Consider the following 69,670-nt stretch of genomic DNA (forward strand, 5'->3'; position numbering starts at 1 on the left):
ATGGGACGCGCCGGGCTGCGCTTTCGGCTCCCGCACGCTGTGTGTTTCTTTTTAAACATTTCCAGCCTGGTTCAATTTGTTTTCTATTACCATCAGCTCTGGTGCCTGTGCAGTTTTGTTGATCAAAGCAGAACACGTTGGCTGACATCGAAGTGCTTCCAAAAACTGGGGGACGGGGGGGGGAACACGGCCTCTCCGTGAACTCACTGGAAAAACGATGTACCTCAGAGCTGCCTGGCTGTTAATGGGGTTTTTTGGAAGGCGCTGGCCCTTCTTGGGACCCGGTGCCATCATTTCATCACAAGCAATTAAAATCAAGGCCAAAGCGGGTATACGCTTGGAGATTTTCCCCTCGGCACAGTGCAGCCACGTGCCCTGCACCCATTTGCAATGGCCTTCAGTGGAGAGAGGAGGATTCCCATGGAGGGAACGTGGTGGTCTCCTCCCATGGGAGAGGGCTGCGATCCCCAGGGGACCTCTCTGCCCACAGGCAGGCTCTCCACCCCGCCACTGCCGAGTTTCTCAGCTGCGCTCTCTGGCCGGGATTAGGCAACATTAGTGGCCGCAGCTGAAGGTTTCCAAAGGCAGATGTAGGAGCTGGCATCGCCTTACCATTTTTATTTGTTTTTTTGATCCATTCCTGGAATGTAAATTAAGACAGAGGAAAAACATATGGGGCCATATCCTGCTGCTAGATACGTGGGCACCCGTCCTGCTGGCTCCCACATCAAGGGGGGCTCACCCGATGCTCTGCCGGCTCCAGCAGTGGCTGCTCACGGTGGGGAGAGATGCTAAAGGGTTTGGGGTCCCAGGAAATGGATCCCAAAGAGCCTGAACCAAAAGGCAGAGCTCCCCCCTCCCCAGGACATCCCAGTTTCAAAGGGAGGGGGGAGCCCTGCCCGAGGGGATGTGGGAGGGAGAGGATGCGGGAGGGAGGGGATGCGGTACCCAGGGATGCGGGACGGAGGGAATGTGGTACCCAGGGATGCAGGAAGGAGGGGATGTGGCACCCAGGGATACCATCAGCTCCCCGCTGACCTCATGTTTCCTCCGGACAAGGATGCCATTGTTCCGTCACCACGAGGAGAGCCAGGATGTACATAACATCTTCTCAACTGGCTGCTCTGGCTTCCCGAGCCACTTTGGGCTCCAGGTCCTCCTCTCCCCAAAAAAAGGTTTGCTAGATTTGTGTGTGGAGAAACCAGCTTTTGCAATGGGTTTCCCAGGCTGATCTGCTGCACAGCTTGGGGAAACACGTGGCATCTCTGCGGCATTGGGATTCATTTATTCAGTGTCTCTTTCAGTTAGCGTGACTTAAGCATCCCTAATACTTGATATAGGAGATGGTAGCTGTCAGGGAGAACAGCCCTGTGAGCTGTACACCTTCAGCATCCTCCAGAGTGTGTTTAAGAAGCTGACACTGAATAAATAATACTGGATGAAGATGCAGAAGTGCTGTTTTCAGGTAGTAAAGTGTGATGTTCAGCAGTCACCTGGCATTTCTCCTGAAGTTTCTGTAATGTCTGTGACCTGATCATCCCAAATGCACTTCTTGAGCAGAAAAGCCACAGGATATTAATGTTTGGGATGAGAAAAGCTTTTTTACCCCAAACGGTGTAGGCTCAAGCTGGACCCCCCATGTTGCTCTGTTTCATCTCCGCTGTCCTGGACCGTGGTGTTTGCACCCCAGCTGAGGGGGGAGCAGCATCACAGCACGGGCTGCAGGATGGGGGGGGCTCAGCACCTATTAATCCCATTGGCTCCAGCAGCAGCAGCAGCCAGGGAAGGGGCAGCAGAAGCAGGAGCTGCTTCAGCGCCAGGTGATGCATGTGGCAATGGCACCATCGAACTTTGTATGGCACCAGGAGAGAGGCAAGGGGCTGCCCAAAAGCACTGACCAGGGCAATGGCTTTTTGGGGTGCCAGGACTGTGGCATCACCCACTGGGGATAAATCAGTGCCCCGGTGTCACGCTGCTGATTTCAACGGGCACTGTTTCTTTGCTTCCACAAAAACCTCCCTCCCATATCTTTTACCCCTTCCCAAAAATCAGGGCTGTGACGTTGGGTTTGTGTGCAGGTCAGGCTGGTTTGAAGCCAGCCATTGCTTTCAGATTTGGGGGGCTTGAAGCGATGCCCTCAGACCCGCCATGCTCCTTCCCGTGGCCAACGACCGCTTGTCCGGCCTGGGCTTTCTCCAGAGTGCAGGTTTCCAAATGCGCTTTATTCTGGGTGCCAGGGCGGTGCTGAGCTCGGGGAGCTGCAGGAGCTCGGGGTCCTGCAAGGGGCCGGTGCCCCGCACCACCAGGGTCCTGCTCCCTTTGGCTCCTGTCGGTGCGAGCTCTCCCTGAAACCCTGAACCGCGTTGGCCACTGCCTAACCAGCTCCAGCTTGGGTTCAGTGTTTTGTTGCTCTCTGTTTTTTAATGGAAAAGGCCTTTTGGTCACGTTATTCAAATATAGGATTAAAATGTAACTGCCTGAATTCAAATGTTGCCATAAGCCACGGTCCCCCCATGCACCTCTGATCTGCCCTAGCACTCGAGCAAAGTCTCTCTCGAAACCCACTTTAAATTATTCCAGAAAATGGCTTATTGCTTCTTTTGTGTCTTGCAAATTTACGGGGGAGGGACTTTTTATTTTCACGGATTAATCATCTCAAGGGGAGCATAAAGAGTAAGTCATAATAATGGGGGTTTGAATTAAACTTCTAAACTTCAAGCCCCTAAGCCTAATAAGATTAGAGCGTGCATACCTCCGGACCACATTAAAAGGTCGCGTTCGCTGCCCGCGCCCTTTGGCAGTGTCCCACACCAGCCTCCCATTGCACCGTATTAAATGGGACCTTGATGAAAACTTCCAAGGGATGTTTATATTAATTCCAGAGGAAAAACTTGCAGCACAAAGGATGTACGGAGCTGATGCTCTGGTTTGGGATGAAGTTCAGTACGAGGGGCTGTGTTCATGGTTCAGCCTTGGGTTTTTCCCGGGTGGCTTTGCCACCAAACTGGGTGGCTGGAGATAGAGAAAGGACTGTGCCCAAACATCTTCCTTTTGAGTCTATATTGGCTATGTGCTGTTAGATATTAAGGTTTGCCACTTCTATCAGAGAAAGCTGGTAGGTGGACCACACGAAGAAGGATTTATTTGTGTTGTCGAGTCACTTGGTGATGTCCATCATGGGGGGGTCCCCATCCCAGGGGTCTCACGCCCAGATGAGGCAGGCACGTGCCTTTCGGAAAGCCCTGGAGAAGAGACTCGGCATTTTGTTTCCCTCTCGGAGGTAGGAGATAAAATCCCGTCAGCATCCCACTACCAGGAGAGGTGCAGGTCCCACCAGTCTGTTTAATCTCCAGAATTTTCCCCTCCAACCCCTGAAAAATGTATTTCTTTTAACTCATATTCAGAGGCAGTAAAGGAGTTTATGCACTGTGGTTTTTCTTCCTGTCAAACAGACTAAGGAGATTACTACGCTGCAAATCTGATATAAAAGATTTCTTTTAAAGTCACTGATAAAGCTCAATAAATAATGAGCTCAGTGTCTGAGACTGCTTCACAGAGATATTAGACTGTAAGAAAATTTAAATGGCTGTTACTTAAAGTAAAAAAAAAAAAAGACCCCAAAACCCAAACTGTAGTGTATTGCATAAAAACAATACCGGTGGGAGAAAATGTGAAGTTCTGTCTACAGGAAAAGAAACATTTCAAATTGCTATCTATTCACACCTGAATGCATAATGGGTTTGAGCTGCAAGTTTACATACATTTGCAGGAAGAAGACTGTATTTGAAAGAGAGAGCCAAGAATTTGTGTCTCTCTTCCAGGAGACAACAAGAAGGCTGCAGAAAAGTTTTTATGCATAGCCTGCGCCTCGCCAGCAGGTCCGATAGAAGGAGACAGAACTAAGCTCTTCTTGTTACGGAGTCGTGCAAGTGCAGCAGGTACAATGGGGTATTTTATGGGGTGCATAGCAAGAGCAGGATTCCTTCTTCAAGAAAATGAGGAATGGCTTCCCCTGGCGCTTCAGGGTTGGGCTGGGGCAATGGGGAACGAAGGTTGGAGGAGCCCTGGGCTGGGGAAACCTCTGGCGCATCCTCCCAGCTGCGGCTGAGCAGCGAGGAGGGAGCAGATGCTGCTGCTGTGCCCGGGACCCCCAAAGCCTGGGGTGTCCCCCTGCATCACTTCAGGGCCCCTTGCTGCAGGGGAGCAGCAGGTCTGGCTACTTCACACCCCGGAGGGAGCAAAGCCAGCCAGCTCCATTCCCGTGCTGACCGTGCCATCCCAAACCTCCTCATGGCATGTGCTGTGGCTTTGGGAATCCTTCCGAGCAGCCTCCTCCAGCACCGGGGCAGACGGGTATGAACCATCTCTTCCTTCCTTTGCTGTGCAGTGTGGCTCAGCCCTAGAGTGCAGCCTCCGTCGGGGGAAATGCTTTATTTATGGCTGGGAACTGCCCTTGAAACACTTTTCTATCCTGACACACAGCTCCTGAACAGGACCCCAGCGCAGGAACTGCACTGAGGTGGCTGGGGAGGGTTTTTGCCTGAGCTGAAACTCTTTCCATCACTTGCATGCCAGAGCTGTGCCAGGCATCCCTCCATCCCATGCACGATGGTGATATGCCAGGCTTACCTTGCCATCACTCCGTGGGATCCTGAGCTGCAGCACCCAGCTCGGTGGGAGCCACGTCCTACAAACCTACCAGCACCCCACACCATGATGCCGGCCGGGGGGTTGGGGCCGTTTTGGGGTCGGGAGCCGGGGGCCGGCCAGGCTTTGGGGAGATGAAGGAGGTTGCAGTGGGGAACGAGGATCAAAGCCCCACATGGGCTGGCTGAGCCTTTGTGTCAGGAACCGACTGCCAAACGGTGGGGCTGCGGGGGTCAGAGAGGCAGGGCGGCCACGGAAGGTCCCCGTATGCCGGGGAGCTGGGGGAGCCGGGGGCGCAGGGCTGCCCGAGCCCCTCCGGCCAGCTTGCGGGCCATGCTCAGCAGCTGCGGGCTGTAACTCCTTATCGCCGCTGTCAATAGGATTTGCTTTGTGTCGCTGGGAAGTCGATTAGTCCACCAGCATCCCGCCTTAACAGGGAAATAACTGGAAGTGTAATTAAATGTTTAGAAGAAATGAAACAACACAGAAGGATAAGCATCTGCAGGGGTAAAGCCTGGCGATCGCCTTGCCCCAGCGTTTTATTAAATGCCGCTTGGTTCTCAGCCAGATTTAGCTGCAGTGGCAATATGACCTTGTCTGTCTGCATGACCATGGCCTGTTCTGGCACTGGGCCTTGCTTTTGGGGCTGTTTCTCTGGTTTTTGTGCCATGTCCAGGGCTGGCACGGCCCCGGGGCACCAGCTGCGGACGCAGGGAGGGCTCCTGCCCCTCAGGTGCTGCAGCCCTGGGAGGGAAATGTTGCTCTGAGGGTCCAGGTCCACAGCCTTGGTGCAATCAGAGCTGTGTCTGTTAGCCCAAAAAGGACCTTTTTTTTTTTTTTAAACAATAGTTTTGCATCTTTGTGTCAGCCACACTGACGCTGATGTTTGCAGCTAACACAAAGTTACAAAACTGCTGCTATAAAGCAGCACTCAAAGAAAAACTTATTTTTCTCTCTGTTTTGCGGCAGTTACTCAGTTATCAGTTGAGGTTTTCCCTTCCTCTTGTTTGAGGCAAACAAATAAGCACATTTCAGGGAGCACCTTGTGCCTGACCAGAGGTGTCTGCTTGTGGGGTGCTGGGAGCCCCAGACCTGGGGTCCCACAGCTCAGGCACCTCTGCCCAGCTGGAGACGAGGGGAGGAGGAGGAGGAGGAGGAGGAGGAGGAGGAGGGGTGGCAAGGGGACAGGGGGTGCAGCAGAGGTGGGGAGCATCACTGGGCAGAGGAGGACCCACATCTCCCATGGGGAGTGTGGAAGGGGCAAAGAGGCCGCGGGGGCACGCTGCAGGATTGGGGCCACCCAGTTTGGGGTTTGCAAACCTACGTTGGTTGCCCAGATAATCAATGTCCTCCCTCCTTCTAATGTACAGGAAATGTGGCTTTTTTTTTTCTCTTTGTTTTTGCTTTTTCTTTTAAAGGATGCATGCATTGCATATCCATTTTAACCCAGCCTGCCCCAGGGATTTATAGCCTCTATCCAGTTTTATTGTTGATACAGATCTTTATCTGCCCTGGGCTTATAACTGACATTTAAATTACACTGCAAACAATGAATCAATATTTATGGATTACTGGTCCAATACATTCGCCAAACGAGTTGTTATGGGATTCTGTCTCCCGGCAAACAGGACAATGAGGTCAAGGTCAAGGCTTTGTCTAATGAGAAATAGGCACAGACAGGAGCTGCCAGCCCAATATTGACTGCCTAATAGGAATGCATTTATGTTAGTCATTTAGCCGAATGTATTGAGCTCTTTGTTAATTTTCTCATTCTTGTCATTTTCCCGCTGATAATTGTTCATAATTTAAAGCCCCAAGCCCAGAGTGTTTCCCTCTGCCCGTAGCAACCTGGAGGAGCGGGGAGAAGGGCTGGATGCCAGGGCGGGAGCAAGGCCCGTGCACGCTCACGTGCACGCACGCCCGCACGCTCACACGCACGTGCACCCTCCTCTCGCACACACCGAGTACAAGCTTGCGTTCCTCTCATTTTTTTCCAGACCTGCTTTTCCGTGGGAGCGGGGAGGGCGGGTAGGACCGACTGCTCCTGGGAGTGGTTATCAGCGTCGGCAGCTGTCGGGAAATTCAACCTGGGCTCCAGGAAACCAGAGGAGCGGGGCTCATTCCTGCACTGCTACAAACCCTTTCTGGGTTTCAGCCTCAGATGGGAGCTTGCATGCTTTTCGTCAGCTGAAATCGGGAGTCAAACTGGCAAAAAAGGACATGGCTTTTGGGGGGGCGGGCTTTTTTTTTTTTTTTTGGCCCTGTTCTTGTATAATTCTGGTGCATGTTGTGCTCAGGTATCTGCTGTCTTAAAGCAGCAATATCACCGCGGCTGCTTGCTGGCTATTTGCACTTCTGTGCCACTTAGGGTTTTATAAATACTGATTTATTATGCTTCATGCGGCCCTTGGAAAAGAGGGGAAGACTGTGTTTTATTGATGAGAAGGCTAAAATTTGTTAAAATTCAGCTTCTGGTTCCCAAAAACAGTGAGGCGCTGCCAGCTGGGTGCAAAACCAAGGTCAGCCGCCTGCTTGATTTTCCCACGCAGCTTCTCCAGGCGCGTGCACGAATGCATGAGTGTCCAAGGGCACACGGCAGGAAAAAACACGGCAGCTCTCCTGGCTGGCAGCTGCCTCCGCATGCCACGGTGCTTGTCCCTTGTCCCTCTCGACCCTGTGGTGCTCAATCCCTCCTGCTACCGGTGCTTGTCCCCCCTGCCACTGTGATGCTCATCCCTCCAGCCACCATGGTGCACGCAGCTGTGGCCATGATCACGCTGCGGGGACGAAGCTGCTGCAGGAGAGGCACTCCCCAGGGAATTAAAGCATCGCAGAGGCACGGGGCTGCGCTCCCCCTCTCTTTTTACCCCCCACCCAGGTCAGCCCCAGCCCCCCCAGGGACCTGCACCCCGGAGTGGGAGGGGGCGTCCAGCAGGGCAAAGTGGAAAGCGGGGTTTGGGTTTTTTTTTTTGCAGCGTTTCTTTTGGAAGCTGTGTTTATCCCCCTTGTTAAATGCCAGATGAAAAGTTTCAGGCCTAAATTAGTTTTGTCCTCTTCCCTTCGTTTATTTACATTATAATAATCCCGCGCCTGCGAATTGTGTCAATTATTCTTTCCTCTGGGCGAGCCAAGAATTCTTTGTTCCTCGCTAGTTTACAAAAGTGAAATATAGGTGAGGTTTAGGACCTTTTAATCCTCCTATGTAATTACTGTTCCCTGCAGACACCGCAGCATTTTACAATCGCTGCATGTAGCTGCTGGGCTCAGATTAGACACACAAAGTCCCTCCACTTCATCAAAGGTTTCCTTATCTGCCCAAGACAGCGAAACAACAAACGATCCACAAATCTCGCCGGACCCGGTGTTTATTTGACCACCGCTGAAATAAATAAATTTGCTGTAGCCAAACACGCCGGGGCCGGCGGTTTCCCTGAGAACGGGAGCTCGGCAGGCGCCTGGGTGGGAATTTTCAAGAGCGTGAAGGGCTGGGGACTACAGTGGGGCTTTTGAAGTGCTTTTTCCACATTTTATGAGCCCAAATGAGGATGAAACTAAAATGACACGAAGAAATAATCCCCCATTCAGCCCTGAAAGGATTATTCTAATTACTTTGATTATTAAAGATCAGACAGATTTTTTTTTTTTTTTCCAGCCTACGAGCAGAAGTAAACCAACCCCGAAATACAAATCCTCGCTGGGAATTGAGGAACGTCTTAAGTAAACAGCGGGAACAAACGGGCTGTGTGACGGATACCCAGGGTCCGGCCGCCGGGCCGGGGGGGCCCCCTTTGTGCCGGCCTCAATAGGGGCTAAACGCCCCCCGAGACCCCGCTCCGGCTCCCCAGCGAGGGGCCGCGTCTCGCCCCTTTCAGATGCAAATGCGAGTGGGTTTCTCCTTTATCTCGGTGGTAAGATGGTGGTGTCAAGCTGGGCCCGGATGAATAAAACAGAGAATTTATGCTTTATTGAGATCTGGGGTGTTTTTTTCCCCAGAGCCTGGCTCCCGCCCGCTGCCTGTGCCGGGGAGGGGTGGGCAGATGGTCCCTCCCGACCCCCTATTTATCACCCCGCAAAGGCTCACTGGGCATGATTCGTTTAAGGACTCTGTTTGTTTCTGCTGATGAGGACTGTTAATTTGCACAGCGGTCTCATTAGGCCTAAACCACCAATTAATTTCTTTTGTTCTCATTAAACGGCTGATTCCTAAACATTTCTGCAGCCACAATGGATGGCTCAAAGCCGCAGCCCCAGCATCCTCCCCGGCTGCAGCGGGTACCGCTCCGCAGCACCCGCGCCACGGATACACTTGATGCTCCTGGGCCCGATCCCAGCCTGCAAACCCAAGCGTTAAACGCATCCACCCTGCCAGCGGCCGCATCGCCCAGCTGGAAAATGAGCATGCATGAGTCCTGGGGCATGGGGGACGCGCTTGCCGAGCGGGCAAGCCAAAGCACAGAGCTTTTCCCATCATTTCAACATGTCGAAAATGAGGGGTTTGGGGGTTTTTTGCTCTGTGCTCCATTATGGTTTTATCTCATTACGGGTGCATTCATGCCAAAAGGAGCTTGTGGCTTCTGTTTTCCAGCTCGGCCACACAATTTGCAGCCACATTGAAGAGTCCTTGACTGTCTCTTAGCGATTTAGTGCCAGAAAGTGTCAGCTTTTGTCTGGTAGTGACGCTAGGGCAAGTACTTAGCCTCGCTTGACATTCCTGCAGTTCAGGCTTGCTTCGGAGAATTAAATACCCAAGGTGAGGTTACAAAATGGCTCGTCTTTTACCAAAAAATTAAAAAATAAAAATCCCGCACGGTCAAGATAACCTTTTTGCGATGGCCTTACACCAAAACCTGCTGCAATCAAAGCACTTTCTTCGAGTGCTGGGCTCACTTGCTCACTCTCAGAGGATTGCTGGGATTTGTTTTCCTACGCCATGGCTGTGCATTCAGTCACAATTGCTCCTTTAATGCCGCTGCCAGGGGGTGGGAGCATGGGGGGGGGCTGCGTGTCCCCTCCCAGCAGCGGCCGCAGTGCAGTTGGTGCTGGAGCACATGTCACAGCGCAGTGCTCAGCCGTGCGCTCACATGGATCCTTCCCTTCTTTTGCCTGGTAGCAGTGACTCTGCTCTTCCCTGCATCAATATTGCCTTTCCTCTGCTGTGCACACTTTGTTCTTTCCCAGCAATTCGAAGAGCTGCTGCAGGGAGATAAAATAAAAGAGGGGCGAATGCAACCCCTCTCTATCAACTCTTGAGCCCGACACGTCACCCATTGCCTCGCCTTGGGTGCAAAGACTGATGTTGTTCATCAGTCTTGCAGTCACCTCTGCTTTTTTAGACGCTTTTTTGTTAGTTACTCAGCAGGAGCGGGCAAGGGCTTGCTGCGCTCCCACCAGCAGCTTGGCTAACATCAGGGTCACTTGGGGTGTTGCCCTTTGGAAACCTCCAGGCTGGGGAAAACGTGCTGTCACAGCAGCACCGGAGGCTGCGAGGTCCCTCTTGAAGCATTCTCAGCAGCTTTCCAGAAGCTGGGTATCCCTCACGCTAACCGGGCGCTGGGGCAGCCCAGGGATTGTCCAGGGGACAACTCTGCATCCCGCTGTAACGTCTCCAGCCATCTGGGGTGCAGCCAGTGTGTGTCTCCATTTCTAGCTCTCCCCACAGCTGCTGGGGTTGCAGATGGGCAGAAAGGGCCACGTGGGCTCCCACTTGGTGCAGCATGGACTATGCCACTCCTCCGTCTGCTCCCAAAAGGAAGAGGAGGCAGAAGCTGTCCCTGCTCCCTGCAAAACCCCCAGCCCGCCTGTCTGGCCGAAGCAGCTGCTGGCAGTGGCATCGGTGGAGAGCTGTGGGTGACTGCTGCACCCTGGGGACACCAATGCCATCGCTCAGCAGCCGGAGGAACCTCTTTGGCGCGTACTCCATCAGGCTGATGGAAACGGGCATGTTTTTATTTTGAAAAAAAATAATCCAGGGGAGGGCAGGTGTGGAAGAAGCCTGTAGAAACAGAAGGTAAGCAGAGCCCCAGCGCGGGGATGCCGGCAGCGGGTGGGCTTGGTGCAAGTCAGACCCACAGCCGGGACCCCCACAAGTGCCGTGCTGAGGTGCCACGCTCTCCGGGTGCTGGGGCAGCCTCAAAAGGGATTGCCATCCAAACACATCATGGCCCAAACTAATTAACCTTTTTAATATAACCGTATCCTCATGTGGCTATCCATTACAGTCAATTAAGAAGAGCTGTGGCTAGGTATAATTACTGCCAGGCCATAAACCGAGCTGCGAGCAGGCGGTCTCCCCAGAAGGGGACAGGGATGAAGGGTGGCTGGCGGGGACACAGGGGGGGTTACAGCCCTGGCTTCCCACCGTGGAAGATTGCATGACAGTTCAAAAGCAGTCGACACTGTCAAACAACAATTGCTTATTGTTTTTGCTGGGTTTGCCCGGATTTATGGTGTCGTTGTGGCCCGGCGGCATAAGCAAACATCTGCTGGGGAGCGCAGCGGCCGCCCAGCAGCACAGGGAGAGGTTTGCAGTGTCCTGGGAGGGAGCAGAAACCCTGTCCTCGTCCTGCCGGGGACCAAGCCCAGGCCAGGGGACCCTGGCAGGGTGACACCACCTCCACACTGGGGACGATGCTCAGCACCCATCAGAGCGAAGCACCCGCTGGGTCCCGGGCACGTCCTCTCCTCCTGCTGTTATTGATGTCCATAATACCCCATTGTGGGAACAGCCTCTCCCCAAGCGGGTCTCCCCGGTGCCCCCACTGCTGCCTGCGGGTTTTCTCCCAGTGGGCTGCAGAGCCTGCGCCCGGGATGACTTACAAACGTTCAGAGCAATTTCCATTTGTCTCTATTACCTGGAAGAAAGGCACAATGATCCTTGAAAAGGGCCCCTTGTTGGGCCGCACCACCGCTCCTTCCCGTGTTTCCTGTGCCTAATGAAGACAAATGAACATTATCTTAACCTGTTCCAGCAATTCCCGGTTCCAACCAGCACTGGGAGGATGGGCAGTAACCCTTTGCTTGCTGCGCTGCCTGCACTGGTGCATCAAAAGCAAGCTGCATGTCCCTGCGAGGCTTCCCAGAGGAGTCCTGGCTCGCTGCTGTTTGCACCATGAACATGCTTTGTTGCTTACGAGCTGATATCTCTTGTTCCCATTGCTGGCTTTGCTGTAAGGCCGGAGCTTCAGCTCGGTTCAAGTCCCTGCTGCAAATGGTGTTTTGTGGCATAGAAGAACAATTTGGTCCTTGCCAGGAGGACAGCAGTCAAAGACCGCTCCACATAACGCCAGGAGAAATGAGAAAGGTACTGAACCCAAAACTGCAAATAGTTTAAAAACAATGGATTAAAGGAAAAATTAATGCCAGCAGATATATGGCTGAGAAGAAGACTTTTTGGAGCAGGACACCTTGACGATGTACTCCTGGTCTACAGGAGGAGGATGCAGAAAGGGCAGAAGTGTTCAATAGCGGTTGGTCAGGTGGTTGGGAGGAAGCCAAGAGTTGGGATCAGTGGTTGGTGATGAAAGACTTCCCGGCCCCGCAGTAACTCGCATGAACGTTAAGCAGTTGCTAAACCCGGGCGTGTGGAAATCGGCAGGTCCGGTTCAGCTGCAGCCAAGGAGCTTTAAAAACAGTTGGCCAAGGGGAACGGTTGGGCCATTAATGTTGATTTTCAATAAGTCTTTGAACACCGGGGTGGTTCCAGAGGGCTGGGAGAAAGCTAATGTTGTGCCGGTATTTTAAAAGGGCAAACAAGACGACCCAGGTAATTACAGGCCTGTCAGGCTGACATCGATCCCGGGAAAAATAATGGAACAGCTGATACGGGACTCAATTAATAGAGAGTCAGAGGAGGACAGTGCAATTAATGCCAATCAGCGTGGATTTATGGGAAACAGCCCTTGTCAAGCTCTTGTGATATCTCCTTGATGAGATTACAAGTTTGGTGAATAATCATAAATGTCGAAGCGATGGGTTTCGTACTGTCCCCAAGCGCTCACGTGCTGGGAAACCAAATAACATGAAGGCACAGAGCGCACAGAGGGTGGCCGGGGGTCCTGGGCTTGCCAGTGCTGGGGACCACAGGACGTGCCCACCGGTGACCTGGAGGAAGAACAGATGGTGTTCCCTGGGGGGTTACATGGAGGATGAAGGAGTGGGAGCTCGCCGAGTAGGGTGCAAGTGGACTGTGTATATTTTAACCCAGCCAAAAGCAAAGCCCCTCACGTAGGAACGGGGACCAGCGGGTGGAGGAGGGACCGGTGTGGGTCAAACCACCCTGCTCCAGACTGCTTCAAAAGCACATCTAGGGGCACCTAAAACTTGTTGCCTGACCTAGGAAGAAACATGGTGCTTTCAGGTTATTTAAACCTTCTTTCAACCTTTAAAAGCTCAGCCAATTTTAAATTTAAAAAAATGAAAAAAACACCATTTGTAAATGCAAAGGCTGAATTCCATTTTGGAAATGTCAGAAACAAAATGTTTTAGCATCTTCAAAAGGAAAATCCCTATTCAGGCTTTTATTTTTAGGCAAAAGCTCTCAGCAGGTTTTGTACCAAATCCCTGGGGTTGCTGATGGCCTTCCCACCCTAGACCCATGGACGTGGCCAGGCTGCTCCTGGCACGCATGATGCAGGCGGGGATCTTGGAAGTGCGGATCTGGGGGGTTTTGGGGGCTGGGGACGGGCAGGGGACGGCTTGCTCCTGGCTCTGCTGTAGGGCTGTGGCTTGCCAGAAGGGCAGAGCCGCTCTGCCGGCCCCCGGCATGCATGTCCCTGCATGTGTCCCCCCTCAAACTGGTCTGTTTGTGGGGGCATGGTAGCAGACGGGCTCCTGCACAACTGTAGATATTCCTACCCCTGCTGACCTGCCTGATTAGCAATCGAGTCGCTGCTGTGCCCAACTCCCAACACGCACTTCTGGGGAACCTTTTATTTAAAGTATTAGGCAGGTTATAAAAATGTCACTGATGATTTGCTCATGTTTTCTAAACTGTCGTTAAAAATTTATAGTCAGGACAAAATGCAAAAGGAGGAGGGAAAAAAAACCCGCATGTTTTAAGCTGAGCCTCTCCATAAATTAAAGAGATTTGCTTTTGAGGGTGGTCCGCAGAGCTGCGTGCCAAAATTGTGTGTGTTCAAAGAGTGAGGATCATGAGGTTAAGTGTTAGGAAAGGGGAGGGGAAAGGCAACTTATTTAAGAAAGCGGTGCATAAAGCAGGCAGAGGTCCTTGCATCTGCCAGGGTGTCTGTGCAGTTTCTGGGCCAGGGAGCTGCTCAGGGGGTGGGACGCCGGCTAATCCCCGCTGCCCTCCCATTAGCATGCAAAGCTGTGGTCTTGCTTTGAGGAATTTTTGAGCTGCTTTCGGGGATTATGGGGATGTCAGCCGGCGGGGGCTGCGGCATCGAGCTGCAGAGGGACACATGGTGCAGACCTGCGGAGCAGCACCGGGGCCGTTCCCACCCTGTCCCCTGTACCAGGATGGGGTCTTGGGGACTCAGCAGGCACTGCAGCAGAGGGGATGAAGCAAGACCGTTCTAGACAAAATGGTCCCTATTTCTGCTGCAAGAAACAAGCCAGCTGTAAGGGAGGATGGTTCCCATTTATAGACAGGGGTCAGACCGCTGCTGTCTCTCCAAGGACAGACTTTCATGGGTTTGCACAAGCTGAGCAGGCTCAGCTCTTGTGCAGCCTTGGACCAGCCCTTGCAGAGAGCAGCAGGGGTGGTTTGACAGCTCAGGAGAGCTCCTGGGCTGTGTATTAGCTGGGACGCTTGCTTTGCCATTGAGATGGCTCCTGTTCCTTGGAAGGTATTTATCAGAACAGAGATAAATCTCATTAAAGCTGGGCAGGGGGGTTTAAGCACTGTCTCTGAGTGCCAGCTGGTTTCAAAGGAGCATCGGTGCTTTTGGGAGGAGCAGTGACCTCCAGCAAGGCCAAACCGAAGCTCACCGGGAACCCCGTGGCCAGTGGCGCGGCCTCTGTCACATTATAGATGTCTCCCCTTAGTTCTTGCAATGTTACTAGGAGAAAACCTAAAAAGGAGCCCAAAACCACCCAAGAACCCCAAGTTTGCCCCAATGGAGAAGTGGGGGCTCACCCATTGTGCTGAGGTTATCTTGGGGGACCGGCTGGGCTGGGTGGGAGCTCCCTGGCCGGGACAGCAGCGTGGGGGAGCCTGCAAGGGAGCATGCGGTGGGACTGCCCCAGATGTTGCTTCCACAGATGTTTTGAGCTCTCGGATACTGTGCAGAGCAAAGCAGCTGTGGGTGGGATTGAGTCAGCCCAAACAAGGGCTTTGATGCCTACGAACGCGCAGCACTGCCTGGCCCCGCAGCAGTGTCCCCCCCGGGACAGGGTGCCCACTGTGCGTGCACAGCCCAGGGCAGCACCACTGCCTTCCCCAGCCCTGTCCCCCCCATCCAGCCCCCCTCAGCAGCCGTGGGATGGCCACCCGCCACGGCATGAGCCACCCCAGGAGCCAGAGCTGCTGGCAGGCCCCGCGTGGCCGTCCAGGCTCTGATGCTGCAGTTTGACCTTGCTGGCTTTGATCTTTATCTTTCTTTGAAACTCAGTGTTTTCAGAAACATACTGACTTTTACAATTTTGCCTCCTACAGAAAGGCAAGTTGAAGGCAGCGGTGGCTTTGTGGTTTGGCCAGCAGTGATGAGGAGGGCACAACTGACACCAGCGTGCCGTGCCATGCCATGCCATGCCATGCCATGCCGTGCCTGCTGACCTTGCAAGGGCCAGGCAGGGGCTCCCAGACCTGCTCTCGGTGTGTCTGATGGAGCACCGTCCTGCTCGCACACTCCCCTCTCCCGCTGACCTTGTGAAGAAGATGGACTCATCCCCGCTTTGAAATTTTGCACCTTTGCATTCATTTCTAATATCCAAACTATCAGGGAAGCATTATGTGTATGGATTGAACAGCACCAGTGGAAGACTGCCCTGGCCCATCGCCTCCCCCTCCACCCCGCTTGGCAGGAGGGCTGAGGGCTTAAAGCTGTTGTTTCACAAAAAAGAGTGGTTAAGCAAAGGAGAGAGATCCATCGCATGTGCCGGCTGCAGGACCTGTGACCCTGCGGGGAGGGCAGTGCCACCGGGAGCAGCTCTGGTCAGTCCCCCTGTGCCCGTGCCCAGCCCCCTCAGCTCCCCATGGTACTCGAGACCGAGTGACCCTCCACTAAGGGTGGCTGGGACACCAAGGACGTGTCCCTGTCACGCTGGGATCAGAGTAACAAGCGTTCATAAATACCGCATCTCTCAGCACGTTGTGGGCTCACTGGCTCCCCCAGATAGGCTGTACCAGGGGATAATATATTTATCTGCAAGTAAGGTATAAGGCCACAAGTCCAAAGCTACAAATCCTCACAAGTGAGTATTAATGGATTATGCCTCCGCAATCCATTGCATGTTCTAGTTATACAACAAAAACTGGGATAATAAAACAGCTCTTAGTGTCAAAATGTAATTAAACTGCTTCAATACGCCTTGAGAACAGCACAGCTGCTTTGTGCTGCCATAAAGCATTTTAAAACTGCGGGGCCATTTGCTTGGGTGCCTAAATGAGAGCTCCTGGATTCAGCCGTGGCTCCCGCACCGCAGTGTCTGCGGGGAGGTGAACCTCTCCTCCAATCAATCAGCCCTGACGTGCCTGCGTGTGTAAACGTGGGTCCCAACATCCCGCTGATGGATGCTCTCCCCTGCGACCGCGCCAGCGTGCTGTTTCAGAGAGCGGGGGCTGAGCCCGAGCCCTGCTGCCGTGTCCTGCCAGTGGCAAAGCTTTGGTCACTGCCACGGGGAAGGTGGGGTTTGTGCTGGAGGGGCATCCTCTGCACCTCAAAATGTGCACGGGAGGGGCTGCTGCCATTTATCCCCCTGCTGCCGGTGCCAGTCAGAAGGTAAATGCCGAGTGAGCAAGACCTGTCAGTAGACTCTTGTTTAGTACTTCTGGGGGATAAATGAACCATTAATTAACCTCCCAGCAGAAACTATCAAACCTGCATGCATGAAATACCAATTATCAGTCAGTCACAGCATTTATTCTCATCAGCCTTGTTAGCATCCCAGGTGTGTCCAGGGCCCATGGTGCAGCTCCCAGGGGTAGCATGAGGTGCTGCCCATGTCACCACAGGCCCTCGGGGTCCCGTGGTGTCCCCGTCCCCAATCCCATCATGGTCACTCATGGGAACAGTCCTGCCTCGGAAGGTGCCTGCTCCACAGGCAAGGGCAGTTATTCCAGCAAGCGTGGAAGTCGTGCTTGTGTCGCAGAGCGATGCCAGACATTGCACATGATGCATGGTTCTGCCCCTGGGGGCTGCAGGCGAAGGGGTAGTGTGCATCCAGCTACCAAAAATCCCACTGGTTCCCTGGAGACCTCTCCCTGGCAGGCGCATGCCAACCTTGTGTGTCCCTGAGGCTGCCACATACCAGCCGCTGATGCTGCAGGGTCCGGTCCTGCTGCCAAACCTGCTCTGGGCATCTGCATTTGTTTTAAATCTTGAACTAACACCCGACCTCCCACCCCAGTGCCCACACCACCACGTGCGGGATGCCCGGGCTGAACCTCCCAGTGCTCCTGCATCCTGCTGAGACCAGGGCATCCCTGACCCCTGCCCAGGAAAAAGGTCTTCTGCCCATGGCACAGCCCATCCAGGGTTCAGGGATGATGGGATAATTATACCATTGGGCTGGGGGGGGCACCTTCCTCAGACAGCCCTGGGGGGCAGCCGCATCCCGGGGGCTGTGGAGGAGCATATGCCTCTGTGTGTGTGTGTGTGTGTGTGTGTGCGCGCACACGTGTGCCTGTGCACACAGTTACCTTTATCATCTCACCCATCTTCCCCCCAGGGGTGCTGGGGGTTTTGACTTTTATGTGTAACAATAAAAACTTTCATTGTAGCAAAACATTGGCTGGTCAAAATTAGACTAGTTAATTCCAGAGAATTGTTTCATCTCAGCTCAACAGTAATAATGAATCTTTTTTACAAGATGAATTGGTGAGCAGCCAACTTCCTCCGGGGCAATTCCTGTGTAGTGTTGATCCCGCTGGAATTTACCTTGGGAAAAAAAAAAGGAAAAAAAAAAGAAAAGAAAAAAGAAAAGGTTTAAAACTATCAAATGCTACTATTCATAACAACATGTTATTTAGCTCAGCCATTTACTGACAGCGTACAGATGGAGCCAAGTCTTTTACAAAAAACGCTCACACAACACTTTTCTCCTAAGCCAGCCACAGCCTAAAAGAAATATTAGGTGCACACAAGCACGTTATTATCCTTGCAGAAGCCAAGAAGCTCAATGGGCGCTGACCAAATGCAGAGCTGCCTTTAAAAATTACTATGGTCTTGGCCTCTACCTCAGAAATAAAAAGGGTCCCCCTCAAATGCCATGTTTTCAGTGGGCTCAGTGCTCCCGTGTATCCCTGTGGAGCTGTGCCCCTTGGTCATGGCTTGAGATCCCCAAATCTGCAGGATTGGTCCCTGCGGGCACGGGGCTGGGCTCATCTGAGTGGCTGAGCGCTTGGAAGGTGTTTATCAGAAAAGAGATAAATCTCATTAAAGCACTGCTGCACCACCGGCCCCCCCTTTGGGGGGGGGTGTTGGTGGTGCAGCAGTGCTTTAATGAGATTTTTGAGACTTTTCATGCTTTAATAAGACTTTTCATGCATTTTAGGACCAGGAGAGCATGCAGCGGCCACCTCACTCAAGGTGTTTGCAGCAGAGGTGGTGGCACATGAGCTGGCACTGTGTCCCCTTTCGTTTCCTCCTGGGTTTCTTTGCAGGGGACAGGCATGGTACGTGCCGGCACTTGCAGCAAATGGCTGTGACCGAGGCTGGCAGCTCGCCTCCGCCGGCTCTGTGCCGCACTGCCAGCAGGTCAGCAGGTCCGGAGGTGGTTTGGGGAGGCCACGAACGGGGTGGCTGGGCGATCAGAAGAGCAGAGCTTCCTCCTTGGGTGCTGGCACCAACACCTCACCGGCACCCGTGCACCCTCGGCGGAGCTGGGAGGGAGCAGAGCATCTCACCCCAGCCTGCTGTCTGCATCCCAGTCCAGGGGAACATTGACTGGGAAATGCCACAGTTTCCCATGTGAATAATATCCCTTTCCTAGAACAACAGAGATCCTTGAAGCTATGGCGAGTCTCCAGGTTGAAGCTGGCCCTTCAGGTGCTGCATAAGCACCAGCACGGAGGAGTCTGGCTGGTTGCAGCAGGGTTTAGCCATATCAGGGGCTTTGCAAATGTCCCGGGTCAGCGTTGAGATGTCACCATCAGAAACAGCCCCATGGGCTGGGCTTGGGCTGTCCCCAGGCTGGGGCCTTGATGCTTTCTCGTGCAGCTGTCCCCCAGCCCAGAGCCAGGAGCAGTCTCTCCGCCGGCAGAAAAGGCAAGGACGGCTGAGAGCACCATGCACGGGCCAAATGGTGGGCATGGGCAGAGCAGGTCCAGGCGCCTTTCCTGGCCTCTGTCACCTGCAGAAGGGACAGGCTGGCAGCCGCAAGCCACCCAGTGCAGCGAGCGGTGGCTGGCAGGGGCAAGCCCCCTCCAGAAGAGGCTCTCAGCGATCCCTCCTGCCGTGGGCGGTGTGTGTCAACCTGTGCTAATGATTTTTTCAGCAGGCAAAATCTCTGCAGGGTTTTTTTGCTGTTGTGGTGTTTTGGTTTTTTGTGTTGGGTTTGGGTTTTTTTTTTTCAAGAGGGATTAAGCCAAATTAGTTTTTATCTGTTTCTGCAGTTTTCCGCTGGGATTCAGTGAAGCACCAGTGCCTGAGAACAGAAAAACGATAAACATCTAAACGCAGACACTCTGAGTACTGTTTTATCTCTGCCATTTGAAGTGATGACACCCTTCAACCAGATAAACAAAGCAACGAGGAGGGGCATGTTGTTAGATGGAGTGTGTAACGAACAGAATACTCCCTGCCACATTACAGACAATGGTAATGCACAATCATTCATTATAACTCAATTACAGTAATTAAAACTGGTGGGATGCAGAGGCAGAACAGACGAAGGGAGTAGTGCCAACAGAATTTACACTCCGTGTCATCAGCTAGCGATAACAACAGCTGATGGTGTCCCAGAGCCTCCTCCCGCCATCTGTTCCGAGAGCCGGCGACGAGAGATGGCATTAGGTGCCGCAGCAACTGAGCGGATGGCGGATGAAAAGGGGGTAGGAAAGGGCTCTTGGCCCTCCCCAGCACTGCGCCCGGCCCAGCCGCTGCCGTGGGTGCCACGCTGCGGGGAGGTGCTGCCCTTTGCACCCCGAAGGATGAGCCACCCCACCGAACCGGGCACAGAGCCCGGGAAAACGAAGGGAGAAGGGGGCACCCCGTTATCCCTGCTCCCCGTGGTGCAAACTGCACAGCAGCCTGCCTGGGAAGCCCAGCCTGCAGCCGCCTGCTTCGCTCCTGGGCTGGGCACAGCACGGCACGGCACGGCACAGCTCTGCTACGCCTGCAGCATTGCCTGGTGCTGCTGTTTAGGGACGAGAGACACAGCATGGGAAAAGCTGCTTGGCCAGGTTGGCTCCTCAGGGCAGGCATTCCCGGGGGGTCACCATCCCCCCTCTCTGCCTGCTCGGGGCGGGGGACACACGTGCACCCCACCGGCTGTGCAGGAGCCCCGAGGCAGCTCTGCCAAAGCCCTCAGTACAGAGGGTGTGTCGGGCGACTGGCACGGCGGCAGCATGAGTGGCCACCCTGCACCTCGATCAGTTCAGTTAGTTATTTCATGGCAAGCTAACAACCTCTGCCTCAGTGCGAGGACCTACACACTGTAATTTGATAATTATGGGTTACTCAAAGCGCAATTTGGGCTGACCGCCTCCCCAGAGAGCCAGGCTGGGAAGGGGGAGTGGTGCCCAGCCCCAGGCGACTGCTGGAGCGGTGGCCTGCACCCAACCGCCACACCCTCCCAGCGCAACCTCTGTCCTCTCCTGCCAGGGCTCCAGGAACGGCACCGCTGCGGGAAACCAGCCGGGAGCAACGTCAGGGTGCACCCAAAAGGGTGACGGCTATAGGGTGCACCCAAAAGGGTAACGACTCAGTTTTGATGCTCAGCAGCTGCTGGGATCAAGTATCTTGTGCACCTTCTTCGTGGGAGCCCTTCCTTGCAGGAGTGCGATGCTGCGGCACTCGCAGAAGGAAATCGCTAATGAAAAGTGAGTAATGCAACCCAAAAGGTGCCGTTTGCTGGGTACGCCGGGCCATGGCCCACCTGCAGCGTGGCGCAGCCTTGGGTTGGGTGAGCACCCACGCGGGTGAATCCTGGTGCCCCACTGCAAATCCCGCCCGATTTGCCAGCTGATGTGCGAGGTCTCTGCCTTCACGCCCTGGTGTGTCACAGCAGCATCGGCCGAGGCTGAACTAAAAGCATGTAAAAAAAGAAAAGCCCTTATGAATATATAATTAAAAAAATTAGTGTGGGGGGCTTGGAATACTTTAATTATAAAGTGCAGGCATTCGGCGCCTGGTGATAGCGTAAATGGGAATCGGAGAGACTGCGCACGGCTTTAACACCTCCTCCATCAGCACTTTCAGAAAGATTGTAGTCAAACCAAATTAATTGCAAAGGGCAACAGTTTGCTGGGAACTGTTGAAAGCAGAAGCCGCAGCGGATCAGGCGCCCGAAGGGGCAGTGCTGGGGGCTGCTGGGGGGAGCTGCTGGGCCCCACTGAACCCTTCCACTCCCCTGCGCCAGGCTCTCCAAAATCTTACAACAAAGGATTTCTTGCAATTTTTATCTTTTAATGGTCCCCTGTGTAAGCCCCTCATTCCATCCAGCTTAAAATCAGATTTAAATGCACTCATAACCATTTACCGCTGTACATTATCGGAAACCCAAGCAGTTAGAGTGCTGCTCCTGCTTTTTATTTCTCCCTCGCAGCAGGCTCTGTCATGTTCAATACATCACGGGGAAGCCCCCGTAGGACGGTACATATGTCCTAGTTCAAGGAAAGTGCTTTGTCTCTGTCAGGGGCACCCGGGCCAAGTGCAGGAATGCGGGTGCTCGCATCCCGTGGTTTTGGAGCCACCCCACCCCATCCCTAAGCCACAGCGAGCATCCCACCTGCAGCCACGGGCGCCCCGAGGGCTGGCACCCCGCCACAGCATCCCCCCAGGGTGCAGGGTCCCCTGCTCCCAGCTTTCTCTGCGCCCCCAAGTCCTCGCTGCAGGCTCGCAGCAGCAGAAACAAAGCAGCTGGGTGATGCCTTTGGGAAGAAAAAAGAAACGATGGGGTCCGGGGTGCCCGTGGGCTTGCTCACCCCGAGGGGGGATGCCCAAGGAGGAAGGAGCACATCCCTCAGCAGCACATCCCGGGCAGGAGGGCATGGCCAGGCCCACGGCAGCAGCGACCAGAACTGCGGGAAGGGGGAGAAGCCAAGGGTCGGGGGCTGCAGTCAGCTGCTCCCATCAGTCCTGCGCTCGGTTCTTCCTCTAGCCAACCTTCGCCATCATTCCCATGGGTAGGGGGGTCCCCGGGTGAGGGGTGTCCTGTGACCCCGGCCCCACCGCGCAGGAACAACGGCCCCTCGCCTTCTTTGCTTGCTTTTATTAACAACTCAGTGCAGGTTTTCAGAGATCAAATGGTTTATAGACACTTTGCTTTCATTTGAGCTTCATTACATTTACTTTTTATTCTTTTTTCCTTTTTTTTCTTTTTTTTCTCCTTTTTTTACAAAAAAAACAGTTGTAGTTATTAACAGCTGTACATATTCTGCTACATACTTTGGTGTAAAGTTGAGAAGTCTGACTCAGTAACCCTCGGCCAGCTCCGGTACATGCAGTTCCTTTGTTTTTTTCTTGGAGGAAAACGAAGCACCAACTTGCAAACCAGTGACCACGCAGGACGCAAGTTGGCAGTGGCCTTACTGCGGAGGGAGTTTGCCATGGGGGCAGTTCAAAGCCCCCCAGCCCTTTCCAACGCACCCCCCCATCAATGCAAAGAGGGGGGGAATGCTCCAAGCACCGTGGGGTTGGACGCTGCGCCCAGGTCTGGGGGTGCAGGGGGACGGGCAGAGCTGCCCCCACACAGATCCGTGCCAGCCACAGGGACCAAACACAAACCCCAAAACACACACACAGGGCATTGCTGAACCCCTCAGCAGGTGCCAGCACAGGTCCATTGGCGCCAGGGGCATTTTCAGAGTCATTTTTCTGAGCCAAACTGCCCTTAGAACCCCTTTCCCTAAATGCAGTTCTAAAGAGCTTGCTTTTGCCTTCGTTGGGTAATTAGTGCACAAGATCGATCCCATCTCCTCCCCAGCCGAGGCAGTACACAGTGAGCACTAACGAGCCGCACAGGGTGGACACCATTTGCCTGGGACATTCCCCTTATTTTTCTTTTAAACAGAAAAGGGCAAAAAATCTCAAAACCCTCTTATTTTGACAGGAAAAAACATTTCCCATGAAATCTCCTCCCAGCCCCATCTCTTCTCTCCCCGTCCCAGAGCGGCTGCTCGGAGGGATGCAATGACAACCATGCGTCCCAGAACAGCCGGGTACTGATCGCCTCCGCTTCATCCTCCTCTCCCCTGTCTGTACTATCCACGTATGTAAACCAGGCAGTTCTCACCTGAAACCTAAGCATTATTTTTTTGACCAGATTAAAATCGAAAATTAAAAAATAATCCATAAAAATGTAGTATAAAAATTCTCTTCCATATGCTACAATACAGGGTGAGCGCTTCTCTGCTACACAAATACTTTTATTTCCCATTATGTCTTTTTTTTTTTGTTTTACCCTTTAGTACAAAATGCTGAAACGCAGGCCTGTGCGGGGAGGGGGTTTGCTTCATCGGAACCTATATACCAGAAGACACAAGACCATATAGCCCACAGGACCCTACCAAAGCCAGCCCCTTCCCCCCACCACACACAAACCCTACTTGTTAGTAAACTTTGCTTTTAAAAAAACTGTATTTTAAAGGTTATCAATTCTAATTCTTTACTTTCATTTGAATACAAAACACATAAGTTGCTATTATCTTTCGTGGCTCCCTGAGCTGAATTTACTATGCTTTCTTTGAAATCACTCCTCATTGCTTCTGTCCGAAGACCAAGAAAGGCTTGCGCAGACAATCCCGCAGCGTGGGCTTCCCCTTTTCTTCAAACATACGAGCACAAAAAAATCCATATATAAAAAAAGGTGATTGTGTTGCTGATGTCCCGTCAGTAGCTGAGGATCCGACCGAGTCCCCCGCGGTCCCAGCAGCGTCCCACCATCACTAACACACCGAACAACGCACGGGTACGACAGTAGGAACAACTTTCACCAGTGGACATCTTTGCTCAGCCTGGTTACACGCTGCACGGCAAAGTCACGTCCCAACGGACGCTTCGCGGTGGGGGGGTAAGGAAAAAAAAAAATAATAAAATTGCCACCACCAAAACCATCAGTGGAATACAATTACAGCAGACGAAAAATACACAACTAGTGTACCGGGAGGGGTCCCCCACCCTTCCAATGCTATTTACTAGTCCGTTATTTACATTTTTCACAAGTCTTATGCAGGATGCACAAAAAAAAAAGTCACAATAAAAAATAAGTCCTTTATAGTGCCACCAAAGCGCAGACGGAAAGAACCAGAAAACCAAAAAAAAAAAAAAATTTTTTTTCAAAATAAAACCCAAAACCCTAAAACCAAACAAAAATTCGTTTAGGGCTTCAATGTGTGCCATATTTGCAGACCTCCAAATAAATCCGTGTGTATGGTACGCCGGGCCCTTGAGGCAGAGCCCTGCCGGAGCATGCCGGTCCATGGCCAAGCCCCGGGGGCCGCCCCGCGGCAGCCTCCCCGAGCCCCCGGCTGCTCCCCGCCGGCCGCCCAAGTCCTGCCACCGCCAGTGCTGGGAGTTGCCAGCCCTGCTATAAAATCCGTGGTTAGTAGATGACCTCGTAGACTGTGGCCTTCTTGTCACCAGAGCCCGTGACAATGTACTTGTCATCCGCTGAAATGTCACAACTTAAGACGGACGAGGATTCCTTGGACTGGAAAAAGGGGGGGGGGAAGAAAAAGCCATCAGTTTGGTTTCCCGACAAGGCTGCTGCAGCCGCATCTCACCAAGCGGCACCCATGCTGGTGGCATCGCCACATCCCGCATGCTGGGTAGTGATCCGGCCACCCCAAAAGGATTTCCCCCCCCCTTCGCAGGGCTGGCAGCCCCCCAGGATGATGCTGAGAGTGGGGTCCAAGCACTGCCCACCCGCGTGCCCTGCCCGAGAAGCAGCCTCCTACCTGGAAGATGCTCGCTCCGTAGGGCGTCCTCCAGGCGTTGAGCAGGTTGTCTTTTCCAGTACTCACAAACCATTTACCTGCGCCCGGGAAACACGGCGTCAGCAGCTGAAAGCTGCCGCTGCTGACCCCCCAACCCCATGGCTGGCAGCACCGAAGCCGTCGGCTAGACCCCGTGGCCAGCCTCTCCCTGCCCCCAGAGGCTTCTGGCTGTTTACCCTCAGAAATTGGAGATTTTGGAGAAATTGGAAAATCTGGAGATTTTCCAGAGATGCTCGCCCCAGCCCCTCTCCTGACGGGACTCATCCCAGCACTGCCCCGCGCTCGCACACAGGCAGGTGTTGGTTCACCTCCCGCAACGCGACGTGGCAATTTGCAACCACGACTGGGATCGTTTTACAGGGATAATCCCCAGTGGCACCATCCATGGGACAGATCCTGCTGGAAGCCTCTGTGCTCAGCCCTCTGCCACCGTGCCGTGCACTGTCCCTTCCTGCCGCGGTCCTCGTGCGCATCCCCAGCTGTCACCGAAGGAGCCGAGTTTAGGGCTGCTTACCGCAGTAGGCAAACTTGAGGGAGAGGACGCAGCTCTCGTGGAGGTGCAGCTGGTACTTGTCGGGTTTCGTGTGGTGCAGCACTTCCACGTTGCTGCTCTCCATGCCCACTGCGAGCCACTCGCCCGTCGGGCAGTACCCCAGCGAGAAGATCTGCAGGGGGGACAGCGGGGTGCTCAGGGAGGGGTTTGCACCCGCCAGCTCTTCCTGCAGCCCCCTGACCGAGCAGGCACCAGCCACCTCTGTGTCCCTGGCAATTCCCCATCGGGGAGAGAGGCCGATCGCCTGGGCGTGAGCCGAGCTGGGGGTGATCCCGTTGGTGATTTTAGTAACGTGATGGCAGCGAGGCCAGCCATTCATAAGAGAAACAGCCCGACAGGCAGGGAAGGACGCAGCCTGGTCTTCTTAAATCACCGAGTGGCCCCAGCCACTGAAACACGGGCACAGCAAAGCTGGGAGCCGGCGGATGGCATCTGCCCCTGCAGCACAGCCCCGGCTCTTGCCCTGGCCGAGGCACCCCAGCTGAAACACAGCCTCTTCCAGGGACAGCACTTCTGTCTTTGGACAGAAAATACCTTCCTGGCATTCTCCAGAAGAGCAAAACTAGGCACGGAAGGCAACAAGACTAAATAAGCTCTAAGCCACAGCTACTCGTGGGTTGGAAACTGCGGTGGCACGGCTTCTGGATGCCCAGCTCCATGATGGCGAGTGTTAATGCAGTGGAAAGTCCCGACCACCAGTGCCGTGGGGTCAGCAGCTGGGACGCAGCAGAGACCTCGGCCACGCTGCTGCCTTTCTGGACGCTGATCACGCAACTCCAGTTTCACCAGCCATATGGCATTGGTGGAGGCTGCTGGCCAGCCCTGAAGAGGTACAGCAGGATCCGGAGAGGCATGTGCATGTATTCAGGGGTTCGGAGCAGCTGCGCGAAACCTGCGAAGGATGCCAGGGCGGCTCCAGCCCCACAGAGACTGCTGCATTTGCCAAGAGGACACAAGGTCCCAGCTTTGCCCCTTTGGACAAGGGCTCCGGGAGGCTCTGCAGGAGGAGGCAGGTGCCTGAGCCCTGCAGCCATCCCACCTGCAGGGCACCCAGAGCCAGCCCGTAACACCCACGGGCATCCCTAAGCAAGCACTACTTTCTTAATGGCAACCTAGTCTTGCAGTGAATGAAAAAGCAATGAAAGAGGAGCCGAAACAAAAGCCAGGGAGCCCCGCAGCTCTTGCTGCCTTGAACACTCCTGTGTTACACCTAGAGTACTGGGACAGCCATGCACAGAGCTAACAGGGGCCCGTGCAGGCCACTTTCCCAGCAGGAAGAGCCCCCTCCCACGCACAAACCAGCTGCCGAGCGGGCTGCCCCGGTTTCCATGGAGGGATAAACCCCTGTATGGGGTCTCCACAAGGAGCTGCACAACGAGGCCAGGATGTTCCCCCTCCCAGGGCCAAGGGCACCCCATGCTTACCTGGGAAGTAAAGTCATGCTGCTGGAGCTGCCTCCCTTCCCGCAGGTCCCAGGAGCGCACTGTGTTGTCCAGACCCCCCGTCCACAACTTTGTACCATCGTGCGAGATATCTATGCAGCTGGCACCATCTGTGTGGCCTTGGAATTGCCTTTAAACAACAAAAAATAATGCAAACCTTCAAGGGGAACACTAGCAAAAAGCACGTAGGGAGCTGGTGCTCAGGCTGCATTTATGAGGCTTCCCTGCACCAAGCACACCTGGAAATCTATCCAGGGAGCATCCTTTACCAAGGCACACCAGCCTGGCCAAGCCTGCTGGGCTCACTTACAGACAAAGCATCACGAGATGGCGTTCTTGTTGCTATCCCCAAGGCACTCACGCCAAAACATGGCCAGAAAGACCCCGATTATGGAGAAGAGCAACCCCCGGTGCTCCCAGCCCTCCTGCCGCAGCCGGGTGCCGAGGCTGGCTCACCTGACGAGCGTCTGGTTGTGCAGGTCCCAGACGGCGATGTTGCCGTCGCTGCAGCAGGAGAAGCAGACTTTGGCGTCGGGGCTGATGGCCAGGGCGTAGCAGGCGGGAGCGGAGGAGGTCAGCTCGGCCTTGATGCGGGGTGTGGGGGAAGCCAGATCCCAGATGGTGAGCGTGCTCGCCTCGCCTCCCACGATCAGCGTGCGGCCATCAGGAAGGAGTTTGCAGGAGCGGATGTAGTTATCTCTGTTCTGGAGGAGAAAGAGATGTTAGCAGGAGGACAATGAATGATTGCCTTAAGAGGCAGGGGAAAGCAGGAGGGGACACATGCTTGGGGACCAGGAGCAATCCGCTACGGCTTGCTCGCTTGCACGTGCATCAGGGATGCTCCAGCTCCCACGCGAGGCAGCACTGCCCCGAGTCCCCTTACCAGGCAGTCCAGCTGGGAGATGGGGCTCTTGCTGCCCGGCTGGCTGATGTCCCAGATCTTCACACACCCCTTGCCCCCTGTGTAGACGTGCCTGGTGGGGTTGCTGATGGTGACGGCGCACACCACCTCCCCGTGGCTCAGTGTGTTGATCTGCCGGGCGTGCCGTGGGATGCCGGGACCCGCCAGGGCATCGTGGGGAAAGGGGACCGGCTGCATCTGCCCATCAGCACTCACGTGGAAGGAATAGGCTCTGCAGGGGAGGGCAAATGGAGGGGTCAGCCCCGGAGACAGAGGTTTGCTGCAAACCCAGGGTAAGGGAGGGGGCGTTGGGTGGCATTGCAACCCAGCTGCCAGGTTGTGCCTTGCTGGGGGCCGGAGGCCACCACTGCTCTCCAAGGTCTTGGCCGGACCCAGCCCTGGGTGAAGCCCCATGCTCATCTCCCTCCCAGGCACACTCATCCCCACCCAGTGCACAGGAAGACCAAGAGGGGCTTACGGTTTCCCTCCGGGGATGGACGCCAGGCTCGACGGCAAGCCAGGGGCTCTCATGGGTGGGTGCGGGTCGAAACCAACCTGCCAAGAGACAGACACACGGGTAAGGCCAGGCATGAGCTGGGCACACGAGAAAACAGCTTCCCATCCACAAGCCTGGGCAGGCGTGGAGACACTCGGCAGCTCCCTCTTTTTCCTTGCTGTTAAATAGCTAATTGTTATTTTTTCCCCTGGCAGAAAGGGGAAGGACTGGGGAATTAGCCAAAGGTTTCCGGTCTGCAGGGACCGGCATGGGACATGCTCACCCTCCCCATGCTGTTCCCAGGCCCCCAGGGACAGGAGCAGCCAAGCCGTGCCCAGCACCCTGGCTGCAGAAACCCCCATCTCTGCATTAATAGCAACGTTTTGCTTCTTGTTTTGCCTGTATTTTGCCTTAAAGCATACGACTGAGTGTTTAGCAAGAGTAAGGGGACTTACTGCACAGCGGGTACTTCCCATGCATAGAGGGAAGAATAAATCCCAGTGTAGCGGCACATGCGCATCACCCCATGGGGAGGCATGTCCATGCCCAGCACCCTTTGATGGTGGCTGATTCAAAATGCAGCCAGTGAGGAGCCCCAGTTTCACAGCTGACACAGGGAAGCCCCCCCCTGCCCCCCCCCCCCCCCGAACCCTCCCCACACCCACCACCCCACCGGGAGCGAGAAAAGGAGCTAAAAGTGCTACGTACAGCTCCAAAGCTCACCATTGGCGACCGGCCATAGGCAGCGGCGGCGGCGGCAGCGGCGCTCATCTGCGGGGGGATGTTGTGGAGCCCTGCGTAGGCGCCGGGGCTGGTGAGCGAGCCATTCATCTCATGGTGCCCCATCATGGCGAAGGGAGCTGCGTAGGAGCCCGCGATGGAGATGGGTGTCCGCAGGGCCGAGGCTGCGGGAGGGTTGGGGACACGGTCAGGGGACGGAGCCTGCCAGCATCCAGCCCCGCTCGCCCCAGAGGAGGAAATGCAATGGCTGGACGTCCCTCCTCGCCCCACCTCCGGCATGAGGACCACCGGAGCTGCTGGCATCCCTGTCCTGAGCTGCATTAGGTCCCCAAAAAGCCTGACCCCCCCGCAAGCTGCTGTGCCCCCAGTGGAGGGCACGGGCTGAAGCCATGCTGGGGACAGCAGCAGAGTGGGGGCACCAGGGGACCACGGGGCACCCAGGGCAGCAGTACTCACCCAGGGGGTCCATGCCGGTCGGCTTGCCGGGCATCGGCCGCAGCCCCGGGGTGCTGCTCGTCCCCGGGGTCGGAGCGTCATTCCTTGGCGTCGGAGTGTTTGACTTGAGCCCGGGCGTCGACGATTTGTCATTCTGGGTAGAGAAGGGATGAAAAAAAGAAAGGATAAGGTTCAATCACCGGCATCTGCAGCCCCTGCTCGGCAAGCCCCCAGACCCAGAAAGCATCCACAGCTGGCGGGGCCCGACCCCCCTGGCAGAACAAAGGACGTACATGGCCCAGGTCTTTAGTCTTGGAGGAGGGAGTGCTGCTGGAGGAGGCAACCGAGGCAGGGCTGTTTGGCGCATCCCCCTTCTTCAGCCCACGGGCTTTGTCTATGCCGTTCTCCGGGGGGGAGTGAGCTGGGCTGACCCGGGGGGTGGCGGGGTCCTGCGAGACAGGAGAAAGCATTGGCACCCCCAGCAGCAGAGAGGGCTCCCTCCGGCTCCCCTTTCATGCAGGAATTGGGCCGGTGCCGGGGGGCCCCTAAGGCATCACCCCTCAGCCCCCAAACCCCCACCGTGCCGCGGGGAGAGGAGCAGACCTGCCGAAATGCCCCCATGGCTCACCTCGTTGGAGACATCAACCACCAGGTCATCGCTCTTGTCACCATCGCTGTCCTGAAACACAAAGTGAGTTACACCCCGCTGAGCTGCCAAACCCTGGGGCGGGGGGCAACCCCCCAGGGAGCCGAACCCCTCCAGCAGGAGGACACAGGTCACCCACACCACATTTGGAAAGTTTTACCCAAACCCCGCTTTCTTCCACCCAAAGTCCTGCCCAAACACATGCCGCATGCCCCATGCCTTGTGCCACCACGTCCCCCAGCGGCTCTCAGCACCCCTTGGCCGCCAGACCCAGCTGCGGACTGTCCCTGCCACTCACATATCGGCTCATGCTGTCCTTCTCCTCTGCTTTCCTCTTCTTGGAGTCGATGCTGTAGTCTGTGGAGCTCCGGTGCTTCTCGCTGGCTCTCAGGCTTTCCGAGGGCGAAACAGAATTATTCTGCAATAACAAACAGAACTTTCAAGCTGGAAACAGAAGGAAACAGGGCTTCATGATCAGCAGCTTAGAAGGTGCTGCAAACAGCCCTCCAGCCAGCACCGAGCCCGAAACCCAGCCCTGCCCTAGACTGTGAAACCCCAACAGTGGGGTGAGACCCCCGGCCCCACCATGCTAGGGAGCCGGGGACGGGGTCCAGCCTGGGCTGGAGGATGGCCGCCACCACACTGAGCATCGCTTCGAGCCCCGGGGATGCTGCCAGGGCAGCCCCGTGCGGCTTCTCCATTCCAGCAAGGCTGCTTGTGGGCACCCGAGCCTATTCACTGCAAAAAGCACAGCAGAAAAAAAGGGAGGAGCTGGTTGTTGTTTAAAAAGGCAAACCCCGGGAGGAAGCGGTGTGCAATTACAGCAGCTCCCAGCAGCCGCTGGGATCCACCGGCAGGTACTGGGCAATGCAGAGAGGGGAAAAGCTGCGCTCCCCTAAACCAGCCCCATCATCCCCTGTCCCCCACAGGGAGCACCAGAGCTCTGCCCCGGCCCTGGGCAGGGGAAGGGCTTTGCACAAGGGCTGGCACCCACGAGAGCCCGTGAGTGCTTCCTCCAGTATCAGCAGAGCCGGGGCCTCATCCCCGGTGTTCATTAGGGGAGCAAAGGAACTGCTTCATCCCACCCCTGGCTAAGCCGCACCAGCAGCCGAGCTCTGCTGAGCCAAAGGGCACCCAAAAAACATTTGGAAAAATCCACGTCACCGGGAGCGGCGGAGCTGAGTGCCCCACGGTGCAGTTCTGCTCGGGGGGGGCTTTCTGTGCCCGCTTCAAGCAGCAAAGCCCAGGAGATGCTGGCATTCCCAGGAAAGCCCCTCGCATGCCGGGATTGGGCCGGGAGCAAAAATGGCAGCACAAAACCACCTCGAGAGCGCCAGAGAAAGCCCAGCCCTGCATCGCCCTGTGGCATGGCCCCGGCCCCGCGCAGATGCCCTTCAATTAGTTTCTCGGAGCAGCAAGAGAAATTACCATCATTTTGTGTCTTGTAGCAGAGCCTGCCACCCCTGCTAAGCAGAAATGTTCCTAAGCTCCTCTGCCTGCCTTTCTTTCCCGGCTGAAAGGGAGAACTAAAGCAGTTCATGTTTCTCCTCGGTACCCAATAAGCAGCTTTGGATAACACCGGGGTCTTTCTTCTCAGGCAGTCATGCTGAAAAACCTCGCAGCTACCAGAGAATCATGTCAAGCATTTAGAGGCATCGATCCATTCAGCCCGCCACTGGCCCGCCGCCAAGAAACTAAATATTTTTTATTGCGCAGGCAAGGCTAGGAAAATATGAATGACTAACTCTGATTATTGTGCACATTAAACCTCCACGGGGAATACCCCATATTTTATTTTATAGATCGGGAACCTTCCCATCTCTGACGGCCCCCTCCCCACCGAAGGAGCAGGTTAATGATGCCCAATTCCCCTCTCCCCCCTTAAATAGCACTTTTCTTCCCATCCGCCCCCGGCTCTCAAAAGGCCCATTTGTGGGCTCGGGGATGGCAGGAAATCGCTGCAAAGCCGCGGCTCAGCCGGGCTTTGTCCTGCCAGCTTTTCCCCGAGACAGCGGCATTGTGCGCCCCAAGGGCGGGGGGCGCGGGCTCAGCCTCCCCCCATGGGGAGGGCAGCCCCCCACCAGGCTCCTACCAGCTTCTGCCCACCGAAAAATATATTCACCGCCCCCTCCATCCACGCTCAGGCACTGCACCCAGCCAAAACAAGAACCAAACCGCTGCTACTAACACCGAGATGTCGGGGAAACAAATAAAAAGCAGCCGTGCTGGAGGTGACGGTTGCCCTCCACCACGGTTATTTAGCTGGTTAGTTAACTGCTTGACCTTCCAAGTCCTACTTAACACAGCGTAATAGCCAAACCCATCCCGACAGATTAGATGACCCAAGATAATAGAAGAGTGATCAGGAATAAAATAGCTTTCCTAATCGCCGAAGGAGTTTTAGCTGCGCAGACTTGACTGTGCTCATTCACAGGGCTTAGTCAATTGAAACCGAATCTTGAAGCTCTGCAGCAATCAAAAAGATTTAAACCAAATCTCATAACTGGCCCGGAGGAGGCGGCTCCGCTCGCTCTGGCACAGCCAACAGCCCAGCAGCTCTTCCAGCCAGGGTGGGGGGTTTTTTCTTGCCTTTTTTTTTTTTTATTAAATAGGACCTGTGCAAAAGACACCCCTGGAGCTCACACCCACAAGCCTGTTTTTTAAAACAACAGATAGAACAAAAACATGCAGCCACCAGAAGCTGAGAAAAAAGGAGGTTAATAGAACTTACTGCACTTGAGTCTCGCTCTTTTAGAAGACGACGGTGTCAGAGACGAGGTCACAGCCAAAATAAAGAGAAGACAGAAAAATAAAGCAAGTTAGAATAAGTCTTAAAATAGAAAAAAAAAAAAATCCCGAAGCTCCTCATTGCACGGCCTCCTGCCTTAACTCAAAACCTATCTGGGCTCTCTTCAGCTTTGCTTTAAAATTCATATCCCTTGTCCATCCAGCTCCCGCTGCCTCCTCCCCCTTTCTTTTTGATAGTGTGATTTATTTGGCAAAATACACAGAGGAAAGGGGAAATGCCCTGAAATGCAAGAGGAACAGCATCAGCCTAACGCTCTTGTACCCAAAGTCACAAACCCAGGAGAAGGTCCCGACCGCCCATCTCCACAGCCACATCAGTGGGATGTGGTTTAGCCATTAACTTGTACACAAACAGCCCTGTTTTCCCTGGGATCTCCTGGTAATTTGAATCCATGGAGAAAAATAAATGTAATTGGATAATTGCTACCAATAGTTTTTTCTCACTGGCTTTCACAGGGAGGAAGAACACCCCAAATCCACCAGCAGAAGAGCCCAACAGCTTCGTGAGGCTGTTGGATAACTGCCCTGCAAATGGGTGTATTATGGGGAAGATCTCAGATCTTCATGCGTTAATGGGCAGGGGGATTTGTGAGGAAAATCTTCAATGCTGCTGGTTTCCAACCAAACTCATGCATCATTTTTTCTTCTAAAAAGACTGTCATATCACTGATAACAAGAAAAAATGAGTTTGCTGGTGAATACTGCTGGTTTCCAGACCATCGAAAGTCTCTGACAGTGAGAGGAGGAGGAGGAAGGCTGCTTCACCATCAAGGCATGGCTGAATGGGGACGCAGGATTTGCAGCAGGACTCCATCAAAGCCTGTGAGGACTCAAACCTGCGTGCGAACTCAGGGGGCACACGAGCAAATCAACCTGACAGAGGTCAATCTGCCAGTGTAATTTCCTGAGGCAATCTGCATTCCCTGCCCTAAATGAGCAAAGAATCATAGAATCATAGAATCATAGAATCATTGAGGTTGGAAGAGACCTCTAAGATCATCGAGTCCAACCGTCAACCCAACACCACCAGGCCCACTAAACCATGTCCCTAAGCGCCTCATCTACACGTCTTTTAAATACCTCCAGGGATGGGGACTCCACCACTTCCCTGGGCAGCCTGTTCCAATGTTTCACCACTCTTTCAGTAAAGAAATTTTTCCTTACATCCAATCTAAACCTCCCCTGCCGCAACTTGAGGCCATTTCCTCTCGTCCTATCGCTTGTTACTTCGGAGAAAAGACCAACACCCACCTCGCTACAACTTCCTTTCAGGGAGTTGTAGAGAGCAATGAGGTCTCCCCTCAGCCTCCTTTTCTCCAGGCTGAACAGTCCCAGTTCCCTCAGCCGCTCCTCATAAGACTTGTGCTCCAGACCCCTCACCAGCCTTGTTGCCCTTCTCTGGACACGCTCCAGCACCTCAACGTCCTTCTTGTAGTGAGGGGCCCAAAACTGAACACAGTATTCGAGGTGCGGCCTCACCAGGGCCGAGTACAGGGGCACGATCACTTCCCTACTCCTACTGGCCACACTATTTCTGATACAGGCCAGGATGCCATTGGCCTTCTTGGCCGCCTGGGCACACTGCCGGCTCATGTTCAGCCGGCTGTCGACCAGCACCCCCAGTGTGCAGTCAGGAGGCAGGTCCCCTCCTCCCCTGCCACCTCAAAAACCCCACCATCCCTGAGCTGCTCCCAAGGATCTTCTTGACCTCAGCAAACAAGAAAAGCAGGGAAAGTTTTGGGATCGCCTGGAAACTGCCACTGGGAATCGCTGCAACAGCAGCGGCATCTCCTTTGGCTGCCCAGGCTGAGCTAAGGGGCTCAAGCATCATTTAGGGAAAGCTGCATCCCTAAAAGCAGAAGCCCATCCCCTGAAGCCCATTCCCTCAGGGGATGGGGCGGTGGGAGCAGAGCCATGCCTGAACCAGGGCATTTCTAGCACCACGGGATGCAGCGATGAGCAGTGCCCAGGGACTGCATCGACCCAGCCCCTCGCTCTCACCTCTGTGGTCCAAGTCGTGATGGTTTTTCTCATCCTTGACGGCGAGGTGTGCCTGGCTCCCCAGGGCACCGAGAGCCAGCAGCCCCGAGCTGCTGCCGGTGACCGGCGGGATGCCCGGTGGCTGGAGGCCCGAGGGGTGCGGCGGCAGCTGGACCGGGGGCCCGTGGGCGGCGTGGGAGAGGTGCTGGGCCTGGAGCTGCTGCTGCTGCAATGAAACCACCAGTGAGCTGGGGAGGGGGCAGCGGGACCGGGGGGGCAGGATTTCGAGGTATCGAGCGGTGGCGTGGTGGCAGGAGCAGTGCCGGGAAGCGGCATGCCCGACATCACGCTGGGAGGGCAGCGAGGTGATGCCCCAGGGAGCTGCCCAACTCGGCTGCCTGGAAGGAGAAGCCCCGTTAGCAGAAGGGACAGAGGGTGCTCCATGCATGGCCCCGAGGCTGATCCCCACCGCAGCCGCCCACAACATGGCCGGGTGGCGTGAGTGCATGCACGGCACACACACCCCAGGCCAGACTACGGGAGTCGTCTTTAATTCAAGGCAATTCACATCACTGCTGCAGACTTGGCTGGTTTTGCTTTTCAGTAGATATTAAGCCCTGCCTCCCTGCCGCTCCTGTCCCCCTCCGATGGCAGCTGGACATCCCCTGCATTGGGGCTGGCCGAACCATGGGTGCCCCCTCTCCCCAAGCCGCGGGGCCGGGCATCACCACCCGCAGCCCCCAGCACACACGCAGGTGGCCGCAGCCTGGCTGGGACGATGCACGGCCCCCCCGGCTGCTCCCTGCCTCCGCGGGGCTTTGGGGAGCCGTGAGCTCCAGCCGTCCCAGAATGCACGCATCCAGCCACGGGAATTACCTGCTCGTTTTTAGCTGGAAAAAGCTGAACTACAGCTTTGGGAGAGAAAGGGAAAACCAAACGCATCCCCTGCATTTCTTTTTCAAATACAAACTTGAAGAAAACAAGCTGAAATCCAAGTTGCTATCGGTCAACTGTCTGTCCTCGGTGGTGTCACTTCCAAGAGCCCCAGGCCACCACTCCTGCGGCTCCTCCACCCCAAAGACAGCAGCGGTCCAGCCAGGAGGGTCTCAGAGCTGGCGCTCATGTTTCCGACCCTCCTGCCTGCACCCACAGCCACCTTGAGCAGCACCCAGTTAGCTGCCGGTGAAAGTTGCATTTGGGCAACTGACCTCCAGTGGTAATCACGGGCTGGGGGGGCACACCTGAGCTGCAGCAGAGCCCGGGTCCCCGTGAACCAGCTTGGATCAAGTTTTCTCCCTCCCTGGTGCCACCAAGCACGGCAGAGCCCGGTCACCAGACCGGGCAAGCTTTCTAGCAAGCCAGGGTGCATGCAAAGGATCCCGCGGCACGGTGAGCAGATGCACTACCAACCCACACCCCCGCACAGGGGGCCCTGAGGGGCGCAGACAGAAAGCAGGCGAGGTTCCTGCAAGGTTCAAAGGGGCTCAGTCCCAGCCCTGCACTGCAACAGCCAGGGAGCAAGGGGCTCTTGCCATGCCATCGCAGCACGGCTCAGCTCAAACCACAGCAGGAATACACCAAAAATACCTCCCAGGTACAGGGGACCCTACATTTCCACCACTTCCATCAAAGAAATTTGCAGCACATCTTCCCCAGCACTGCAAGGAGACACACCCAGGTGCCCCCAAACCGACTCCTGCTCTGCAGCACTGAGGTGACCCCAGCACAGCCCGACAGGGATACTGGGGGGAGCGACACCCCAGTACAGCCCAACAGGGCAGCACTAGTCACTGAGACACAGCCCACAGCTCACAAAACATACTGGGAAAGCAGAAGCAGGTTTAACCTGAGAGGTCCTGCACTCAGGTTTGCACAGGGCACAGCTCGATCCCATTGTGCACGGGAGGTGCACTTAAAATGTTTTCCTCCTGCCATCAAGCAAGGCTGGTGCCCTTCAGCCTGCAGCCCCCCACATGCCCGCAGTGCAGCAAGCAGCTCTGCTGCAAGGCCGTGCACACAGACCCACAGCCCCAGCGAGGCCGAGGGCAGGGGCACCCCACGCACCCCTCAGTGCACCCTGCAAATGCCCCACCAGCCCCCGCAGCCCGGCTGTGGGAACCAGGATGCAGCTTTTCGGAAAAACCCCCGCACTGAGGCCATGTCTTCAGGGGAAGCACCAGTTCCACCCACCTCCCGAGTAAAGGACCTATTTTAGGGGGTAGCAGGAAGGGGTGACTTGCTGTCACATGCTGATGGGCACAGGGGGACCGAGCAGCCTCTTGCTGCCCAGGGCAGAGCTGCGTGCAGGGTAAGCGGGTGGGCGACCTACACCTGCCAGGCTCTGGTTTCTACAACTTGTGCAAGGGGAGAGGGAAATCCCCACGCAGGATGCAACCCGGAGTCAGATCTGAAAAGCAGTAGCTGCAGTTTCAGGCAGAGGAGATGCATTATCTTAAAACATAGCTTCTTCCGGGCAGCGCAGAGGTCTCAGCTGTGGCAGAAGCCAAATCGAGAAGGCAATTAGGCCTCTGCAGTGCTGTTATAGGAAAAGCATAAATCATTGTGTCCTCAAAAGCAGGAACTTTTGGCTTCTGCTGGGCTGTTCCATCCACAGGGCAGAGAGGGAGGAGCATCCTCAGGACCTCCATTTGAGGTGGTGTCCTCAAACCAGTGCATGCAAGGCAGCAGTGCAAGGAGACCTTGCTGGCAGGGCGAGGGGAGCACCACAGCTCACGGGGGTGGTCCCCAGCCCCAGGGGCTCTGCAGATGGTGCCAGCACTGTGCCGGTGTGTCCCTCGAGAGCATGGAGCACAGTCCCTGCCTCCTTGCCATGCACATGTACCGAGATCAATCCCTCCGACACCAAAGCAAGAGGAACAGAGCCTCAGCTCTTGCTGAAATCAATGAGGCTCTTTACAGTCCCAGTCTCACATGATTTCCACCCATTTAAGTGAGAGTCAGGGCTGGCCATTGTATCACAGCATCACTCTGGAGAACAGCCCCCAGTGGTTTTCCAGCACAGTACACTCCTCTCCCGCAAGCTTTCCAGCAGTGTCCATCCCCGTGGGGCTGGGATGCACAGAGATCTGATGCTTTATCCTCGGCAATCTCCAACTTCCATGGTGGGCAGAAATACCAGCCCTGCATAACGTTCCTCCCAGGAGCTTTCTACCCTGGGATGACAACCCCCCACAGCAGCAGGAGCCCCAGAGAAGGGGCATGGTCTCATGGGCACCCTGGGTCCATGCAGCAACACTCCAGCCCCATGATGTCGATGGGGGTCACAGCCTTGGCACGGCCCCAGGAGACAACGTAGCTCCACCAAGAGCAAATGCAGCAGCACCCAGTTGGGGCAGAGCAGGGAAGTCAGGAAGAATCACCACCCTGAGCCTCACCCTCCAGCGGAGCACAAAACTGCTGGTTTCTTCTTTTTTTTTTTTTTTAAGCTGCCAGCAAATACATCCATCCAACAGCTCGGTGAGCTGTGTGGGACTGGCCCCGCGGGGTCAGAGCCACCCTGCAGCAGCCCTGCTCCAGCACAGGGGAGTGGAAATGAATGTCAAGACAGAACATTCCACTGTGGCCTGAGATCATGTTTAAAGGTGTTTTTCTTCCCTTTGACAGGCAGGAACTGGTGAGCAGAATCCATTTGGAAAGTCTCTTCACTGGGAAGCTCTGGTTTGAAGCCTCGTCCCTCCGTCCAGCGTCGGGGCTGGGCTGCCCACAGCTCCATGGGGTAGCGAAGATCACATCTCAGGGCTGCAGACCTCCATCTCGGCACCGCTGGAAGGAGCCGTGCCCCAGCTGGGTCACTCCCGTGGCAAGGAGAAGATGATGAGCCGACAAGCCCAGCACACATCCCTGCTGTGGGCGAGGGTGCCCGCATGGGTGCTGGAGGATCCCCAGGCTCTGCTCGCAGCTCCCCGCGGCCGCCTCTGCCATCCTTCCCGGCTGCATCGCTCTGCCATGTTTGTGCGTGTTGGCCCAGGGAGTGGTCAATGCACATCCCTCCTGCATGGTGCTTGGGAATCATGTCCTGGAGACTCCACGGAGGGGGATAAAACCCACCTGGGACTCCATGGTGCAGGGGGATGCAGCCAGAGCTCAGCAATGCTGCTCGCTTGGTGTCTTCTATGCTGAAAAGTCCACCTTCCCTTCCCTTCCCTCCCCTGCCCCTTATTCTCTTCTTATTCTCTTCCCTGAAAAAGGTTGTTTTTAAAAAACACATCATGTGGAGGCTTGTTGCAAACAACCTATGGGAGGGCAGGCTGCAGGAGCTCTTCGGCCACCTTCACCACCCAAAAAACACCCCTGCACCTGCAGCCAGCCACCGTGGGTGGGTGCCCCACACCTCAGCCAGTGGCAGGGACAAGACGGGGTGCTCACCTCTCAGCAGGATCAGGGTCCTGCCCAACAAAGCCGTGCACACAGTGCAGTTCGTGTGAGGACTTGGGGCAGCCTTCCAGGGCCAGGGACCCTCCTGACACCTCCCCAATGTACCCAAGTTGAAGGGCAAGCTCAGACCCGCTCAGGATGCTGCACTGGGGCTTCTCATCTGCTGGCAGAACCCCAAACCGAACTGATGTCCCTGCAGAGCCCAGGACATCAGCCTGCAGCAAGGGGCTGCAGACAAAGGTGCTGCAAATCCAGCCTCGGGTGACAGCAGGGACACATCAGCATCACCCAGCCCCCAGGTCTGGGCCAGGCGAGAGGAGCTGGTTGGAGATGCACAGACACAGAGATGTTTTCCTTCTGGGGTCCCTCAGCATGTGCCAGACAAATATGGTTAAGATATGAAGAAGGTTACAATTTATGAGAAAGGCTGGCAAGGAATATCTTGTATGTAGAGTGTTTTTAATTGGATTATGTACATCATGCTTCATGCCTTTGTTAACCGATTTAATGGTTCACCACTTAAGTTCACCACTTGCGTTAAATTTAGTAAAGTAGTCTAATCATTTCCAGAGTTATAACCAAATCAAGGGCTCAATTTCACAGAAGCCTGAAGCAGAGGAACTGTGAGACAATGGCCTAGATGCATAAAATTAACAGTTCTTGACCTCAAAAAGGGCAAAAAAAAAAAAAAAAAAAGGTTTTCATGATTTGGTGTGGTTTTTTGTGTGTGTCGATTTTGTTTGCAGCACCTGCACCCAAGATGCTGGTGCAGTTTATAAATAGTGCCGCCTTCTCTTGCTGCAAGGCATGACAGGGGACAGCAGAGCCACCCGTCCCCCCTGCATCAGTGGCCCGGCCCCGTGGGACATGGGGTACGGGCCCACGCATGCCCCAGCGCACCACCCTCTTCCACTCGAGAAGAACACACACACACAAGCGATCTGCCCCACATGAGCAGCCCTACAATAACAAACCCCTGCACACACCAAAGGGGAGAAATTCTGTTTGCTGGAAAAAAACCCCAAACCCCTCTCAGTTTCACGTCTCGGGGGGCACCAGAGCAGGTGCAGCAGCCACCGAGCAGCACAGACCCACAACCCAAAACAGCTCTGCATCTGCCCAGAACATGCAGCACATCTCAAAGACAAGCTCTGCCCTCCTCTTCAAGCCATCAAAGCACATGGCATCACCCGCCACCCTCCTGCCAGCAGCCACCCTGGGTCCCTTCCCTCGACAAGGCGCAGTGGGAGGAGATGCTCCCCGCTGCCCGTCCCGCCCCAGCGCTCGCCCGGATCAGTTCCTCGCTCTCCCAGCTGCCCATAACTCCTGCCTCCTGAAAGTTCGTCAGGCAAAGCAATTAAGTGGCTGGCTGCTTAATCACAGGACCACACTCGCTCTGATCCGAGGAAGCAATTACCTTGAAAATGGGGGTCATGGGCCCCGCTCATTTACCTTAATTGAATTCCAATATCTGCCTCTAGCTGCCTGGGCTCCTGGCTGTGACTTAAAGCAGCTCATCAAAGTCGAGCATCTCCCTCGCTTGCTGTCTCTGCCACGGATGCACCAGTTCACCTCCCAGCCCGCTGGGAAGGCGTGAGGGACAGGCAGTGGCAGGCCGGAGGCCAGGCAGCTGCGTGGTGCTGCCTGCCACCCCAGCGCGGACCCAGCGAGGCATGCTCCCGTGCCCGGACCGCTCCCCAGGTACCATCGCCACACAAGCCCCACCATGAGGGGTCCGGCTGCAGGAAAGCCTCGGCTGCACATTTCTACACTTAGTAGAAGTGCCCAGAGCACATTTCTACACTTAGTGCTACCCATAAAAACAGAAAAATGTATATAAAAGCAAGTTAAACGCAGAGAATCACAAAGATCCTTGTAGCTTAAGAAAGAAGTGCAAATAGTTACTCAAAAAAAAAATTAAAAATCAGTATTTTTTGGAAAACAAACACCAAAACCCAGAGGAGCTCTGGAGCCACCTCCCAGGACACTGGTTGGGGACGCTGATGTCCCAGGGTTAAGGGAGCTCCAGCAGAGAGCAGGTTTGCTGCAGGACTGAGACTGTTACATCAATTAAAGAGACAAAAATTGTTAGTCTTAAAAATCGCCCGAGATCTGTGAGAGAGAGCCCGTAAGACAGGAGCGGGTAAGTCAATGCATGGAACAACAACTCCGTCAAGTTTACAGCACATTTCACATCAACAGCACACACAGAGACATGCCTGGGCTCAGGAGGCTCTGGGAGGGCTGCTGGGCACCCGGCCCCGCTCCGCTCCCCAGTCTCGCGGAAAACATCAAATTTGGCTGGCAGAGGCCTCCGGTGCTGCATTAGCGCCTGGGGAGGGGGACTGGGCTGCCCGAGTGGTGGCTGCCACCCCCCCATCTCGCTCTATGCTGGATTGGGGGAGTTTTGGTGATTTGGGGGGGCTGCGGGATGGCTGGGTTGCTGCGAGCTGCCCTTCTTTAACCCTGCCTGAGCGCAGGATTGCCTCTGGTTATGGTAAATGATAGGAATAAAAGGGGTATACACACGGTGAGAGGCAGATTGGGAAGTCCACGTACCCCGATGATAGCATTCAACTCCGTCATTGTCACTTGCTTGGCACGCTCAACAGCCTGTGCGACTTGCTGTTGGTGCTGCGGGGACAGATGCGCACGGCCAGGTCAGAGCCGGGCACGAGGGCACCAAGCCAGGGTGCGATCCACCCTCCCCCCCCCCCGCCACAGTAACCCCACGCAGGAGCTGGTCACCCCTTTTTTTGTTTATATTTCACTCATGAGAGCAGCAGCCCAGGTGCGCCTCCCTGCTCCACAGACCATGGGGGGCAGGGGGAGCTGGAGCAGCCCCTCGCAGCCTTTTTTGCTCCACGGGCTTGGCGCAGACCCCCACAGCCGAGCAAAGCCCCTTGTGGGGTCTGGTTCTCCCCCACCCCGAGGGTTTTGCAACGTGCAGGAGGGATCTGAGCCCCATTTCTCATGGGGCACTGTGAGCAGCCCCACACCCCTAAACCACAAGTTTGGTGCGAGCAGGTCCGTGCCCCCTCACGGGAGCCCCCAAGGGGCACAGCGCTGCCTTCCTGGGGAAATCCCCCCAGGAGAAGCAGCATCCACCATCTGGGGTGTGAAAACATCCTTACCTCTTGTGACAGAAAAGGCATGATCTGGGCTAAAATCGTATTCAGTCTTTTAGCAATTTCTGTCTGAAGAAAGCGAAGAAGAAAAAGCAACAGTTAGTACCGAGCAGCCTCCCGCAGACTGCACAAGGCTTCCCAGCAGCAGCACCGTGCATCCCCTTCCTGTGCCCTCCCGTGCATCCCCGTCCCGTCCCCTCCCCGGCCGCGCAAGAGGAAGCGGCGACTCCCAAAAGAGGCAACGAAAGCGCCTTTGTATGCACTCTGCGCTCGCCAGCACAGGGACACGGCCCTGCTCCCCACACTCTCGAGACACTTTGGTCCCCTTCCCATCATGGGATCGAGTGTCACGAACCAGCCCCAGCAGCTTCGCACCAGCCTGGACTTCCCTGGTTTCAAGAAAACGTAGCCGGGTGCTAGCACAGCTCCCCATCCTTAGAGCAGCTGCTGCTCTCCAAAGAGACCGGATCACATAAAATCAGTTTTGCACGTCCAGGCGGGATCACACGCAGGGACAGCCCCTCGCCATCGCTTTCCACTTCCAGTGCTTATTTGTGGGCATTGAGTTTCTTCAGAAGAAGCCTCCACAAACACACACCACTCCATGCAGCTAGTGCTTAGTCAACAGCAAGGGCTGGTGGGTGCTTGCTCTGATCTCAGCACCGTCTAGGTCTTTCCCCACCCCAAACTGAAACTGCTCAGGTTCCTTTTGCCATTCTCACATCATACTCAGGAAATTTAACCCGTAACCATTTACACCCGTCCGCTTGACCACATTATTTGAGAGTTTAACAAACCTATGCTGTCAAACTGTGGTTCCTGCAACATCTCCATTAACTCAGAGTAACATTTTCCTCAAGTGATAACCCCAGCACATGTTTGGGGCGAGCCGGCAGCCCAGTGCCAGGAGGTGCCATCCTGCCCTGCACTGCACACCCCACAGATGCTCCCGCTCGGCACGCGGAGCTGCCCGGATCGCCGCTGCCTGGCTCCCAAGAGTTAACGCCGGCTGCTCCGTCGGCTGAGGCAGCTGTTAAAACAGCTTTTGGTCCAACTCAAACACGGCCTGAGCAGCCGCAAGGATTCAGCGCCACAACAATGGCCGGAGCTGAGCCCTGGCGCAGAATCAAACACCCAGAAATTCCTTCCGACAGCCCTGAGCAGCTCGTTATCAATAACACAAGTGATTAACTGGGTCTCGCTCCAGCCTGCCCATTGGCAAGGTGCCTCCTCCCTGAGATGGCCAGCAGCTGCCCCCGGCTCAGAGAGCCCCTGTGTGCTCCCCAAATCACCACCTCCACCCCCAGCACCCCGAGGCTTCACCCTCCCCGATCCCCACTGCTTGGCCCCGAGGCATGCCCAGGATGCGCCTTACAGCAGCTCTGATTTTTAATCCCAGCCCCAGCGGGGTGCTGACCCTGAGAGGGGCTCTCAGGTCCACCTGGTCTCAAATACTGCAAGAAAAAAAATCCAAGTATCATAGTTTGGAGGGGGAAAAAAAAAAAAAAACAACCCAAACAATAGACACTCAACCTTTGCTTTGAGGAATTGGGCTGGGGCATGCTGGCGTTACTACAATACTAACCGGACGTTAGAGACCAAAGCAAGAGCACAACCGACATGTCCCAGGACAACCCCAATCTCACCCAGCCCAGGCTCACCCCCGCAGAGGAAACCGCCCCGCAGAGACCCCATGGCCACCGGAGCTCAGGGAGTTGCTGCAAGGGGTCCCCACAAACCACCCGCTCGCTGCTCCCGCAGCACCTATGCGCAGGCATTGCCGGTTTCAGCTTCAAAGCAACGGGGATATTTCTGGACATCGTCTTTTCTGAAAGCGCCCCGGTGATCGGGTTACACCCGATGCTTTTATTAGCCCTTCCAGAGGTCAGGGGAACATGCTGGTGCGCTGTGTCAAGGCAGAGGCATCTGGAAGCGACCACGGTTTGGACTCAGGTACCTTGGCTACAGCTACGCGAGTGCTGCAGCCGCCAGGATTATCATGGACCCAAAAGCGAGGATGTGAGGCTCATCAGGCAGCTGGTGAAGGCACAATACTCCCAGAAGAAAGGGCTCTGGCCAGCACAAGTTTTTAAACACCCAATGTGCGTGCATCGCCCACCGACAACTCTGCGCCCACAAAATTGGGCTGCAAGCTAAAACTGCAAAAATCAAGCCCAGCCACGGTGCTGTGTCCGAAGGAGCGTGGTGCAGAAGCATGGGCTGGCACCGTGTGTGCCGCCAGCTGCCCGGCAAAGCAGTGCCACTTCAAAAAGGCAGCAGTGCCACCAAAAACCACCCTGGTGCTTACATCACGTGTTGCTCAGCGATAGGTAAACCTCTTTAAAGGCCTTTTTGGCACTGACGCATCGATTAGATTATATATAAACTGCAGCTCCATTAAATATTTATTCCTTCAGATGAAGCCTATTGGATTCTGGACACAAGCAGCACTCGGCGTATTGCTCCTCCAGCACGGTTGCTTCTTCTGCGAGCTCTTTCTTGCCAGCCCCCAACAAATTCTAGAACAAATTCAATCCTTATTTGAGGTGAAAACAGCGGTGCCAGCACGAGCAGTCCCCTCTGGCTGCATGTCGCAAAGGTGTAAAAGAAAAAAACGCAGCATCCAAACAGGCTGCCTCCACGGAGGAGGGAGGGAAGGTGCTGAGTTTTCCCCAGGCACCATCGAGCACTAACACAGTCCAGACAAACAAGACGCACGATGACCCATCGCCTCCACGTTTAAATCCAATTCTGCCCAAACTTCCAACAAAGATTTGAAGAAAAACTTCGCACTCTGCAAAGAGAGAGACTTCCCACATGGGATTCAGCAAGCAAGAAGATATTAGATGTCCAAAATTTTATGTTTACAACCATGAGGTTTCCTGTTAACATGAGATTCAATGATCTTTAAATATTTGTTCACTTTAACTTTTCCCATTCCCCAGCATATTAAACTGTAGTAGTCCCCATTAAAAGTTTAATCGGGAGCGAAAGGGGATCCTCTGGCACACTGGGAACAGGGGAGGGTTTCATGCCCGACACCTTCCCCATAACAGGGCTCATTCATCACCTTGCCCCAGAGCGACGGAGCCCCCCGAGCCGCTCCTGCCAAGAAAAACCTCCATTCCCTGCCGCGGGTTGCCATGGCAATCCCAGCCTCCGCATCCCCTCCCAACACCCTGCATCTGCGCTGGACCACGCCGTACATCACCGAGGCGGGGGCTGCAAACGAGCGGTGGATAAAAGACCAGGGGCACCCCAGGAGAGGCACCCAACCACACAGCCCAGCATCCATGGGAGCGCCTCCCAGGATGCTCACCCCGGACAGCAGGATGCTGACGACGGCTCCATGCTGCTTGTTAGAAGAGCAAGGAGTCAGGAGAACCTGAAATCTCAACTAAGCCCCCACCACCCCCAGCCCCTGCCAGGAACCTGACCTGCTGCTAGACTAGAAACACTTCTGGGGTGGTGTTTCGCAAGCAGGGGGGAATCAGAGAAAACATTTGCACTGGTTATAAATTAAGACAGACCGCTTGGCCACAGGCTGCAAGTCCTGTCACCCGCTCTTAAAACGACCAGAGGCGCTACCAGCACCCAAAGCACTTAAGGGCACGGAGAGCTGCTGCTGGAGCCGAGTCAAGAGCCGGGCAGGGGCTCCGGCTGCAGCAGCATGCGGCGGCATGGTGTTAAATAGCTGCAGGGCTGGTTCTCCCCAGCAGCCCTGGCCCCCCGTCCTCTGGTCTTTACACCTGGACATGGCAGAGGGAAGTTTAAAAATAGCTCTGCCGGCCGTCAGTCACGGGATACGCAGAGTGGAGTTGAAAGGAGCAACCTTAAAAATCACCCAAAGCACACAAGTGCAAGCAGAGCCCCAGCCTTGAACCAGGGTAAGGGGGTGGTGGTGGGGGAGCCTGCACCCTGGCTCGATACCCCGCAGACACTGCTCTAGGCAACAGAGATGCTCGCTGTGCCAAAATATGTTAGCCTTGGCCTTAGCTGAGCAAGCAAACGGGAGCTGCAGGGCTGCCCCAGCCCCATCGCTGCCCCGGGGGTCACACCTCTGGGCTGATCCCAGCACCCTTGGGCAGGACCCCTCAGCACAGGACCGGCCCCAAACGCCTCCTGGGTTCCCAGTGCTCGGGAGCCTTTGGGGCCAGTGCTCAGCCAGGCTCTGGGGATGGAGGCGCTTGCAGAAACCAACCCCACAGCCACCGCTCTGCAGAGAGCAGCCCCAGCCTTCCCAAATGCCCTGCACAAAGCACACGCACCCTGAGCAGGACAAATCCTCCATGAACCTACACAGTTTTGAAATGAGTCACACCAGCGCACCAGACCAGGCCATCCCAGATGCAATCTCAGAACAGACTTTGGTCCACACCAGACCAAACTCCAACCTGCCCTTGCTTATTGATTTAAACAGTGGGATGCAGGCTGGAGACAAGGGGCTGAATGCACGGCATCGCTCGGCTGACCCTTTCTCCTCTTGAAAAACATGGCAAAACATTATAAAGACTTTCCACCGCAAGCCTAAACCCCCGAAGTGATGGGGTTGGTAGGGTGCCCAAGGCAATGGTCCATGGGATGCAGGAACACGGCACCAGCATCATCCCACAGTTCATACAAGACTCCTGGGGAGAAGCACCCACCCGCGAGCCCCCAGCTTTCTCCTTAGCTTCAAAAACACAGGTCACTCCACACGCACCCAGACGGCGTTTCCAAGATGGGTCTGCATGACCACAACCCTCCTTCAGCCACCCCAGGTCTCCCCCCTGCGCTGCGCACACCCCCCCAGACCTCAGCCCTGGAAGAGGCTGGCAGGGGCGGTCAGAGAAAGGCAAGGAGTAAATCACACCACCAGTGAAGCACCAGAAGCATTTGTTGAAACCAGGATATTGTCTCTTTAAGCACATGAAAATAAGGCCCTTGAGCAGTGTGGTTCTCACTCCGGCGCACAATTATGGGTACTTTCAGCTGTCTACCACTATTTCAAGTGCTCTCTCCAACCAGGCTGTCAATGGCATGTTGAAAGCTATTTGTGGCTGCTATCGTTATTAGCAAAGTGGAGAGCTCCACTGATGAGAATTAAATTCAGGGAGGGGGTGTGGAGGGGCGGGCCACAACCCCTCATTACAGAATTACCACCAGCACCCGGGCTGCAGGGGGGGCAGACCTCACCCAGGACCCCCAAAACCCACCCGGGACCCCCGGTGCCTCCCGCAAAGCCAAGGGGAGGGAGAGGTTAAGCTGGTTGACAGCTATTCCCTTCTACCTTAGGAGACCTGAGAGTATCACACTAACAAATTACTTGGCTTCTGAAGTATTTAGCAAATTATTACCTGGCACTCCTTGCTAATGAGCATGACAGAAAGTATATTGTGTTCTTGGAATATTCTAGGAAAAAAAAAACCACAACCTTGCTTCTCTTCCCCTGGAAGTGTCAGGAGGGTTTAGGTTTGTTCCAAGCATTAAGTGTTTAAGCACGAAAACAAGAAGTGCTTATGTGGAGAGTTCTCAGCCATGAAAAAAAAAAAATCAGCACAAAGGTTCTCCCCTCTGAGGTGTCCCGTTTCCCCACGCAAAATTAGTTTTTCTTTTGGAATCGTTATTCCCTCCAACTGCATTTGGCGATTATCTACAGAGATCTGAACAAAACCAATGCCAAAACAACAGGAGAACAAAAGTTTCTTTTGTAAAAATCAATTAACCTTAAAAAAGAGTTTCGCTCAGGTTTAAAAAGAAAACTCCCAACCAGCCTCAGGTTTAAGAAAGCTGAGCCTGGATAAGACAGTGCTTCATTCAGCAGGAAGACTGATGTAAGGAGCAATTCACTGCGTTATATGCAACAAAGTGGGTAGTCACTTCCTAAATATTTCCTTGCATATGGAGTTGTTTATGAAACTACATTTTTTTCTTAACAAGAAACAAAACGAGAAGAAAGGAGAAAAAAAACCACACGCAGCCACATATGCACACACTTAATATTCAGCGTAGAAGAGATAATCTGTTATATAAGCCCACAGACAGACAATCCCCTTTTGCTTAAAGATGAAGTATCCATCAATGTTTGTCTCAAGCAGATGTAATCACAAGCAGTCAAGTCTGGAGGGCAGGACACTGCATGAATAATTCAAGCACTTCAGTCTACTTGATTGTGTGCAGATAAACACAAGTCAACCGCTAAACAGGTCAGCTGATAAACTTGTTTGTTCAGGACTAGCCACCCTCAACCAGATGCAGGCAGGACCACGCTGCAATTAGCAGCGGGACGCCTTTCAGGGGGGATGCTGCAGCCCAAAAGAGGGGCAAACCCTCTCCGGGCACCCGCTCGGAGCTGAGCTCTCCCATCCCTCCGCTCCCTCTCGCCCCATTTTCGCCTGGAAGCGCGCTCGAAGCTGCTCGGGCTGCTTTGTTTTCCTCCAGCACCATGCACATTGCTGTCAATTAAAGAACAAGACAGCTTCACCTCCCCAAACTTCCCCCATCAGCCCAGCACTAGGCATGCAGCATATGTCACCAGGAACAACTAAAGCAGGCGGGGGATGCTCCATGCAGGCTGGAATCATCCAGCAAAGATTTATCTGCTGAGTTGCAAGGCAGCGAAGCTCCCAGCAAGGCACACCGACCACGCAGGGCCTCCCTGGGCTGCAAACGCCGTGGCGTGGGAACTGCCACCCTGCAAAATCCGGGTCAGGAAAGGCAGCGGCGGCTCTGCCTGCACCAGCCCCACGGAAAACTGCCCCTGGGCATTCTGATGCTCCTCAGTTACCCTCCGAAACCATCCCAGGCACTTTGCCTCGCCAAACACCACGGGGAAGACACACTACATGGTCACACCGCAAGATGGAATGGATGGCAGAGCACCCTATCCACACACCAATGAAGCCAGAGCCCATGACGGGCTCTCACCTTCCAGTCCCGACACTCATCCCGCGGTGCAAACACTCTCCGATCAGCTTTTGGTTACAACCATGCACTGGTGAAAAACACACCGCACATCTCGGGAAACAGCAATTGCTTCCAAAGCTTCCATCAAGAGAAAAAGCTCGATATCTTGCTGTATTATTTCAGCATCTCCCAGCGTTTGCACAGAGCAAAGCTGCTCCATCACCGAGCGACCAGGTGGAAAGAGGCATTCCCTCTCCCGAAAGCAGCCTGCACGAACGCTTGCGTTACTCCAATCCCTCGAGCATTTTTGAAGAGGCTGCAGGGTCCGTGTCCCCCTGGACACATGCAAAATGGGGATGGGGTCCTCGCAGGAGGCCACCACAGGCCTAAGCAGAAATTCTGCATTCAGGAGTGTTTCTGGCCGCACCAAGGCAAAACCATGCCCAAGGCTTCCCCGAGCTGCACACCAGCCCCGCGCGCCCCCACTCGCCCCAGGCATGGGGGACCCGGGCTCCTGCACAGCCCCCCCAGGGCTCCCCGCAAGCAGCGCTGCCTCGCAAGGATGCTTTTGTCCAGGCAGAAGCAACGAAGAGAAAGAAGTCGGTATTATCTGCATGGAAGAAGATATTTTTAAAAAACTGAAGACTAAGCAGTAATTATTCTCGTTACCCTGTGACTACGTACCAGAAAGCTAAAGGGAAGTGTGCGCGGAGAAGAGAGGCAGATTCACAGACACGCTGCTTTGAATTTCATCAGTTGGCTAACGATACTTTCTTACTTAAGGCTTTGACACTGCTATTAAGCAAAACCACTTTGGAGTTGAATGGGACTGATTTGCGAATTGCAAAGTTGATGTCAACTTATATCTGCCTTAAGTTCTTAATTAGAACTACTTCTAAAACCAGTAAGCAGCAGCAGCACAAATAATCAGGTCTAATCTCAATAATAACTTTATTCCTTTAAGTTTTACCATCATGTGCCCAGCCTTTAGGCTCTTTAACTATAATCTTATCAAGGTAGCACACCACATTCTGCTACGGCCTTCTGTATTTTTCCTTCAGGCAAGTTACATATTAGAGGAGACCAAAAAGGAAAAAAAAAAAGAAAGGAGTACCAAACATTGCTTCATTTTCCAGATGCAAAGACAAATCCATGACATTGAGCAACACACCATAAGATATCGGTATCCCTGAGGATAATTTCCTTCTAAGTCTCACGCTACAGCACGGCAAGTATCAGGGGTATGACCTTAGAAACAGTCGCGTTGTACCAACAACAAAACCAGAGGAAAATGCAGGAGATAACAGTATTTTCCAAGTGCCGGGAACACGCTATTCCAGGTACCGACCTCCCAGCGTGGAAGGCAAGGCTATTTTTACCTCTTCTCATAAACACTCTTTTCAAAACCTAAGTTTCTCCTGAATACAGGCAAAAAACCCACCGGCCTTCCATCAACCTGCAGTTCGCAGTATAACTGCAGGGCCACGAGACCTCACCTGGAGTCACATCCCTGACTTCAGCACTTACTCCCCATTTAGTGCAATCGGGGCCTATTTTATCTCAGGTTGAGAAAAGGCCAACAGGAGATCAATCAATCACAACTTCCCCCCTTTAAATTACTCACCTGTTTGTGCATTTCAATATTCAAACCATACGACATTTCATAGTACTGGGGAATAAAAAAAAAAAAAAAAAAGAAAGAGAGAGCCAAGAAGAATTTGAATTAATTTAACATAAGGTATTTGCATAAGGTCATTACCAGAAAGCATCCCGGTCAAAACTGCGCTTAAAGCATTCGTAGCCAAGGAAATTATACCTTATAATAAGCAGATGTTTATAGGGTTTAACTGGCATGCATTTAACAAGAAGACACTCCTTTTTACTCCTGTTTTCTCCTCCTAAGCTACTTAGAAAAACAAAGAGGCACAGAGCTGTGTGACAGGCGCCTGCACAGCCCTGGCAGAACAGGTACTGCCCGTCGCCTGGCCAAAAACACAGTTTCTCACTGGGGGGGTGGATTTATTTCCTTCCCCCCCCCCGGCCCCGGGTCCAGCACTGCTGCTGGGAGCCCAGGGAGCGCCCCGACCCCTTCCTCCCCTGGGAAAGGGGGTGCTGGGTCCTGTTAAACCGATTAGAAACAGAAACGATCCCACCTTGGGGCCCTGCGATACAAATTTCGCCAAAGGAGGCTTCTGCGGCAACAAAAGAGCCCACTTTCCCCGGGAGGGGGAGGGGGATGCCCTGGGAAGGCACCGGGGTGGCCTCACCCCGCTCCGCCGAGCGCCCCGGGACAGCGAGGGGGGCAGCCCGGACCCCCCCACCCCCACCCCCCCGCCGGGGGCAGCCCCCGGTACCCGGGGCCGCTGCTCCCGCCCCCCCCCCCCCCCCCCCCCCCCGGGGCCGAAGGCGCCGGCAGAAAGGGGTTAACAGGAAACTTGTTATTGCGCTTCCAGCCGTCTCGGTCTCTGCTGCGCCCTGGCACCAGCCGAGTGCGGCGGGCGAGGGCAGGGCGGGCAGACGGCCCCCTCCTCGCCCAGGCCGGGGGCACCGCGGCGGGGTATCAGGGTCCCCGGGCAGGCGGCTGCCCGTTCCGGGGGAGGGGTCCCGCCCTTTCCTAGCGCACGGCTGGGCTACCAGCTAATGACATTTACAGCCTGATCCGAAATCTGATTAAAGTCTCTTACCATAACGTAATGGCGCTGCATTTCTGTCTTCTCGTTCGCCAGCTTATCATACTCCACTTTCAGGCTGGGGGGGGGGGGGGCAGAGCAGAGGGGTGAGACCCCGCGGGCAGGGAGGGCAGGGGAAGGCAGGGGAGGGGAGCGGCGCTGCCCGCAGCCGCGCCCCGGCCCCCCCCCCGGGCTCACCTGTGGTACTGGGCTTGCAGGAACTGGAACTCGTCCTTGATCCGGTCGCAGGACTCGGCCACGGTGAATTTGAAGCCCGGCTGGCCCGGCTGGTGCGGAGCCTGCGGGGAGCAGCGGGGAGAGGCGCTCAGCGCCGGGGAGCGGGGGGTGTGTGTCGGGGGGCAGGGGGCCGGGACTCACCGGGTGCCGGCCCTGGGGGTACATGGCAGGGCTGGGGCGCGGTCACTGGAGCCACCCGCGCCGTGCCTCGCTACGGCGATCGCGACGTGCGCTGCTGCCCGCCGGCCACGGAGCGCTCCCGGAGAGGCCGAGAACTGGAACAAAGAGACGAGAGGAAAGTCCGTGCGGGGGGCGGAGGAGGGCGGGGGGGGGGGGGGGGGGGAGTGCGGGCCCGGCCGGCCCGGCTCGCTGCGCGCCCCCCCTCCCCCGCTCCAAGCACCGCACCGCCAGGGAGGCGCTGCGCGCCCGCGGAGCCGAGCCCAGCCCGGCCGAGCCGCCCGCAACCGCCGCTCCGCGCACCGCCGGGGCCAGGTGCCGACCGCCTCCGGCCGCCTCGCTCCGCGGTCCTCCGCTTCCTTACCCCCCCCCCCCCCCGCCTTCCGGCACCCGCTCTCGGAAAAAAGAAAAAACACCAAAAAAAATTTAAAAAAAAGCAACAACAACAACAAAACCCAACCAAAACAGCCCCGGAGGAAGGAGGATCCCGCGGTATTCCTGCTGCGAGAAGAAGGGGGAAGCAAAGCCAGGAACTAACGCCGGAGCACGACGGCCATGGAGGAGAGGAGGAGGGGGGAAGAAGGCCGTACACATCCGACTTCCCGGGCGCCGCGGACATGCGAAGTGCGAGCGGTGCCTCCGCCGCGGCTCCCCCGCCCGGGGGCGGCCGTTCAGCTCCGTCCAGCCGGCATCGCCGTAACTCCACAAGCCATGCTGCCGTTGCTCCGCGGGGGGGGTCCCGGGCGTGGGGCGGGGCGCCCTGCGGAGACCGAGGCCGCCGGTGGTGGTGGTGGTGCTGCTGCTGCCGAGCAGAGCCCTCCGCGCCCAGCCCCCGCGATGCCGCCGCCGCCGCCGCGGAGTGAGGCAGCGCCGGAGCACGCGGTCCGCGCCGCCGCCGCCAGAGCGCTCGGGCGAAGCGGGGCGGCGGGGAGGGGGAACAAAACCCGGGCGGCCTCTCCGCCGCCGACCAATGGCGAGGCGGAGAACCCACGTGGGGCGGGCGAAGGCGGACGCTGACTGGGCGCCGCCGGCGGCAACGTCACAATGCCAGCTTGTGTCTGAAGCGATGTAGCGAGCGCGGCGGCGGGGCTGCCCCCCGCGCCCCACCCCCCACGAGCCCCGCCCCCACGCCCCGCCCCCCCCCCCACGCCCCGCCCGCCCCGCCGCCGCCGCCGTCGCCGGGGCCCCGCCGCGGCCGCTCGGTTCCCCCCGCCGGCGGGGCTCGCCGCGGGAAGGGCGGGAGCCCTCGGCCCCGCAGCTCTGAGCAATAATTCACGGTTCCTCCTGCAGCCGGTGAGGGATAGCTCTGCCCGTAATCTCGGAAGATCGGCAGAGCAGCCCAATTAGGTGCTATAAAGCGAACAGAACCGCTTTGTCACTTCAATGTTTTCACTAATCGAGCCGCGATACCGATAAAATGGTCGGTACGGCGGGGGGGGGGGGGGGGCGAGCCTCCCGCACCGAGAGGAGCGCGGAGGACGGCAGGATGGCTGCCCTTCCTCCGCCGTCCCTCCCCTCTCCCGTCCCCGCTCCCAGGCGAGCGCACGGCCCCTTTGATGTGCCGGGCCCGGCGCAGGCCGCAGCCCTGCCCGGTGCTGGCGGCGGCGGGGGGGGAACGGTCCTTTCTGCTCCCCCTACCCGCCCCCCCCCCCCCCCCCCCCCAGCGCCTCCTTTCAAGTCTGGGCGGCTTTAACGAGGAACACGGGTAACGCCGTTAACGTTGCACGCTCCCGCCAAGCCGTTCGGCTCTGCCCGCCCTCCGCAGCCGTGTTCGGCGGGGGGACACCCGGCCCGCAGCCCCGCGGAGCCGCCTGCTCGCCCCGGCGGGCCCGGCCCGGGGTGGTTACCCCGCCCCTCCCCCCCATAGCGGGGCTCTGCACCCCGGGAGGGGGCGAGCGGCGGGGTGCACACACGCCCCCCCCCCGCGCTCGGCTGAGCTTCGCGCGTGGGAAGGAGCCGTGGGGGGGACGAGGGGGAGCCGCGGCCCCGCGGGTGGGCCCGGCCGAGCGCGGCTCCGCGGCACAAAATGGCTCCTCTTCCTCACGTCACACGGAGCCTCCCCGCCCCACGTGGGGTCCCTCCGGCAAACCCCGCCCCCCCGCCCAATAAAAAAAAGCCGAGCAGCCGGTTACTCCAAAGCCATTGGCTGAACCGCTCCGGGCCGCCGCTGCGGGGAGGGCGCTGTCAATCAAAGCCACGCGGGGCCGGAGCGCTGACAAATGCCGCTGCTGTTCAGCCCCCCGCTTGCAAATACCGCCCGGCATGGCGGCTTAATTAGCTCGGAATGGCTTTTCCTCCCAGCTCAAACAATCTGTCACTGCCGCGCGGCGGAGGCAGCCGTGCATAAAAAAGTAAGCAGAGGCTAAATATCAATTTGATTTTGTGTATCAAAGGAATATTTTAGTTTTTCTCCCTAGTAATGAAACGTATCCATTTAAATAATAAAAGGGGGGGAAGAAAACCACAACGAGCCCCCAAAAGCCGCCCCCAGCCGCTCCCGCTGGCGCGCGGGGGGCAGGTACCGCGTCCCCCCGCCCCGCTCCCGGGGTGGGGGCCGGGGTCCCCCCCCCCGCGGGTGGGGGTTAGGGGCGGAGCGGAGCCTCCCCGCTGAACCCCCGGTGCGGGGTGGCGGGGGGGGCGCCCCAGCCCGGTGCGGGGGGTGGGGGTGGGGGGGGGTGCCCCAGCCCGGAGCCCCCCCGCGGCCCCGCCGCTAATTGGGTGCGTTCCGGCTGTTGACGTGACAAGAAGTGTCAGGGCCGGGCGCTGCCCATTGGTCGCCGCGGCCGGCCACGCCCCGCCCCCACGTGGGGACCGGCCGACGCGGCGGGAGCGACGGGAAACCCGGCGCGGAATCCCACACGCGGAGCCGGAGCCACCGCGGCCCCCTCCCCCCCCCCCCCCCCCGCCGCCTCCTCGCCCTTTCGGCCTCCCGCTCCATTTCCCCCCTCTCCTGCTAATTTTTTAATGCTGCCTCCCTTTTGCTTCGCTTTTCTTTTCCTCTGTAGAGGCAGTGGCTCTCTGCAAAGGCCCCGCACTGCACGGGGTGCACGTTGGGGTGCACGTTGGGGTGCACGTTGGGGTGCGCGTTGGGGCGCAAAGCCTCCCTGGGACTGCAGGAGACCGGCTGCCTGCATCAGGCAAGCAGACACTGGGAGAGCGCCCGTGCACGCCAGCATGGGAGAGAGAACGTGGGCCCACGGTGCTTCGAGCTGCACGGGGGGGGGGAGCTCCTGAGACCGCCTGTGCCCGGGGAAACAGCAAAAATTGATGGCAACTGGTAACCCTGGAAATATCAGTGGTGAAACCGGCGCTTATTTTCCCTGTAAAGTGCTCTCTCTGGCAGTTCTTTCTGCCGAGTACATCCAAAGCGACATCTATTTAGTGGAGAAACGTGACCGGTGCTCCCGGTGTCACGCGCTCGCATCAGTCCCAGGAGGATCGCAAAGCAAAGGCACAGGCACCTGAAAATCCTCCCCTCCGCAAGACCCCCGGGGACGGGACACGCACTGCCCTCCCTCGCCGTGCTGCCCCTCCTCGCCTCCCGGCACGGTGGCAGGCCGCCGAAGCTACCGAGGCTTCCCGCAAGCTGACAGAGGATGGAGTGATCTGTGATAATTCTCCAAATCGCTGCACTTTGGCCTCAGCGCTTGCTCTGGGTTTGCAGATATTTGTTAATTTTTCATGGCTGGGGAAGGTTAATTGATCTTCCTCCTGGCAGGTTCATGCTAACCCTGCACCAGTGGTGCAGGTCCGGGTTTGGTGCTGCTGGGTGCTGAATCCCTGCAAGCCCGCGCGGTCTGCTGAGCACTCACATTCCCCACTGATCCTCGCTCTGCGCCTAATTGAGCTGGAGAAGTGCAAAAAATGGGGTGATTCCAGCGGTGGGGCTGAGCCAGACCCTCTGCCCGAGGAGCTTTCTGGGGCCTAATTCAGTGGACACGGGAACATGGGGAGAGGAATAGAAAGCAGCGATTTTGCACTGAAAATTCATTTCATTGCTCAAAATAGAACGCATTAGATGAGCTGCTTCCCTCCCCCAGTGGTACTTATGGACAAATTCTGATTTTTATTTAATGGTTTCCCCGAAAAGGTGGTAATTTTCTTCACATTCCCATCTAGCCATAGCTCCAGCGCTGTTGTGGTGAACTCAAACGACTGAGAATGCCTCTCGTTAATTGATATTCCTCACACTAGGACTGTACTGAAATAGCAGATGTTTTATTTTAGCTTATTAAAACTCACCTGGTTGGGAAAAAAAAAAAAAGAACTACTAGGGGTGAAAGGAAACGTTCTGGTTCATATTGATTTAAAATCTACTTAAATTGATATTTGCACATCCCAATTATAAACCGTGATCTTTTCCCATAAGTTATTTTTCTTTTTCTGAGGTTTTTTTCTTAATGATATTAGAAGAAGCCTCAGCGGGAGAAGCCACCGTCTCCTCTCCCAGGCAGACAGCCCGTGCTGCCGCGACATGCCTTTGTCACCGCAGACCGGGGACGTCGCAGGCGATGCAGGGCAGGAGGGAGGCAGGGAGGGAGGAACCCCCTCTTCTCCCCAGCGCGTTGCTGTCGGGGCTGCCGCTGTCCTTCCTCCTGGCCCTGTGTCCCGAGCTGAGCCGGGGCAGGCAGCACCGCTGAGTGGGGATGAGGATGAGGACGAGGGCTCTGGGGATGCTCAGCGAAGGCCAGCGGCCCCGTGCAGCCCCGTGCACATCGTGTGGGTGCCTGCAAAGGGCAGGTCCCCACGGGGATGTGGCAGTGGAGCACCCCAGGGTGAGCAAAGTGCAGGAGGCATTGGGGTCCTTCGGTCCTGAGGTGATCCCCCCCTTAGGAGGTCATCGGTCCCAAGAGCGGTTTTGGCCAAAATGTGCCCCACGCCCTGTGCTGCGGTGCCGGGGTGCCCGGGCGTGCTGTGGGTTTGCAGCCGTGGCACCCTGCAAGGTCTCACGGCCGGGGAAAAGGAAACGGGAGATGTCCTCATCCACCCTGTCTGAGGAGAAACCTCGGGCTCGGCTTCTGCGGACGGGACGTTGTGACACCATCCCGTCCCCACTGCGATGCCACCCTTTGGGGAAACCGTCTGAGCTGCCCTTCCCCTTCCCAAACGGCCTCTGCAGGGGAAGAGCCGCTGCACCCCATCCTCCCACGGCCGATGCTCCCGCATCAGCCACCCACGGCTGGCCCCAAACGGCCCCAACGGCCTGAGCGCTCCCGAGTCCTGGCCCCCAGCCCCTCGGCGGGTGTACACGGCCCCCCGCAGCCCCGCTCCCAGGGGCCGGGCCGTCCTGGGGGGCCATGGTACGGCTGTAGGAAATAGGGGAGAAAGAAACCTGCAGGATAAGGTTTGTTGCAGCTGGCCAGGTCAGAACGTCTGCACGGCCACAGTCACCCTGCTCACCTCCAGGCTCCCTGCAGGGAAACGGGCCCAAAATGCCCATGATAGGAAATGCATTTTTTTCCCCCATAGTTTTTGTCTCCCCTTCATATGCTGTGTGTCCCGTGAATCCTGGAAGAGGCTGGCTATGGCTTTAGCACAGCTTCGTCAGGCCATGTGGATTTGCTGCGACGGTGCAGAGAAGGCAGCGGGGGAAAGAGGAGAAACCTGTGTGCACACACGCATGGGCACACACGCACACACATGTGCACACAGGTGCGCACACACGTGCACGCACACGCACACCCGCCGGTCACTGAGTCACCTCAGTTCCGACCTCATTCCCTGGCCGCCGTGACCAGCTGAACTCACCCAAGACGCAAGCGGTGCTCCCTGCGCGCGGCAGTGTGACGGCAGCCGCCCCGAGAGGTGGCTTTATCGTTGACAAGCCGGTCCCGGCCCCAGTCAATAGTGTGTGTTTACATTTCAGGTGACACTATCTGCCCTCCGCGCAGGGCAGGACCCTGCCTGCCAAATTTCCTTTAGCTTTCAAGTTTATCTAAACAAGGATTTCAGAGCTGGGAAGGCAGTGAAATGCACACTAATGACCAACCACGGAGAGCCAGGAGAGCTATCAGCAAGTTTATTTTGCTTTGTGGGGAAGCTCGGCTTTATCTGCTCTTGGCAGTAAGATTTTACAGCCCGCCCCTGGCAAGAGAGGGTTCAATCCTGCAACTGCTTCTGGCACCAGCATCCCCCGCAGGGCTGGGGACAGCAAAAGCCTCTTTCAGTTTTGGGTGTTCCCACTAGTGATGCTCTGAGCACACGAAGCCAGCCCGAGCCAATACCTGCACAACAGACTGTGCTCTGGCTTCGAGCTTTTCCAGTTTCTCCTTTTTTCCTCTTCAGAGCGAATCTTGGGGCTTTGGGTGGAAAAACGCACTCGTGCAAACCTCCGAAACAGCGGAGGACTGCGGGTCCCTCCTGCAGGAAGGGGCCTGAATTCCTGATATATGGGTCAGACCCTTGACCCGAGTCTGCAAACGCAGCACTCCTCCTCAAACACCTCAGCAGAACTTCTGAGCTATGACTTTTCTCTCTGCTCCACAGCAAGTAAAGAAAAATGAAAGCACCGTGCCGGGGTCCTTTGGGAGCAGGGAGCGGTGGGGATCGCTGTTGCCCTCCATCGCCACGTACGCCCGCTCTGCACAGCCACAGCCAGCACCACCGAGAAGCCGCCGGGAGGTTTCCGAGCCTCAGCAGCCCAGCACGCAGGCGGATGGGGAAGAGCGTCGGTTGCTGGCGTTGCCACAACAGGCCCCGATTACCCCGTCCTTTCATAAGCAAAACTCCCATTGACCTCACCCTCATCCGCGGGATTTGCTTGAGCAATCCCTGCGCCCGCCCAGCCCAGCGCCTCTGGGCTGCAGCAGCTAAGACCGGGGGCTGCCCAGACAGGGGGGCCCGGGAGGCAGCAAACCTGCTCGGGACCTGCTGCAGACTCCTCCTGGCACTGAACAGAGGCCTGAGCCTCACGAGCAAAATTGTTCTGCCCCGTCCCCCTGCGGCTGGGACGGGAGGTGTGAGGAGGTGGGTAAAGGGTACAGCCAGGGGCAGTAGCAACATTGGTTTTTCACGAGAACGTACTATGGACCTTCCTTGAGGTCTGAGGCATGTTTCCCACAGAAGACCTCATAACCTCTGAGCTCTCACCAGAGCCAGGGGACCTATGTCCAGGTCCCCACGGCAGGGAGCATTTCTGCAGACAACTGCGAATGGTGCCAGAGGGAGGGAGAGCCCCAGGACCCTCCCGGCAGCAGAGGCAGCTCAGAAGGGCTGGGCCCAGGCTGGGAGCCGGCATCCCGCCTGCCAGGAAAGCTTCAGCCCCTCCGCTCATTTGCAAAGTTTTGGCCAAGAGGTTGGGACCAACACGAGGAGCTGGTGGAGGGATCGGGCCCAGGACTCACTAACGGGACTTGGTTACAGCTCAGGTCCCCAAACCCAGCAGCTCCGGCACTGCCGGCTCCATCAAACAACTCGCCGGTGTCCAAACCCAGATGGGGAAAACAGGGCATCGGAGAGCTCCTTGCAGGCAGGGAAGCAGTGTTCCCTGCCCCTGCCTGCCTCCCTGACCCCTGCCCGCATCCAGCCCCAGCACTGCCCCACTTCCCCGGCACACAGGGACCCCTTGAGCGAGCACAGCCAGGAGCCAGAGCTGTGCTTCGGCAGAGGATGGATGGAGAGCCCCTGCGCTTGGAGCAATGCCGGCCTTGCACACTCAACCAGCACTGGTTGCACTGAGGCTCCGACACTGCATCGGCCCCCAGGAGAGCAACACTGTGCACTTATTTATATTTCATGCCAGGCTGCACCCTGGATGGAGGAGGGAAAGGAGATTCTGGCCGCTCTCGGCAGGGAGAGCAGGTTCAGCTGTGCCGACGGAGCTTCCCCGGGCACCGGAGCCGGGGCCAGCCCCTTGCCAGCCTCCCCAGTCCCCGCAGCCGGAGCCAGGTCGCTCGTGGGTGCTCGTGGATGCTCACAGGTGCTCGCCACCTCCGGAGCCTGGGCCGTGGGCACTTTGCTCCCCACGCTCACCTGCCCTCCCTTCCCGGGGCGAGCAGCTCAGCCCAGGCTTTTGCTGTATACTGTCTAATTATAGATATTATATTGCAAATGGCTTTTGGGCCTGCTAATGGTATTACTGGTGTTATTCTTCTACTTGTTAATTATAACCAATTTGTTTGGGATGCCTTCCCAGTTTTCGTCTGTAATTGCTCTCCCCATTCCCTGATGACTGTGACTCAGCAGAAACTCTGCAGTTTCGCTCAGGGATGATATTACTCTTTGTCTCTCCTGCCAAGCGCGGCTGCAGACAGCTGCCTGCGCAGCACGGCTACCGCTCCCACCCCGCCGGTGGCCGCACTCCAGCCCGGAGCAAGCGGCTCGGGGACCGGGAGGGACGCGGGACGGTGGCGGCGCAGGGCTGGCATCCGCGCTGGGTTGGAAGCGGGGCGATGGCAGCCTTGCTGCGAAGCTCCATGTCCTCGGATGCGGCATCGCCCGCGATAGCTGTTGGGCTCAGGCCTGGGGATGCTCATCAGCAACTTGCTGAATCAGGGCTGTGGCCCATAAACCATTATAGGATTCTGCCTGCGAAAACCCAGCGAGGCTTGGTGTGACTAAAGGCTTAGCCAAGGAAAGAGGAAAATATTAAACGGATTGTTTTCTTTTTATTATTGCTAAATTCTAAAGAAGCTTGCTCTTCTCCTCTCCCCAGCATTAACTGCAGATAAGTTATTTGGAAAGTGAGTATTTCACCAGAACAGCCATTCAAGTAGCCTAATACACACATTAGAGTCTATTTGCACTTAAAAGAAGTGGGAGGTATTAAATCAGCCTCTGGCCAGATAGTCATTGTATAAACAAGAGCTGTTAACTCCTACTTGATAGCAGTGATAGCAAGGGAAAGGAAAACAGCCCTGCAGTGTCATGACCAGCCTGACACAACATGTTTTAGGTCTGGGGAAAAAACAACAAACCCCTGCGAGTTCATGACTGCCCGGGCTGCGGGAGGGTGGCTGCCAGCGACGGGCCTGGCCGGGCTCTGCAGGCAGGGATGCTCCTCCTGCCCGTCCGGCACCCCCTCCAAACCCTGCCCCGCGGCTCTGCAGGCACCTTTCCCGCACGCCCTTGTCGTGGGAGCAGCTCTCACACCTGGGGCTCCAGCAACAGCATCACGCTGGCATCAACAAGGCAAGCAGCGTGGCACCTTTGCCTGTTCACGGACCTGCTCAGGCCACTGGCAGCAAGGGACAGGGGCGTTATTTGCAGCCGAAACGGTCGCCGATGGTGGGTCTCCAACCTGCTGGGTCCTGCGCAGCCAGAGCCCCCCCCTCCAGCAGAGCAGGGCGCCGGGGAGATGCAGGCCTGCACGGCTCCGCTCACTCCTGAGCAAACCCGGGTATTAATGAAATTTATGAGTCAGAGCGAGCAAAAGAAACTGTTTTCAGCTGACTTCACTCACCACTTCCTCTCCTCGCGTTCTTCTCTCCCAGCAGCCCACTTATCTTCCCCCTGGAGCCGTGCCCACCCTCCCCTGCCCGATACGCCTCTATCGCTAACGGGCCAGAGCATTCAGCACCAGGATTGCTTCTGAGTTTGCTCACTCACTCACTCAAGCACTCTCAAGTTGTTCTCTGTGGCTAATCAAATGTCAAAACAAGCTACCCCTGTGATTTTGAGAGCTTTTAAACAGGAAGACATTTACCACTGATACATGAGAGCTGCGCACATTTGTCTGGGGCTCAGCCTAGAACGGGTTTCAGCGATAGCTCAGGACTGGTTTCAGTTGCAGCGAGTATCTGCTGGGTAGGAGCTGTTTTGTGGTCTCTCTTTGGAGGAATAATGACTGTACGAGCCTGTGGCAGCGGTCCCACCGCTTGCCCAAAGCCAGCACTGCTGTCTCTTGTGGGGACGGGGCTCTTTCCTTCCCGTTGGTGGGCAGGAGATGGCTGCCAGCACGGGCGGGCAGCACCCCTCCGTCCCAGCGTGCCCCGCTCCTTGGCTAATTAGACCATGTTTTATAGCCCGACTCTAAATCATGTGCTTCGGGACTAAAGCAGTGAGCTTTCAGCGTTTGAGAAGTGATAACTTCTGAGCCATCCAGAAGCCCAGGAGTGCCCAGGAAAGGTGCCGGGGACCTTTCGGTTCCCATGCAACCCACAGCGAGGTGCAGCATCCGCAGAGCCCCCCAACCCACCACGGGCCGGGCTGAGGCGATGGCTGCAGAAGAGCGGGACCCTGTGTAAAGGACAATTTTGATTTCAGAGCCACTTGGCCAGTCTCCCTGCAGCTCTGAAATCAAAGCTGTCCTTTATGCAGGTACCTGCTCTTCCGCAGCCAACGCTGGCCAAGACCCAGCGTGTGACTCTCTGAAGGGCCCCGCACAGCCTGGGTCCCCCCTGTCTCCCACCCTGTCCCCCAGCCCCGGGGGGGGTGGCTGTCACTAGGGCCCCCCCATCCCCGGCACGCCCCTGCTCAGCAGGGGGATCCCGTCTCCCCATACCACTAACGTGGGGTGAAAGGCACAGCGTGGGGTTTGGGATGCCTGACTCGCTGGCGGGGCTCCAGCATTGTGCAGCCGGGCTGCCTTGTGCTCTCCAGCCCCGGGAAGGAGCCGGCTGGGAGCCGGGAGTTCGACAAAGGGCTTGTTTTGCCCTGGCAAGCTGCAGCGTTGGGCTCTCAGCAAAGGGGCCAACAATTACATGCTGCCTCCAAGGACACGTGAGAAATTTCATCAAAGCAAGAAGAAAATGGAAGAGGTGGAAGATGAAGAGGCCCCCCATCACCCCCAGTAAAACATGGCATTTATCTGCAGAGGGCTTGTCCCAAAAGCTGCCTGGGCTAAGGGATGCTGCCTTCCCCAGGAGCCGTTAGCTCCACTGCAGGCAGCTGGCAATTTCCTTCTTGCAGGATTAGCTTTTCTTTAGAGGCTGCCTTAGGTGACAGGACAGCAGACCGTGCTGCCCAGGCCTCCTCTCCTCCAGCCGGCAGGAGCGGGGCGGCAGCACCTGGCTCCAAGTGGCTTCAGGAGCAGTGCTGCTTGCACCCGGCCTTCAAAGCCGTCACTTATCCCAGCTGAACGCTGAGCACAAGCTGCTCACGGGAGCTGCCAGGTTTGCACGATGCTCGCCCCGTGTTTTCCGCTTTCCTCCCAGCACATCTCCAACGTCTTTAAAAAAAAAAATACCCACAGCTTCCTGAAGGCTCTACAACAGAGAGAGGTGCTTCTGCTGCTCAATCTGTTGCTGGTCTGGAAATGAAGCATCTCCCTCCTCTGAAGCATTTAATCAAACACGAAGAGCACATGCATGCACGTCAATCCGAGTGGCAAGCCCTGATGCTGCCGTCAGCCAGAAACACAGTGGTCCACGCAGAGTCGGCTAAGCCGCTTGCTGCCACACGCCGTGGCTGGGGAGAACGAAGCCTCCCGGGGTCTGTGGAGAGCAAAGGTGGGTCCTGGGGATGGGGACATTGTGCCGGGGCTGCACTGCTGGAGGATGGAGGGGACCAAGCCTTTTGCTCGCAGCCGAGCCCAGCTAAGAGCATCAGCCTCGCCACCTCCCACCCTCCCTGCCTTAAATAACTCCCAAGCTTTAGCTTTTCTGCTTTGCTAAGGGTCTTTCTTAAATGTCCCCCACCAAGCATTGGCTGGGGGGGCAGGGACTGTGGCAGTGCCACCCTGCAGAGCCCGTCCTCGTGCCGGCTGAGGGGTTAGGAGCAGGCGATGTCCGCTGCCATCATAGGAAGGGCGTTGGGAGCAGACAGGCACAGACTTTGTCCCAGCCCAAGACAAGGAGAATGCTGTGGGTTTGTTTTTAGACAAATGAATGGATTTTACTGTTTGACCAACACTCATGAGAATGCCAGTCAGTGCGAATTTGGCAGGAGGTCTGACACTTGTCAGCTTTGGTTTATAACCGGAGAAAAGCAGCCAGCTCTCGGAGGAGAATGACGTGCGCGCGTTGCTGTGCGGGTTTGTTCTCGGAAGAATGTGTGGCAACAGAAGATCAAGCAAATACTTGGGACCGCTACATCACGGAGGACTTTGTCAGCTAGCCGGAAAGTTTTAGAAGGGCTTCACACTCTTTACAGACAGCCAGGCCACTGCCTGGAGCTGGGGTGAAAATACAACAGCGTGGGGTTTGTGAATAACAGAAGCATTACTGTGGCATCCCTAACGAGCGCGGCCTTGCCAGCACGCCCTCGGAACGGCGCTTGGGGAGCGGTGTCAGTAAGCAGCCGTGCTGGCCCCACGCAGGCGAGTTGCCCGTCCACAGAGTGGGAGCCGGCGGCGTTTTCCTTGGGGGGGCTATGCCGCAGGCACCTTCCTGCCTGCCGGCCTGCTGCCGGACCCATGGGAGGGGGCAGGTGCCGGGTGCAGGCAGCTCCAGTGCTCGGCGTGGGGCAGCTCACCCCGCTGCGGAGGCAGCCCAGGGGCCTGTTCAATTCCCGGGGGAAAAGCCAGGGGAATCACTGTTGGGGCACAGCCCTGCACCAACACCAGTCTCCACCTGCACCCCAAAAAGACCTCGGCCTCGGTGCATGAGCTCTGGTGGGCAGGAGCCCATTTCCCCCTTCCCTTGCCCAAGCGGGGCAGCTCGGCTGAGGCCTGGAGAGCAGCGGGGAGAAGCCGGTGTCCTCCCAGCCCGGCTCTGGGCTGAGCTCAGATGAGATTTCCAGCCCGGCCAGTATCGGTGCAGCGTTTCAAGCCGGCTGGCCGGCAGCCGGGGCAGGATGCCCTCCCACAGCTAGGGACAACATCTCTTTTTATTTAAAGCCATTGTCTCGGCCACATTTCCCGCGCAAAAGCCAAAAGCTGGTACAAAAGACACATGTGCAATTTACTTTGTTTTGTTTTTTAAAGGCTCTCCAGCCTGCAAAAGGGAATGAAGGTTTCTCTGCCTCAAACAGCTTGCCAGAACAGCTTATTCTGCAACATCTATTCCAGGCAGTTTCTCCATGTTGACAAAGCCTTTGGACAGGGAAGGTCAAATGTCTGTTGGGATCATTCCCTCTTCCTTGGCTCTCTTGCTTGCCCAGGGATACGGGGATGCTTGAGGGTCTCTGGCGTGGGAAACGGGCAGTCCCTCTGGCACCCACCGCGGACCCGTATCAGAAGAAACCCAGAGCCACCATGTCCGGGGCCCCCGAGGTGATGCTGCACCAGGAACCGAGAGCCCAGCCTGTAAAACGGCCCTTACCAAACAGACCAGACCAACTCCAAATGAATCATTACAGGCAATGGAGTAAATCATCCACATGTCTAAAAGGGCAGCAATTGCCTTTCCCTGGGTTGCTTTGGAGCAGGTCTTTAGGAGACAGGACTTTCTAGAGAGCATTGGAGAGCATTATGACTTGCCGTGGTGTGTTTCATGCATGGCTGCAGGGCAGGTGCTTGCTTTTCTCCCGGCAAGAGATTTTCTCCAAGGCACAGCAAAGCTCTGACTTCGACCTGTGGTAACGCAGCTCCTTCTGCTTCGTGCTGACAGCTCAGACTGATGCTGCAGCCCGGCTTTGCTGTGGTCTAGGTGGCCCTTGAGTATGGGTTTGGTAGGCTCCACCTAGCACCTAATGAGTGTTTGCCTGCTTTGCTGTGCAATTTGGCACGATGGGCAGCCTTTGCTCAGGAGCTGCCCCAGTCTGGGAAAGATAAGGGTGTTGCAGGCCAGCTCTGAGGCTGGATGACAGAGCTGTTTGCAGGCAGCTCCTCTGATCTGCCCAGCTCTGCTATTACTCCCCGAGCAACCATTAATAACCCGAGTCATTACGGGGTGCTTTTCCATTCAGAGACTTAACAGCTCTCTAAAGTCTAACGAGCAAGCGGGGGAGGTTACGTGCTTCACCCCAGTTGCGCAACCAGCCCGCAGCTGAGCCAGGAACCAAACCCACACCTAATCACCGGGCCACAGCTCGCCCGGTGCTCATGCTCAGACCCTGACCCAGGGCCAGGCTGGGACTCCTCGGCAAGACCACAGCAGCATGGTGCTTGCAGGCTGGGGCACGCTTGTCTCCGAGCCAGTGGGGTGTTTCCCTGCACGGGGACTACGTCCTCAGAGGTCTTGCTCTCCTTTGGACATCTTTGATCTGGGCATTGTGGTCTGCCTGGCTTCATGCAGTGGATACGTGGAGGAGGAGGAGGAGGATCAAGCTCTGTCTGTCCGGTCCTGATCCAAACTCCCGGCTCACCCTGCCCCAAAGATTTGTTTGACCCTCAGTACTGCAACATCCCCAGAGATCTGCTCAGGCTCCGATGGGAAAGGAGGTCCCCGCTTGCTCATACATACCTCCCTGTCACCTCCCCATCACAACCTCATCCACCTGCAGCCCTCATCATGTTGTCGTGGACCCCCAGGACAAAGCCCGTGAGCCGTTGCTCTTCTGTGTCCCACTCTCAGCTGCACGCCTCAGCCCTCCCTTGCCCAGGTAGCTGTGAGGCAGACATGGTCCAGGACGTTCCCACAATGCCTGCACTACAAATAAGCCTCCGAGGTGAAGGGATCGCTGTGATGAGGAGCGTCAGTCTGGCACCTATGAGCTGGTTGTTGAGTAGGAGGGAAACGTGGTTCTTGGGTATCGAGCAAACTTCTCCCGGGTTTGCCTGCACGAGCCTACCGACTGCCTGGGATGAAGGAGGAAGGGCAGAACTCACAGGCTCTGGGGGGTTTCATGATTTCCCAAGCGTGAGGTGAGACCCCTGTGCCATGCGAGGTTGCAGCCCCGCGTCCTGGCAGCCCTCGCTGGGGAAGGGGCAGCCCAGCAGCCCGGGGATGCTGGTGGTGGCTTGTCCTCCAGCAAGGGAGGCCTGGTTGTGCCCCTGCTCCTAACCAGTGTCAGAAGTGGCCGCTCTGAGGGCTATGTCGGTCGCAGCAACCTCCTGCTATAAGGGATCATTGGTCCTTAAAATAGCTCTATATCATTAGTTACATCTAATTGAAGGTGTTTTGAATGCAACCTCCACAACACACAAACCAAATGGGAAATGACATACCATCAAATTAATGCCCCCAAACCATGATAAATGACTGGTTAGATGATTAATGTTTCTAGTTCTTGGTTTAAGAGAGAACAATGCCGCCTGGCCCAGCATTTATCTGCATTGCCTGCAAAAGGTCACCAGGCATCCTCAAAATAAATAGGTCTATTGCTCTGCTGTTATGCCTTCAGATGCACGGCGGCTCTCTTGCCTCTACACACGCTGCAGCCCCTGCGTTTGGGGATGGAGCAGGGTGAGCTTTGACCATTGCCACGCCAAGCTGCCCCAGCCGGAGCCGGCGAGCAGCAATGACCCTTCTCGGGTCCCTTTCGGCTCCATCATTACGCGCATCCCAGTCTGCCTCAGAAAATCGTTCCCTGATGATGCATCTGAGGAAGGCAGTCGTCAGAGCGATGGTTTATTGGATTGGGGTTTTGACATCTGAGAGGACTCATTGCTACGCTGGCTATTTTATTAAATCATTAAAAGACACTTCTTTAATAGTTCCAGAAATATCAACTTTTCATGTGGCTGGGGCGGCTTGCTGCTCTGCACCTGGAAATGGCACAAATTCTCTTTCAGGTTCAAAGCAGTCTGGCTTCTGATATACCGCGTATAATTAGAGATAATTGAAGCGAGCACGTTCAAAGGAGCCCGACGACCGGCAGAGCGGAGGAGCTGGCTGCGCTGTCGCCCGGCACCATCTGCACCGCGTGGTCCAACCCACCACGCTGGGGCTGTGCCGAGCCCCACCGGCCCCTCGACACCGGCACCGGCTGAACCCAAGCATGCAGGGCTGATGCAGCAGGTCCCGATGATGCCATGGTAATTTATGGTGAAACCCCGCAGAGGGACAGCAAGCCACAGTGAGGACAGCTGTGCTGCAGCGTGGAGATCCTGCAGCTTGTCCCGACAAGACGCTGTTTGTGTGCGGAGATTAAAGTCTCCTGTTCAGTAGCAGGAAAATGCAAATACTGTTTAAACAAGCTGTTAATTGTTAAACCACATTATTTAGGGGTAATAATCACTGGAACACCTTGTACTGCTAAAATGAGGCCAAGAGCTCTCCGGTCATGGGCTCCACAAGAGGAGGATGTGTCTTGTTTATGGGCTGTGAGCAGGCAGAGACGTGGGAATGAGGGGAAAAAAGGAAATTACTGAAGTGGGAAAGGAGAGGGTCCAGGGGAACAGCTCTGGTGGCTGTGCCTTGGGTCCCATGGGGATCCCACAGAAAGGGAGACCCCTGGATGGAGAGGGAGATGATGGGGATGGAGAGGGTAATCCTGCAGATGGAAAAGGCTGATCTCACTGGCTTGGCCACACGCTGGGAGTTGCCCCGGCTGGCAGCATTGAGGCTGTGGCAGGCGCCGGCACCTCTTCGTGAGACCAGGGGTGTTCTTAGCTGGCTGCCACTGCAGGAGCAAGCACCTTGCCCTTGCTTTGCACTGAGACCCCTCTGGTCCCTCCGTGTTTTACATTTCTTTGCCATGGACCCAAGCCTGGAGGCAGTTGTCACCAGGAGGGTTTGCCTGCAGGATGGGTGCTGTTGGGACCCTGGGCAAGCTGGTCTCCTTCAGAGCCCTGGTGACCGTGTCAAGTCTGGCACAATCCTTGGCAGCTCAAAGCTCTGGGAAATCCTAATGTGAAGGTTGAGGAGCAAAGCTGGCTCTCCCTGGCGCAAGGAGGGGCGATGTTCGGAGACTCCCAGCAGAGCGGCTTGCAACTCTTCCCAGCGGGTCCGTGGGTTCAGCCGCCAGCGGAGGCTTCGGGCATCCCCATGCAGATGCTGCCAGTCCCACCTCATCCTGCCAGGACATCGCTGAGGGGTCTCTGGCCAAGCGCAGGCCCCACCTGAGCTGGGTGATCGAGCAATGCTGCAGGGGACTGTCCCCAGGGACCAGCACCCAGCGCCCACCCTCTTTACTGCAGATGGAGAGTGGGTCACGCTTGCGGGGTGCATCCTGCCATTTGGCTGTCAGCACTCTGGGACACATGCACAGGGCTTTGAGAACCATCACAGCAGAGCCGAGCCGTGCCAGGCCCATATCTCCCCATCTCCCTGCCAGGAGGAGGTTTTGGCAGGAGCTGCTCTCTCCCCCTGCCACCCGCCCAGGGGCTAAGCTCCAGAAGGTGTTTCCTACCCGGCCACGGCAGGAGGGAAGAGGAGGGAGCAGTTGCCCGACCCAGCTGAAGAGGGACCCCCAGCTCCTTCGCACTGGGGCAGAAATGGTGCAAAACACCCCAAAGGGCAGCTGTGACCATTGCACCCCACACCGTGGAGCAGTCCCTGCACCCCGGCACCGCAGCACCCATCAGCACCCGGAGGTCCCTGCGTGGGGAA

At 56.2% G+C, this 69,670-nt stretch overlaps 1 protein-coding gene across 7 annotated transcripts; it reads right to left on the reverse strand.

Moving 5' to 3' along the window:
- Nucleotides 1–23,578: 23,578 nt before the first annotated feature.
- TLE3 (TLE family member 3, transcriptional corepressor) lies at nt 23,579–53,294 on the reverse strand. 7 transcript variants are annotated; one of them, XM_076348148.1, is made up of 21 exons: nt 52,957–53,294; nt 52,383–52,516; nt 52,203–52,303; nt 52,020–52,083; nt 50,960–51,004; nt 42,457–42,519; nt 41,882–41,956; nt 34,949–35,150; nt 32,871–32,887; nt 30,438–30,557; nt 30,122–30,172; nt 29,787–29,942; nt 29,515–29,647; nt 29,041–29,222; nt 28,300–28,376; nt 27,804–28,053; nt 27,377–27,624; nt 26,903–27,050; nt 25,440–25,590; nt 24,887–24,963; nt 23,579–24,639 (listed from the first exon to the last, which is right to left on the reverse strand). In XM_076348148.1, the coding sequence occupies exons 2-21, from the start codon at nt 52,404–52,406 to the stop codon at nt 24,532–24,534; spliced, it is 2,292 nt and encodes a 763-aa protein (XP_076204263.1). In that variant the 5' UTR covers nt 52,407–52,516; nt 52,957–53,294; the 3' UTR covers nt 23,579–24,531. The 7 variants fall into 7 exon arrangements, with proteins under 7 accessions (XP_076204263.1, XP_076204261.1, XP_076204262.1 ...); XM_076348146.1 differs by having other exon boundaries at nt 29,026–29,222; XM_076348147.1 differs by having other exon boundaries at nt 34,949–35,153.
- Between the last annotated feature and the right edge of the window lie 16,376 nt (nt 53,295–69,670).

The sequence above is a fragment of the Aptenodytes patagonicus genome, chromosome 10 (assembly GCF_965638725.1).
Source record: "Aptenodytes patagonicus chromosome 10, bAptPat1.pri.cur, whole genome shotgun sequence".
Lineage (NCBI taxonomy): Eukaryota > Metazoa > Chordata > Aves > Sphenisciformes > Spheniscidae > Aptenodytes > Aptenodytes patagonicus.

Coding starts and splice junctions, on each gene's coding strand:
- TLE3 (XM_076348141.1), bottom strand. CDS start 52,406: ATGTACCCCCAGGGCCGGCACCCG. Junction 41,957..42,456: donor TGCCTTTTCTGTCACAAGAG/GTAAGGATGTTT, acceptor CTGTCCCCGCAG/CACCAACAGCAAGTCGCACA. Junction 29,648..29,786: donor AGACTAAAGACCTGGGCCAT/GTACGTCCTTTG, acceptor TTCTCTACCCAG/AATGACAAATCGTCGACGCC.